At 46.5% G+C, this 71460-nt stretch overlaps 1 protein-coding gene and 1 long non-coding RNA gene across 3 annotated transcripts; one reads left to right on the forward strand and one right to left on the reverse strand.

The window, feature by feature from the left end:
- Positions 1–40801: 40801 nt before the first annotated feature.
- On the reverse strand, positions 40802–45100 carry LOC117023679 (uncharacterized). 2 transcript variants are annotated; one of them, XR_004423242.1, is made up of 4 exons: positions 44279–45100; positions 43907–43990; positions 43622–43674; positions 40802–43077 (listed from the first exon to the last, which is right to left on the reverse strand). It is a non-coding gene; the product is annotated as an uncharacterized LOC117023679 (long non-coding RNA). The 2 variants fall into 2 exon arrangements; XR_004423241.1 differs by having other exon boundaries at positions 43805–43990.
- Positions 45101–45200: 100 nt separating this feature from the next.
- GSC (goosecoid homeobox) lies at positions 45201–47105 on the forward strand. The gene is made up of 3 exons (XM_033108751.1): positions 45201–45698; positions 46117–46376; positions 46679–47105. Exons 1-3 carry the CDS (start codon positions 45344–45346, stop codon positions 46832–46834), a joined length of 771 nt encoding a protein of 256 aa, XP_032964642.1. The 5' UTR covers positions 45201–45343; the 3' UTR covers positions 46835–47105.
- The last annotated feature ends 24355 nt before the right edge of the window (positions 47106–71460 follow it).

Genomic DNA, 71460 nt, shown 5'->3' on the forward strand with positions numbered 1-71460 from the left:
TATTCTTCTACCTCACCTGAGATAACCATTTCTAATTTCTTTCCCCATCAGTTATTTTAACTGTGCTTGAACTTCCTATAAATGGAATTATCCAAGTTGGAGACCCAAAAGAGTACATACGGAATAATTGCGTTTTATAGGAAGTTCAAACACTGGCAAAACATATTTTGGGCATCATGTTTGTGAAATTCATTTATATATCAATAACTTGTGTGTGTGTGTTGTTTGTTTGGTTGGATTTTTGTTATTGTTTTTACCATGCAGTATTTAACTACACGTATATGGCATAATTTATCCATTCTCTGGTTGAAGGACACTTGGGTTGCTTTCAGCTGAAGATGTTTATGACTAAAGCTCCTATAACATTGTTATGCATGCCTTTGGGGGCTCTTGCACACTCGTTTCTCTTGGGCATATAGCCAAGTGTGAATCGTTGGGTCAAAGGGTCAGCCTGTATTTAGCTGTAGTAGATACTCTCCATCCTCCATCCTTGTCTTTCAGTCCCCCTGGTCCATTTTCCCCAAGACCTCTTTCTGCCTTGTTTGTGCACCCCCACCTCCCACCCTTTTATTGGAATCACAGGACATAATTTAGGTTTCTGGCTTGCAATTTAGAACTCGTGCAGCAACAGTCCTCAGCTGAGAGTCCGGAAGTTCCGGTCCATTCCTGCTGCCCTGGGGATTCACTGTGTGTATCTGGGAAAATGGTCTTACTTCTCCTGAGCTCAATCACCTGTACTAGATACATAACATTTGAGGTATTTTCCAGTTCTGACGGTTACAAAGATTGGCTGAAATCTGAGCTCAGCCAGCTGTGTGACCTTGGACAGGTTATGTCACCTCTGTAGCCTGAGTGCACCTTCCTGTAAAATGTGGGTAATAATGTGCCTGCTCCCTAATTTTGTCCAGAGAATTAATGAGTTAGTAAATGTATAATTCCTGGCATAAAATAAGTGCTCATATATATCTTAGGTTACCTCCTGTGGCGAAACCTCCAATGACCTGCTATTTCCAGAAGCAAAGACCTCGTCCACCTGTCCTGCAGGTGTTCCCATGGTTATCTGTGACCTGGTGTCCAGGTGAGGTCTTCTCTGACTAGGTGTGGCTATGGACCAACTCCAGCTTACGTTCTGGTCTTCATTCTCCTTCTTTCTTATTTGCTGGGAGAGGGTGGAAGGAGCCTGGGTTAAAAAATACATTTTTCCCCCCAAGTAACAACACTTTGAACAGTTTTTCTGTATTTGTCAGAGGAAACATCAAACTGCCTTTTGTAGGAATTTTGAAGATTTATACTGCACCTTTGCTATTCTAGCTAATCACGTGATCTGAAGAAGTTAGATCATTTCTTTTTCATTTCAGTAGACAACATGATACATTGCCATAGAAAGATATCATTTAGAAGACCATGGAAAGTGATTCCTACGTTTTCTTCCTACCTTCATGCTGTCTTTAATGTAGAAAATAGAGCTAAGTTTGGTCATTTAAATCACGCTTGGTATTTTTCTCAAAATGGAAATCATTTCCTTATTATTTCTGATTTCTTTTTTTTTAAAATTAAAGTTTATTGGGGTGACAGTTGTTAGAAAAGTTACATAGATTTCAGGTGTACAATTCTGTGATACATGGTCTATATATCACATTGTGTGTTCACCACCCAGTCAGTTCTCTTTCCATCACCATCTATTTTATTTCTGATTTCTTGAAGTGTGACACACACCGCCATTTACCTAACCCAAACTCTACGCCCTAAAGAGACATGGTACCCACTTTGCAGCCTCCTCTTGCTAGAAGCTTTTCCTGAGAGTATCACCGAGCATCACTGCTTTTCTACAGAATCAGCTGAATCTAGTTTTTCAACACTCACAGAATATCTTCACTGTGCCTCCCTGTCCCCAAAGACTCCCCCACGCCTGCCTGATCCCTCCTCAGAAGTCTGGGGCCCAGGCCCTCTGGACCCTCCTGTAAGCATCAGTTGTAATAATTCCAAACTCTGGCCTTTGTCCCCCACTCTTACAGGTGGTAGCCGCTTCCTGCAGCAGCTACCTCGTAATGCCTTCGAGTTCTCTTTTTACCTTTTCAATTACCCAGTTAACAACTTTATACCTAGTTAACCATCCTGTATATCAGATTCCCTCTGTTCAGTTCCCTGGTGTGGTTTCAGTCTCCTGACTGATCCCACTGACACACCCACCCAAGCTTTCTTGTCCTCAGTTCCAGCCTCTGGTGAGTTGCTTTACATCACAGAGCAACACTTTTCTGAAGTGTGAAGTGGACAAAATGGTAAGAGAATGCCCATTAGCACAGAGTGGCTTTTTGGGCTCAGCCCAGGAGTCCTGTTTTCTGGAAGCTTCTTGCACCCTCCAGGCAGGTTAGTGTCCTCTGAGTCATCTTCACATAACTTCCTTTGCGCTTCCATTCATTCTACAAGCATTTGTTGGGTACTATTATGTACGGAGTTGTGTCCCCTCCCTGCCAAATTCATATGTTGAAGTCTTCAACCCTTATTATGACTGTATTTGGAGATAGGGTCTTTATGAAGATAATTAAGCAAACAGGCAGCCACCTGCAAGCCGGAAGGAGGACCCTCACCAGAAACAGAACTCTGCTGGAAACTTCGTCTTGGACTTCCAGCCTCCAGACCTGCGAGAAAATAAATTTCTGTTGTTTAAGCCACCCCAGTCTGTGGTGTTTTGTTATGGCAGCCGGAGCAAACTAATACGCAGCTATTATGTGCCAAGCACCTACTACGTGCCAAGCACCTACTAGGTGCTGAGGATACAGCGTCATTAAAATAAACCAAAGCCTCTACCCTCAGGTTGCTTCCAAAATAAAGGGAAAAAAGCCAGTAAACATGTGTTACATTAGATCAGGAGTGTCCAAACTGCGGCCCGCAATCCATTGTTAATTGGCCCGCAGCAAATTCCAAAAATATATTTAGTTTACTTAAATAAACCAGGTGAGGCAAGACGTACTTCACCTCGAGTGAGTGGCCCGGCTGTTTGTGTATTTTACCGCATATGGTCCTTGGTGAAAAACGTTGAAAAAAGTTTGGACACCGCTGCACTAGATGGTACTAAGTTCAAGCAGGGGACAATAGAGTGGGGTACAGGAGTAGGGAGTGACAGGATATAGTAGTTAGGTGGTCAGAGAAAGTGACATATTAGTAGAGACCGTAACGTAAAGTGAAGTATCAAGAGGCAGTAGTGTATATATCGGGAGGAAGGGTGTGCCCAGCAGAGGGAACAGCAGGTGCAAAGGCTTTGTGTGAGAAAACACACTTGGTGCAGCTAGAGCATAATGAACAGGCAGAGAGTGCTTGTTGGTGGTGGAGAGGGGGACAAAGAACACAGGGACACTGTAAAGACTGGGCATTTATTCTGAATAAGAGAGGAGGCTTGTATCAGTAAGCACTCTCCAGAGAAACAGAACCAATAGGGGTGTGTGTGTGTGTGTGTGTGTGTGTGTGTGTAGAAGTTTATTTCAAGGAATTTGTTCATATGATTGTGATTATCGGGGTCAGCAAATCCAAACCCCAATGGGCAGACCGGAAGACTAGAAGCTCAGGTAGGAGTTGCTGCTGTAGTTTTGAGGCAGAATGCCTTCCTTTCCAGAAACCTCAGTTTTTGTTCTTAAGGCTACCAACTGCTTAGATGAGGCCCACCCCCGTTCTTGAAGGTGATAATCTCCTTGCCTCAAAGTCAACTGACACCTGCAATATACCTTCGCCTAGATTCTGATTTGATTAAATAACTGGGTCCTGGAGCCCAGCCAAGATGACATGCAAGACTCCGCATTGCCAGGCTCTGGGAGGGCCCCATGCATGTGACAGTCTTCCTGTTCACTTACCTGATGTCGTTTCTGACTTACTTTTGAGTGACATAATTTATCTGACTTTGAAAAGGACCCGCCTGCTTCTTCATGGAGACTGGTCTGCAGTGGCACTGCGGGCTGCCACCCGGGAGACTGCTCAGGACGCCACTGCAGGCACCACGTGATGCCTGAGGAGCTGGGAGCCTGGACCACAGTGTTGGCACGGAGACTGCAAACTCATGGGCGTGTGGCTCTCATTTGCAGGTGGAACCAGCAGGTGCTCGTTATTTCTGTTCTTCCAAAAACAAATCCATTGTGTGTGATAAAAGTAAACTGACATCTTGAGATGCTTAACCATAGAACTGAGAGGACTGTGGGAGGGACTGGGCCCCTTGTTGACTCTCTGGTCTTGCCTTCCTGTTGGACTTTGTGGTAACTACCAGGGGAGGGATGCGGATATATAGAATAACCATCTTGGAACCGGGGCTGTTCTTCTTCACGTAGGCAACCAGTTGGAGCCCCAAGTTGGAGGTGTGCGTTCCCGCACTGCGGTGGTGTTTTTTGTTTCTTTTTCTTTTCCCAAATAAGCCACTCTTTTGGTGGATTTTCTGGAGAGTTATTTTTGCCACTCAACATGTGTCCTGCCTGGCGCACAACAGGTGCACAATCAGTGTTTGCTGACACGAGATGCATGAAAAAACAAATAGCTAGGAGCGTTTTTGCAAACTGTAAAGCACCGTCCAAGTGTTCTCTGTTATCAGCTTGAGGCCTTCTCTGCTCTAGCATCTGACCTTGGACTGAAGCACCATTTGAGGAAACCTGAGCAGCAGCTCAAACTCCAAATCCCATTCCATCTTGAATCAGAACTTGCCCCGGGCCACATTCGACAACTCTCTCTGGTTTCCCCTGACCCATGGTAAGTGCACTGGAGCAAAGACGTCCCTCCAAGGGGACCTTCCTGCTGTGAAGGGCAGTAGATTGGCCCCTGCCCACAATTCTCATTTCCCTTTAATTCAGAGAACCCATGAGAATGCCAAGTTGCCTTCCACATTGTTTCCAGAATCCGAGAGCTGGGTGAACTCCATCCTCCTTATCTCCTTGGGAGTTAATTAAAGAATGAAAAAGGGCAGTGAGGTCTGGCAGAATTCCTCACCCTCCAATCCTACCACTTAGCGTAGGGGGGTGACTAACCCCTTACATTCATGGTTAAGCGGTTCTTCTTCAAAAAGCTCTAAAAAAAAAAAGTATAAGAAAGAAACAGAGAAGAACCCACTGTGTTTACAGGGAAAGTGGTTCCACATTCCTGCCATATGGAACACAGAGTGTCCTGGAGCCAGCAGCTACCTGGCCCGGTTCCCTACCGTATTATAGAGCAGGGGAGCCAAATTTCCTTCTGGATGTCTATAAATAAAGTGCTTTATCCACAGCAATTAGGTGGAAGCATTTTTCCAACCAGTGTGCATATGAGTTTCATTTCTCCACAGAGGCACATCAGATCAGAGATGTGAGTTTAAGTCCATTGCTATGTGTAATAATAATAATTTTTTCACAGCATCTACTTCCCTTCTTTCCAAACTTCCCCTCCCCCTGCCTCACTGTAGGTTTCATGTAAAAAAATCTACCTAGAAACAGGCAGGAAAATCTACCTAGAAACAGCAAAATTTTTTCAATTTAAGGAATTTAGAAGGGTATGGGATTCAATTTCTTTTGTTGCATGTAGAATGCTCCATTTCCGATCTCCTAGGATGGCCGGTGGGTTCGCTCTTTTCTGATAATAAGAGTTTATGCAAATGAGCACAAGTCCCCTTTTCACCTCATCTGTCAGGTAGCTCAGGGCCAGCAACTGACTCCACCTGTGGTTAGTGCATCTGAGTCCTATATTTTCCTAATTCCTGATTTCACCTTTGATTATCCTTTCCAAAACTAAAATTCAACGTAAGCTTCAGAAAGAGTCAGGATGCAAAGAAATAGTAGTTTTTAAATAATTTTTGTTTTTAGTGGCTGCTGCTCTGAGACTAAGAGTTCAGCACGGATGGGGCACAGGACCTGGACTGGCAGAAAAAAATCAAGACAGAAGAAGGAAAGGAGGAAAATGACCTTCAGTGGGCGCGGAATCTGTGTTTTACACTATGTAAGCACTTAACATAAATTTCTAAAAATTTAAGAGGCACAGCTGATCCTCTGAGACAGAATGGCTGAGTCAAGCTTGGACCCAGGTCTCTCTGACTCCAGAGCTTGTGCGTGGTCCACACTATTATCCGACTCCTCGAACAGCCAATAGAGAAAAGGCCAGCCAGTAGCAGAATAAACCTGTGAACAGCACAGTACCAAGTTTAGCACTTGGTAGAGAGCAAGTTTGGCTGATGTCATCAAGGAGGACCAAAAAGATTGAACTTCAGGTGGACAGGTTAAATACAACAAGCCTAAGGCATCCATCCATCCATCCATCCATCCGTCTGTCCGTCCATCCATCCATTCATCCATCCATCCGTCCATCCATCCATTCATCCATCCATCCGTCCATCCATCCAACCATCCATCCGTTCGTCCGTCCGTCCGTCCACCCATCCATCCACCCATCTATCCACCCATCTTTCCAGCCAACACTTTTGGACTCCACTACAGAACAAAGGCTTCCTGCCTTCCAGGAGCCCTGGAGCTCGGATGACCCTTTGGAATTATCCCAAGTTGAGTCAAGGCCTTGATACACACCATACCAACCAGTCGTTGGATACAGATGCCGAGGGGAAGTGTGTGTGACCTTGCATGAGGTCTTCAGCTGAGGACAGTTAGCAGAGAGGACAGCTGTTGTAGCCCCTGTTCCCAGCCAGTGGGGGAATGCAGGGTGCCATTCTGAACAAAGGGCATGTGGGTGGCACAGCACAGGCCCTGCCATGCCCTGCTTGGTTGTTCTCTTTTTGATTATTTATTCCTAGTCTGCTCCCCACACTACAATGTAAGCTCTGCTTTCCTGTTTTGTTGGCGGCAGCATCCATGGAGCCTGGAACAGTGCCTGGCCCAGAACACGTGCACAACAAGCATTCGTTGAATGAAACGGTGGACTAGATAGAGAGAAGCAGCAGCCAATGGTAATGAGTGTTTATAATGTGTCAGGCCCTGCGGTAAAGTTTCACATGGAATATCTCATTTAATCCAACCCAAGTGGTGGATACCATTACCTTTGATCTACAAAGTTAGAAAATGGGGCTTAAAGAAGCCAAGTGATTTGCCCAGCGGCACACTGAGACAGGGCGGTTAAGTCAGATTTCAAGGATTCTAAAGGCTAGTTGCTTGGTTCCAGAGACTTTGTCTTGTTAAGTAAGTGCCATCCCTCAGGGCAGGTCCAAAGACAGTGGACTTCAGAACCTGGGTGGCCACTGGGAGTCCAGGGAGGCCTGGGACCCACTGGGGCCCTTTCAGGCCTAGCCATTGGTCTCACTGGGGTAGTTTGGGAGGTGTCACACAGCACACACACAGGACCCACCTCCTGGCTGGGAGAGGCCAACATCTCATCACATGGCTTTCCATGTCACCTGCATGCTGACAGCTCCCATGTCCACATGTCCAGCCCAGGACTCTCCCCAAACTCTAGACCCTCATACCTTCTCACAGGGATCTCAGACTCAACGTGGCTGAATCAGAGCTCATCCATCTGCTCCTCTACCAGCCTTCCCCAGATCACTGCATGGTTCCACCATCCACACAGCTGCTCTGGTCACACGCCCAAGGTCACCCTTCATTGCCCTCTTTCCTTCATCACCTACATCCTTCCGCAGACCTAACAACTCTGCCTCCAAAATAAATCCCAAATCAGCCGACTTGACTCCATTTCCACAGTAGGCTTCTAAGCTGTCTCACCGTCATCTTTTGTCTGGACCACTGCAAGAGCCTCCTGACTGGTTTTCCTTCTTCCGCTTCATGCGTGCCCTGTCCTCCAACCTGCCAAAAGCCACCCTGTCAAGAGCTGTGAGATTTCACCCTTTTTGAAAGCTAACAAATTATCATGCTGGTTTTATAGATGTTGACAGAAGACATGAAACTCCTGGGTCAGAGACAAAAGACTTTGTCATTGGTGGCAAAAGCTGTGGGCAGAGCGTCTGCTTGTTCCCCAAAGGTTCTTCAGTCCTGGTTTCCGCTGGGGTGACACGCATGGGCCTAGATGAATGGCTGCACGTGCAGAGGGTTTGCATTACAGCAGAGGAACTCTGAGCTCAGGGAATTCACCATTTTATAGCAAACAGGAAATAAGTCTGCTCTTTGACATGAAGGGGGCATTACTTCATCTCAAGCTTGTTCACTGCAAACACAACCCTGAGAAATGGCTCAAGTAGAGTCATCAGAGCTTTGCATTCGTGGCATACCTGGTCAGATGAATGCGCATTGATCAGAAAAATATTCAAACTGCTTAAAATGACCTTCAAAGCCCAGAGTGTCCTGGCTCCCACCTGTCCCTCTGATCTCACCTGCTAATTATCCCTTCCCCTTCTTTGACTCTGCTCCCGCAACACTGGCCTCCCCAGGGCCTTTGCACTTGTCCCTCTCCCATATCTTCATGCGGGCTGCTACTCTTCACCTTTTGGACGTCACCTCCTAAAGGAAACCTTCCCCAACCATTCCAGCTAACACTGCCTCCCACCCTCGTCATTATATCATATACTCAGATGTCATATTCTTTTCAAAAGCTACCACACTCTGAAATTACCTTGCCTTATAGTCATGTTTTCTCTACTGGTATGTCCAGCCCTATGAGAGCAAGGACCTCATCTGCCTTGTTCCCTGCTGTACCCCCAGAGCCTAGGTCAGGGTCTAGGTGCTAAATCAATACTTGGGGGATATATAAATGCAAGGCAGCTCAGGAGACTGGCGGCTCGGATAGTGTCCCTAGGGGTGAGAAATGCCAACCAAGGAGCTTCTCAGTGCTTTGGAAACATAAAACCCAGCATGACTCAGCTTAATGCCAGGGTTCAAGTGCTGTGTGACTCAATGTTGTGTTTCAAACACGAGGCTTCTCTTTGTAGTGGCTTCTTAGAACATCAATGGGGACACTGCGGCATGATTGTAGGGAAGCCACGTGATGTTTGGCCAAGTGATGGAAAGTGGCCAAGTGATGAAAAGCCTTCCAAGAAAAAAAGAATTATACATATATAAAGATTTGTTGTTTAGAAAAACAGCTAATACTCTCACGATGATGTATTTGTCCGTCCCTCTGACAGAGTGATTAAGAGCTTGACGCTCTGGACTCAGATCAGCCTGAGTTCAAGTCCTGTCCCCTGCCCCGTCTTCAGTGGTCTGAAGAACTAGGGTCGGCTAAAGTCATCAAGACAGCGAGCTGCCCGTGGGACGGCTCCTGGATGCCGCAGAGTGTTCACAGCTGGGGGTGAACGATACCCCAGAGCCAGAAAAGAAGACTGAGAAGGAGCATTTTGAAATGTGGAAGACAGAGACAGATGGTGACAGAGGAACCAAGGGACATGAGGGCTGGCCAGTGGGGGGGGCGTGGGGGCTCAGAAGTTTCTCACCTGGAGACACCAGGAAGGACGGCGCTGCTCATTAGCTGAGTGAGCATGTGCAAGTCCCCTCACCTCCCTGCACCTTCGTAAGTGGTAACTAGTGTCGGTAGTAATGGTTATAGCAGGAGAATAATAAACCTTGAGGACAGCAGATCCCTTCCCCTGGCCTGGTTTTGGGGAGAGCTCTTTGAACTTGGCTGCTGCCCTTCTCAACCACTAGAGGATGTCCATGAATTGGCTACTGAATGGTGGCTGGGTTTCCACTGGGCAGTGGGGCAGGCGGATGGACTTTGTTGTGCGGTCAGGGAAACAACGGGCAGCTGGTTTTTAGGGGCAATACGCAAGGGAATGCTGAGTAGATCTTGTGTTTGTCTATTTGCCAAACACTGTCTGATCCCCTGCTGGGCTCTAGGCCTGTGCTGGGCTCTCAGGATAAAAGAGAAATGAGACCCAGGGGCAGCGTATGGCTGAAAGAGCAGGACAGCCCTGCATTCCACAGCAGGGCCCAGGGCTCCAACGGAAGTGCGAGTGTTCCTCTCCAGCTGGCCTCATGGAGCTGGCTTAGGGAGGTGGGGCATGGCGGGGCCGTGAGAACACAGTCACCTGTGGAGTCAGACTGCTCTGTATCTTTCCCCTTGGAGGTGATACCTGGGTACCCCTCAACCAAAGTACAGAGGAGCCAGGCAAGGCTCCCCAGGGATTATGGACTGTGGCTCACCATTCTGCCTGCCCCTTGTGCCATGAAGGCCTGATGGCGGGGTGTGGGTGCATGATGAATCCACAGAAACCCATCCACCCTCCAGCCTCCCTGCGTCTGTCTTGGGTTCACAGTTTCGATGAGTTCCGTTTACGTCAGGAGGACATACAATCCACAGACCAACAACCAAAGAGGGAAGCCATGCACCTTCGGGCAGGTGACTTGATGTCTCTTGGCCTTTGTCAACTTCAAAGAGCTGGGGAGTGTCAGGAGCTGAAAATATGGACTGTCACCTCCACGGCAACCCCTTTCTTCCCTCAACTGCCCCTGGGGCTCAGGTAAGAGTTAACAGGCTGGCTGCATCGCTGGCAACTTAGCACAGTCTGTTCAGGTTGGAAGCCTCTGGGCTCCTCTGTTTACTGGTAGGGAAACTGAGGCCCAGAATGTGGAAGAGACCGGCCTAAGGCCACACAGTGAAACTGGGAAGGAACCAGAGTTCAGACCTCCCAGTGACCTGAGAAAATCAGCTGCACCCCCAAAATGTTGAGATTGCTTTTAAAAATCACTCAGAGCACTTTTTTAAAAAGCAGATTCTGGAGACACACCACAGCCCTATTAAATTAGAGCATCAGAAGGTGGGGAGGGGCCAGGGAATCTGAATTTTGAAACTCAACACCACCGCTGGTGATGATTGGTTGGATGGACCAGTGTGGCCTCTCCGTTTTACCTGAAGTCCATGAGCTGCATTTTCTCCACTTGCCTCCCAGGTCACTCTGCGCCTTTCTCCACCCCGTGTGGGGTGCCTCACCCTAGCTCCTTGCCCCCTGGCATCCTGTTGGGTTTGGATGTTGGGGCAGGGTTAAGAGACCAGGAGGCAGAGGAGAGTGAGGACGCTGTTTCCTGCTCCTGCTCCTCCCTGCGGGCCGAGGCCATGGCTCCTGCAGGCAGCCCTATCTTACGGCCACCCTCACGTGTCCCTTTACCCAGGCAGGAGTCACAGCCCCCTCCGTTGCTAGTCCTGGGGCACCTCACCACCCCTGGGAGGTTCGCCCAGCCCATGCCTCCGTCCTCCCTCCCGCCATTCCACCGTCTTCAGTGAAACCCCTTGTAAATGCCATCTAGTTCCAAGTGGCCTTCAGTCTCTGTCAAAGCGAAATCCACCTCCGCCTCCAGCCTCAGGGAGAAGGTTCTGGAATCTGGCTGTGAAGGAAGTACAGGGTCAGGGTTGCTTCCTGGACAGGGGGATTCCAAGCTGAGCTTCATAGGGATGAGTGTTGGGAAGGAGGGCAGGCGAGGCCTTGGCACCACAGCAGGAAGAGCGCCTGCCAAGCGATGCAGGCGCCCAGGAGTCCAGGAGAGCTGGGCATGAGGAGGAAAGATCAGGGGTGACTGAAAAGGGGGAGGGGTCATGGGAGGGGGTCCCACGCGTGACTTCAGCAGACTTCCCAAAGTGGTGGAGGGCGGGTGCTGACAACCCCATCCCACTGGTAGGAAGGACTCGCCGGCACGTGGGAAATGACTCTAAAGATCGCCGCTTAAGGAATCAAAAGATGCCTGGCACGGAGCATGGCAGTTCATGACCTGCTGCCTCGTGTGACCCCCCCGACCAGTTCCCTTATCCATAGCACCAGGTGACAATCCCACCTGACCCCCTCCCAGACACATAGGGAAGACTTGGGAATGTGAAAACGCTTGGCAAACTAGAGCACGCTGGACCCAAGGGAACCGTGATGACCATTATTTAGGCCAAAGAAACAAATGGGGTTGTCGGCTTTACCGGAAATGAAGGCTTCCTCAGCACCCCAGCCTTTTCTACCGCTGTGGACTCCCCTGATCGAATAACCACATCTCCAGCTGCTCCCCAGACAGACGGACGCCTGCTGACGTCTCCAACAGCCCCGGTCTCCCGGGGCGGCTGTGCCATTGTTCCTGAGCCGAAGCAGAAGGTGCTGAAAATCTATTTTCAGGCTCTCTGATTAGGTGATGACAGCTCTGGTTTTAGCCAATTAAATGCCATTTTCATTCACATATATCAGGCCTAGAAATGGGGGTATTTGTTTTAGGAGGCCTTCCTCCGTGGGTTTCTGTCTCCTCCACATTTATGTTCCTCCCACTGCTCTGGGGTCTCACTACGCAGGCGTTCAGTTTCTACCTGTGTTAGATGCTGGGATGGGGTCCAGGGACAAAATCCGGACCCCACAGAGTTCAGAGTCTACCTGGGGAGAAAAACACCTGACTAGTCCTCTTATAGTACTGAACTCACCTCACGAGCGATGGAGACGTAACACTCGACACCCTGGGCCTGGTCCCTGCCCTTAGGAAAAAGAGCATTATAGCTGCACAATCACACTCAAGCTGTGTACAAACTCTCGGCCAATGGCCTGGACCCCTCTCAGTGCTGCTTGCTGCAAAACCCGGCACTTGAGACAATGAACTCTGGCCAGACAGGCCTGCATTGGAAGCCTCCGTTTTCCCATCGGTAAAATAGGATAATAATAGTAATTGTTGGACTCGGGATATGCTTTGCACAGTGCCTGGCCCAGAGCAGATGTCCAGTAAAGGGTCCTTGCTAGTATTCTTATTATTCCTCCACTGGCCTAGCATCCCCAGAGCTGGTGGGCGGGGCAAGGTCTCTACCAAAAGCTGGCGTGGTGAGAGGACCATAGAGAGGGGGCTGAATGGCTCCGTGTTTGACAGGCCAGCATTGAGGTCAAGAGCACGGTCCAGGAGCAAATCTAGGTTCCATCCCAGTTCCATCTCCTCCTGGCCTGAGTCTCGGTTTTCTTACCTGTACATAGGAGAATAAGGGTACCTGTCTCCAATCTCCGCTTCTGTCTTCACACGGCCTTCTTCTCTTCTCTCTCCTCTTAAAAGAACCTTGGATTTGGGAAGGGGGTCCCAAGCATGACTTCATTAGACTTCCCAAATTGGTGGGGACCTTGTCCCTTAAAAGAACACTGGATTTAAGGCCCATCCGGATAATTCAAAATAATCTCGTCTCAAGATTCTTAATGTAATTACATCTACAAAGAATCTTTTTCCAAAGATACATCCAAAGGACTTGGACATATTCCTTTGGGGGCTATCATTCAACCCATGACAGTTGGTTAGGAAGGCAGACACAGAAACTTGCTGGCCCCTCCCACAGTGCCTGGCTCTGTAGGGATCCCTTACTGAATGAATTTAGCAGCAAAGTGTAAGGAGAAGAGCGAGTTAAGTCTGCTGCTCTGACCTGCTGTGACCTTAGTGAGTTATTGTCCTATAAGGGTCAATATATATTGTCCTATAAGGGTCCCTTTGCTGTCTCTAGGTAACATCCTAAAATCTAGGATTGGATTTGCTTCCAGAAATAGACCTGGAGACCTCCAGGAGTCGGTGACCAGACGCCTGGGGAGCCCCACGCTTCCCCTAGCCAGGCCCTCGATTTCCTCAGTGGCAGGAAAGGTGGCCCCTTTCCTAAATGTGGAGAGAGCGATAGGGATGAGTGTAAAACCTCAGCGGTATCTTGCTGAGGGTTTAATTTAATTGTCCCAATAATATATATGAAGATAAGCATTAGTTCCATTGTATAGCTGTGTAAAAGGAGGCTCAGAGAGATCAGTCATTAACCAGAAGCCACCGGCTAATGTCTGTCTGCCCCTCAAAGCCTGTGCTTTGGGAGAAAAAATCTACTTCTGCCACAAGGGTGCTGTGCAGCAGACATTTGGGGGTTTCGGATGCATGTCCTTTGTGCCAGGCATTGTGCTAAATGCTTTATTTCGCTGGGTCATCTCATGTGTCCTCACGAAACTCTGAGAGGTTCCTGCTAGTATGACAGCCCACATTTGACAAATGAGGGACAGTGGCTTCCACAGCTTCTGGAACTTATAGAAGCCGCAGGGCAGCTGCTAAACCAAGAAGCACCCTGCAGCCAGACCCCAGAGCTCAGCTGTCGGCTCACCACTCACTGGAATATGGGAGCTTGAGGGGTGAGGAAGAGGAGAGGAGTAGGAAGACTCAGCAGGCGCCTCTCTGCGCCCCCAGGAGGGTGTTCATTAAAGCGGACTCCCGGCCAGGCCAGCTCAGGGGCAGGTGCGAGGGTGTCTCTTCTCTTCTTTTAAGGACTCCAGTCATATTGGATTAGGGCCCACCCTGCTCAGGCATGACCTCATCTTAACGAATTACATCTGCAACGACCCTATTTCCAAATAAGGTCACCTTTGGAAGGACATGGATTTGTTTTGGGGGGAGCACGATTTAACTCAGTTCACGGCCTTGAAGAGATAATGGAGTCCATCCTCATGTATGCAGTGGGGGAACTGAGGCCTGAGGAATCAGGTTACTTCTTCCAGGTCCCAGCGTCCCACAGAAGGCAGAGCTAGGATCAGGGCCAGGATTCCTGACACCATATATAGCCTCCAGGGGTATGTGGGACAGTTGGGACCAAAATCCTGTCCGTGGGATCCCCAGGTAGTCCACTGCCCAGGTCCCTGCACCCCACCACATACCTGCAATCCCAACCTAAGGGGGCCTCCTAGGATGGCCTCAATGTCACTGCTTCCTACTGCCACTCAGACCCAGTCACCAAAGGAGACAAGCCTTGTTGTGTAATTTTAAAAAATAAATTCATAAATGATCCTTGGCAAGCTGTTTACTACCTGGTTTTAATGGCCTGTTTATTACCTTGAGCCTGCGTCTGTTAACACGCCCCCTCGTCATTTTCCCTCATTAACTGTCAATTTGGAGGCCAGTTTTGGCATTAACCATGCCCGGACCTAATGGCTGCGGACAGTTGATTTTATGACTGCGCCTTGTCTTGGAAACGTGAGGCCTGTCGTCAAAGAGGAGGGCAGCAAACCGAGGGGTCTTGGCAGGAGGCGGCCGGGGTGCGGGGCTGCGGGCGAGGCAGGTGGGGGGTTGGAGGCTGATTCACAGGGGCACGTGAGCTCCGAAGATGCACAGACCTCCTTTTGGCTGCTGAGGGATAGGAGCACATTTAGAAGGAAGCTTAACGTCAGAGAGAGATCATAAAAGAATCTCTGATCTTGGAGAACTGCCCTCGTGTGAATGCAGAAAAGAATTCCTCTTTGGGAAACAACCCTGACAGATCCAAGCATTGGCTCTAAGACTGGATTCGTAAAAGCTTCCCATGGTTTTGTCCCCATCCACTCTGCATCCAACCTTGCTGGGAGCAGAGGATACAGAAATGAATGGAGATAACCTTAGCTCCAAAGAGCTCCTGGACAAGGAGAAGAGAGATGGATGCATCCCCAGGTCGTGACGAGGTGAGCACAGCACAGCTCACTGACAGGGGCTGCGTGGGGGCCGGCAGTGAGCTCCTCAGGTTTGGTCAGAGGTGGTTCTGCAGGGAGCTGACGTGGGCCTGGATGGATGGGTTGGTCCCCACAGGCAGAGAGCAATATAAGGGGATGTGGACGAGTGTTGGGGTGGACACAGTATCGCTGTCACGCTTAAAACCCTCCACGGGCGGAGAATAAAGTCCACGTAGTGAGGAATGGGGTCACAGCCCGCCACCTGCTCTCCAGATCTCCTGCCACCCTCTCCTGTCAGCCCCTGAATCCAAGCCTCACCATCTGCAGTGGGTTTAACAGTGTCCCCTCTCAGGGTTCATGTTTGCCTGGAACCTCAGGACATGACCTTATTGAGACATACGGTCTTTGCACATGTAACTCATTAAGATGAAGTCATATGAAGAGTAGGGTGGGCCCTCTATCCAATGGCTGTGTCCTTGTGAGAAGAGCCGAGGACACAGACATACAGGGAAGGAAGCCCTGTGACAATGGGAGCAGAGACTGGAATGGTACAGACACAAACCAAAGGTGGCCGGTCACCACCAGAAGCTGGACGATGCAAGGAAGACTCCCTCCCGAGAGCCTTCAGAGGGAGCTCGGCCCTGCTGGCACCTAGATTTCACACATCCAGCCTCCAGGACTGTGAGACAATATACTTCTGTTGTTTTAAGCCACCCAGCCCGTGGCACTTTGTTACATAGCCCTCAGACACTAGCACACCGTCCTTCTCTCATGCCACAGCTCCAGCCCTAATGGGAATATTGTTCCTTGATGCCTTTCCAAGCCTTCTTTGTTGTCCAGAGACCTGGCCAAGGTTAAGAGGGCACACGAAACACACACTTCTAATTTCACCCCCTTCAAAAAATCCCACTAAGTTACAGTAAGAGGAGTTTTTAAGGGCCGGCCCAGTGGCTCTGGTGGTTAGAGCTCCGTGCTCCTAACTCCGAAGGCTGCCGGTTCGATTCCTACGTGGGCCAGGGGACTCTCAACCACAAGGTTGCCAGTTCAATTCCTCGCAAGGGATGGTGGGCTGTGCCCCCTGCAACTAGCAATGGCAACTGGACTTGGGGCTGAGCTGCGCCCTCCACAACTAAGACTTGAAAGGACAACAACTTGAAGCTGAACGGCACCCTCCACAACTAAGATTGAAAGTCAACAACTTGACTTGGGGGCGGGGGAAAAAAAGAGGAGTTTTTAAGAAGACAATCCCACAAGGACGGGAGGAAAGGAGAGGAGAAAACCACGAACGTTTGTGTCACTGCGCTGATCTGGCTGGCTGTCCCCTCGGCCTGATGTCATGCCAACGCAGCTGGCCGGGGGACCAAGGCTCTGAGTTACTGGTGATGTCCCATTTCTCAGCGTGATAAGAGGTAAATGAATGTGCGTTTTTTTTTTTTTGTTCTTTAAACAAGGTGTGTACATTTCATGCTTTTTAGTATATACGCTATCCTCACAATTTTAAAAGATACCTGCTGACTGCTGAAATATCACCTTCTCTTAGAAGCCCTCCTTACCCGTCTCAGACCATGCAAGTCACCCTTCTTCCATGACCCTGGGGAACTTCCTCCCAGAGGTTACAAAATCCACAGCCTACAGGGACCAGGCAAGCGACGTGTCCCCTCCTGAAGCTGACAGGAAGGATCCACACATGCCAGCTCTAAAGGGGTGACTGTCACCTATCGGAATGTGGCCCAGGGCCACCAGATCTAGCTTCAAGAGAAGCTGGATATTCAGATTTTTGTGTAAAACCTGATTTTTTTTTTCCCCTACCACATCCATGGGCTAACAGGGGTCTGTGTTGTCAAAGCTCTGACCGAGGTAATGATTGAACTGTTCAGATGATACCCAGGACACGGTGGGGTCCTGGCGAGGGGCCTGAATGATCTCAGCATTGTTTGCAATAATAATAGTAAGTACTGAAGGAGCAGGTCCTCTATGCCAGTCATGGCTCTAACTACGTTACCCGTCTTAACCCATTTAATCCTCACAAATTGTGTGCCAGGCGCTGTGCTAAGGTCTTCAGGTATTTTATCCGTGCAAAAATGCTCTGAAGCTGGTGTTAGCCTCTGTTTACCTGCAAGAGCAGGTGAGTCTCAGAGCAGCCACTTGCCTGAGGTTGCAAAGCTGATAGGTTTGAGCCAGGAATGTCAGGCCAGGAACACATTTCCAACCACTGTGCCAAGTTACCTACAGCCACTTGGTGCCACCGCTGTGGCTAAGCTTCCCTACAGGTCTACAGGAAATGTACGATTCCTACTCCTGAAAGCCTTGTGACCTTGAGCGAGATACACATCCTCTCTCTAGCTTCAGTTTTCTCATCTGCAAAATGGGCTTAACAATAGTGTTGGTTCTAGGGATGGAATGAGGATTAAATAAGAGAAAGTATGCAGTGAATTTAGCACAGCCCCTCGGCACAGTGCTGGCCAAATTGCAGCAAGTCTCAATATTATGATTACTTGTTTTATTGATGTTAATTTTGATCATGACCGTAGCCTGTAATTCCAGAGTGGTCCTTTCCATCAACAATAGCTATAAAGGCTGTGTGTGTTGTGATATGTTTACTTGCATCCATATTTGGTGTTTGGAAACCAATATAGATAGGAAAACTGTTGGTTAAATGTTGATAGAAAGTGGAAAAGGCAAAACTAGGGAGAAATGAAGAGGAAGGTGGGAGGAAATAAATTGAAACCTCAGCAAGAGGTGTGTTGTTGGGTTTCCTAAGGGAGAAAGAGCCCAGGGAACTTGGCTGAACTCCCACTGTGTGCCAGGCTTCAGGCTATCCAGGTGACACAGGTTACATCTCATCACATCCTGGGAGGAAGGTGTCATCCCACTCTCCCAGGCCTTAATGCCCTATGTCTGGCCATCTCGGCTTGCAGGCTGGGACTATTGGGAACTTGAAAAGCCCCCACCACAGCTTCATGGTGCTCATTTGGGCTTCTAGCTCACAGTAGGACCAAGCTACAGAAGCTGATAACTCATCACGGGGAAGGGACCCCACCCCACCATTGATAAAATAGCACTTTGTTTTCAAAATCCTTTGCCCATATCTTAATTCCATTAATTTAATGATTATTCCAGAGGCAATAAATAATAAAAGGAGAGTTCTTATTTTCCTATTTAAAGAAGTTTTGCTTGTCTCACATAATCCACTCAGCAGCACTCTGCCCTCACCTGACTCCTCTTCACTCATGTGACCTGTGGCCCCTTGGCAATTTGAGTTTGCTGCCTCTATTCAAAGCCTTCCTCCGTGCAGTACTGTCCCATTTCCTCCAGGAAGAGGACTCATTGTCGAGTATATTTCTTTTGCTTTCTTCTAGCACAAGACTCAGTAACCACCAAAAAGCACAAGAAGTTAACACTCTGCTTAAGAGTATATCTTGGGGACGGGAGGATCCCTTTCTAATATCAAACTTATCCCTAGAAGTTTGATTGCTTTTTTCTCATTGGATTACAGGAATTGTTTATGCATCCTGGATGGTAAGCCTTGGTCTGTGTTGCATTGTCTTGTTCCTGTTAGTGGTTGGTTTGTTGAAGGGGAATTTGGACAACAGATCTTGATTTTCCTTATCATATTTACCAATCTTTTTTATGATTTTTTGTTTTGTTTTGTTTTTTTGAGTCTTGTTTCCAAAAGACTTCCTCATTTGGAGGCCATAAGGATAGCCTCCTATACTTTCTTCTAAAAGATTTTAAACTGCCTTTCCATTTACATATTTAATTTATCTATATCTAGATTTTGTAAGTGACAGGGTTAGGTAAGGACCCATATTTGGGTTTTGCGCTATGGATAACCAGTGGTCCTAGCATCTTCTACAGACCAGCTCCATCTCTCTCTGATGACCCGAAATGCTGTTGCAGTCATGTATCAGGTTACCAACTGGGCTTGGGTTTGCTCCTGAGCTTTTTATTCTGCTTCGATGGTCAGTTTCTCCATGCCAATAGTACACTGCCGTAATCCACATAATTCTGTAATAAATCTCAACATCTTCTGGGCAAATCTCCCCACTTCATGCTTCTTCAGGAATGTCTTGGCTATTCTCGGGCTTTTGTTCTTCCATATAAATTTTAGAATCAGCTTGTTCAATTCCTTGAAAAATTCAGTTGATATTTTGATTGGAATTGTATTAAATCTATGGCTCAATTTAGGGATATTTGAGATTTTCAACATATTAGGTCTTCCTCGCTATGAAATGAAAATATTTCTCCATTTATTTACGACTCCTTTAATGATTTTCTCTAACATTATATAATTTTCTCTATAAAAATCTTAAAAGTAATTATCCTCAGATGACTGATACCTTTTTTGTTGTTGCTGTTATAAATGATATCGTTTTTGAAAGTACATTTTCTAATTGCTTGTTGCTGGTGTAGAAAAACTCAATTAATTTTTTTTTTTATTACTGACTATATCTAGGTACTTTGCTGAACTCATTAATCTTAAAAATTTGTAGATTCTTTTATATTTCCTATTCAAACAATCATATCTTCTGTGAATATGACAGTTTTATTTCATATTTTCCCCAATTATTATATCTTTTACATCTTTTTCTTACCTTATCACACAAGTCAGGACCTCGAGGGCAACACTCGTGATAGAATACACTCTTAGCTCTAATTTCTAAGGAAAGGTTCTAACTTACCAACATTAAGATTAATGATTTGGGTAGATATCTTTACCTTGTCAGAGAAGTTTTTTCCATTTCTATTTTGGTAAATATTTTTGTGTTTGTTTGATTGATTATAAATGGGTGTTAAATTTTCCAGATTCTTATTTCTACACATATTGATATGGTTTGTTTACTTCAATTTGTTAAGTTGTGAATATTTATAGGTTTTTCTCAATATTAAATCACCATTGCATTTTTGGGATTAAACCTAACTTGGTTCTTATGCATTATCTTTTTTATACGTTGCTAGACTCAGTTTGGTAATATTTTAGGTAAAACTTTTGCATTCATATTAATGAATGAGATTGACCTGTAATACTCTTTTCTCATACACTACCTGACTAATTTTGATATCATGGTTAAATTACCATCAGGTGGGGAGGAGGTAGAAAAGGATAAAGGGGATTAAATATACGGTGACAGAAGGAGGTTTGATTTTGGGTGGTGAACACACAATGAAATATTGATGTATCATCAATGGATGATGTGTTATGGAATTGTACACTTGAAAACTTTATAATTTTATTAGCTAATGTCACCTAAATAAACGTAATAAAATATTTCTTAAAAGGTTATATTACCATAGAATGAGTTAGGAATTTTTTTACTAATCTCTAGATTAGTAAAGATTTTGTGTAAGTTGAAATGAGCTTGAAAGTTTGGTTGAACTCCCTTGTCTTAAAAAAAAAAAAAAAAAAAAAATCTGGGACCTGCCTGTAACTATTTTTTCCTGTCTGAAAATTGTTAACTTCTTATTCATTTTTAAAATAGTTATAAGAAAATTTGGGCTTCTTAATTCTTTCTGAATGAATTTTGGAGTTACATTTTTGTAAAAATTTTACTATTTAATCTCAGAATTCAAATCTTTATTAACTTCTATTATAGTTTTGCTGTGGCTACAGTTTTGATCCATTCTTATTCTTAATATTGTTTTTTTCTCTGTACTTTCTTTTTTATCAGGCTTATCAGAAGTTTGTCTATTTTACTAATATTTTCAAAGAATCAACATTTAGGCTTATTGATTTGCTCTATTAGATCTTTTTTTTTCCCTTTTTTTCTATTTAATTAATTTGTTATTGTTACTGTCTCTTTCTTTCTACTTCTTTGGGAGTATTCTCTTGTTCTTTTTAGTTTATACATTTTCAGCTTTTCCTTTATACTAGTATAGTGTTTAAGCCTATAGATTTCTCCTTAAAGTGCCATTTGTGATGTAATGAAACATAATATTTTCAGAAACATTCAATTCTAATTATTTAAAATTGACATTATTATTTTTCTGTCATGCATGAGTTATTTTATTTTATTTAAAGATTTTATTGGGGAAGGGGAACAGGACTTTTTTTTTTTTTTTTAATTTGGGAACAGTGTGTACTTCCAGGACTTTTTTCCACGTCAAGTTGTTGTCCTTTCAATCTTAGTTGTGGAGGGTGCCATTCAGCTTCAAGTTGTTGTCCTTTCAGTCTTAGTTGTGGAGGGCGCAGCTCAGCTCCAGGTCCATTTCTAGTTGCAGGGGGCACAGCCCACCATCCCTTGTGGGACTCGAGGAATTGAACTGGCAACCTTGTGGTTGAGAGCCCACTGGCCCATGTGGGAATCGAACCAGCAGCCTTAGGAGTTAGCAGCATGGAGCTCTAACCGCCTGAGCCACGGGGCCAGTCCCTGCATGAGTTATTTTAAAGTGTGCTTTTAAATTTCAAACAGAAGATTACTAAAATTTGTCTTTGCATTATCTGTTTCTACTTTCTTAATTCCATTCTGATCAGAGGATTATGATATCTGTATGATAATGATTATTTTAAATATAATGACAAAAGTTTTGTGGTTTAATAATGTCTATATATTTCAACTATGTTTTCTGACCACAATGCAATTAAGCCAATCAATATTTTTAAATGGTAAGAAACATTAAACACAAGTTTCCACATTGCTTGAAATGAATGAGCATTATTTAATTGTTGGGAGAGTTCTATATAAGTCCATTAACTCATAGCTGTCAATTGTATCTCAAACCTTCTATGTCTTCACTAATTTTTTGTCAGTTTGATCTATCAATAATTAACAAAAGTGTGTTGAAACCTCCTATTATGGTAATTTGTCCATTTCTCTCTGTAGTTATTTTTAGTTTTTGTTTTATATTTTTGAGGCTTTATAAAATGGATACATTTATAATTGTCATATCTTACTGGTGCATTGAATTTATTGTTATATATTGATCCTTTTTATCTTTAACATTGCATTTCCTTCTTAAAAATTATTTTATTTGATGTTCATTGCTATTTATCTGATATGTTTTTCACCTCCTTTTTCTTACAACCTTTCTATGTTTTTAGTTTCATCTGTTTCTTATTATTAATACATGGCTAAATTAAGAAAATCTACCCTGACCATCTTTGCCTTTTAACTGATAGGTTTAGTCCACTTAAATTTATTGTGATTATTGAAATAATCGGACTTCATTTACGTCATTTGACTTTGCGCTTTTTGTACGCTTATTTTTTTCTTTTCTTGTCTGTTTTTAGAGAATCCAGGGCTCAATGTGGCTGTCTCAGGTTCAGCTCTCCCTCTTCTCTAAAAGACCAAAATTTAGTTTCTCATTGATGGTGCTAACATATCAGGACAACCTTATCTTATAGTAACTACTTAATTTACTCCCTTACTATTTACCAGTTCTTGCTTTGGTTGAACTTTGTGACATTTGTTTGTTTACCTATTTACTTACTATAGCCCTTAAGAGTTCCCTTATTGCCAATAAAGCCATCAGCGCATTGAAATGTATGTTTGCTATAATTAATCCAGGGTCTACTTGTGATAAGAGAGTCCCTTAGAGTAGCTAAAGTACCATAATGCCAAATTGGCTTACTTTAAAGTTTTTACTATATTTCCTTAAAGTAGAAGTTATGGGCCCACAGAGATAAGCCAAGCATCTGAACCTTTATGTTGGCACCAAGGAATGCCCAGCAGGTGAGCCTGAAATATGTGCCCACATGCATGTATGACCGTTTTCCAAAGGGCTGTGGGTAAACAATATGTTGAAGGAAAGATGCATTCCTTCGTTCGTGTTTATGAAATCATAGCAGGGTTTTTTTTAATTATTACATCTTATTTTGGTCAACCAATATTTGCTATATATAAAACTACTAGGGTGTGGGGACCATGAGGATTTTAGTGGTCCTCACATCCATTAAATATAAACAGTGCTTATCCACACATGTTGGGCGTGTGAATAATATTTATTATCTTCTGTTATTTCTCTGTGTTTCTTCAGTTCCTGCTGTGAGGATGTACTCATTTCATGATTATAGGGAAAAAGGAGTCCTCATACTTCAAAAAGTTGGGAACCACTGCTTTGAATGATTGTTGTCAGCATTAGAGCAAGAAAGGCAAATTCAAAGGCTGATGGGACCAGGTCTGAAACGAAAATGAGGAGGTGGGCCAGGTGGTTTTAGAAGGACCCGATGGTAAAGGCCAGATTCAATGGGAGAAAACACCTGTCAACTTCAGTCCATTTTTGTCCCATAAAAATGCTGGCCTGATGTTGCCAGATCTTTTGGTTAAGTGAAAATACATATTTAAATTTGTTATTTGAAATCTTTAGAGATTTTTTAAATGCTGGCGACTAATTCCAAAAACTGTTTGAACATAGTACTGATATGGGCCAACGAGTAGTCCCCTGCCCCCCACACTGAAAAGCTTTAAGTTTTCTTTCCTATAGAAATTTTAAGTTTCCTTCTCCTTAAGTTTCCTTTTCCCAAGTTTTTGAGCTGCTACCCCTGTTTTAGACAATTACCCTAAAACGTGTGATTCATACTTGATTGTAATCATTGAAGCCTAATGTTTTCTCCTACCGGTTCTGGGCCCAGTTCCTGGACAATTAACGACACCTGAATGACTGGTTGAAAGGCCACCGGCTCTATAGAGCTAACGGATTTATTACTTAAAATCTATTTTTCCTCATTCAGGGGCCTTGGGGATACAGAGAATACCCCAGCAGGACTGCCAGTAGCAACCAAAGAAACCAATGCGGTCTTCCAGGCGGATCTCGTGATCCCTTCCTCTCGTCTAAGGTCAGATGGGGCGAGAGTTCCATGAATCCCCCAATAGGTAGGGACAGCTCTAGACCCTGCCCAGCAGGAAGCAGATACAGAAGAAAAGACCTCCTGACCCTCAACTTCCCATAGAGATTTTTATGGGGATTATGTCTCTCAAGGGGAAAACAAGGCAGGCAGTTAGAAATAGGCATCGGGTCTCTGCATTCCTGCACAACCCACAGAATGCAACTGCCCAAAAGACCTCCCCTCTCTGCCCAAAACTTCCCCTTTTCATTGTAATTATCTACCCCTAGGAGGAACAAATGGGTACAAAATACCCAACTAGATTAAACTGGCCACTCACACCTGTGCAGTAAAGGCCACAATGACCTTCATTTCACCTGGGCCTCATTATACCATCATTATAATATCATACATATGCCTGGAAAGTTCATTCATATCATTATAACAGACTGAATTCTGGGAAGGAACATGCGCAGTCTAAAAGATGAGGTAATAAGCCTCTTGTCAATCACAGGTGTCAATCAAGTGGTTTCACTCCCGGAAAGGAACAGCCTATACTAGAGGAAGAAAAGGGGATAAAAACTCCAAGTCCTTGCCAGTCAGCGCCTCTTGAGCCTTGCCTTTGCTCGGGCCCACTCCAAACCCTTTGGAGTGTACTTTTTCTCCTGGTAATGCCACCCTGGGCTCTTGAGCCATTCTCTGCTGCCCAGGTCCACTCCCATTTCTTTGGCGTGTACTATCTCTTCTAACAAACTATTCTTTCACCACTTTATTTCTGTGTCTCATTCCATTCTTTGCTCAAGATGCCAACAACCTGGACACCGCGCCGAGAAGAGCCCACTCTCGGTAACAGCAGTTCAAACAAACCATCTATGTAGAATGGATATGGCTTCTGTGTGGCCCCTTCACGTCCTCTGTTTTAGGATCCCATCCCCTTACCTCTTTCACCTCCACACGCAGACTACATCGTCAGTCACTAAGATCAAGTCCAGCTCTGACATATTTCTGAAATAGAAGGACCACACCAAAAAATTTCCACCTTCCGTTAAGATTATGGGCAGCCTCTCCATCCATCCTAGTGTCAATCACATTGAAACAGTCACCAAGTTTGTCTGTTCATCCATCCGTCCACCCATCCATCCATCCATGAATTCATTCAGACAACAGCTATCTTTTGGACATTTACCAGATGTCAAGCACTGTCCCAAATAGTAGAGAGAGAACAGGGAACAAGACTAATCCCTACCCTTAAGGAGCTTATTACATTCTAGGGGAGGAAACTGATGATTACAAGCCAATAATGTGATTTCAGATGGTGAGAGATGTGATCTAAAAACAGGATGAAAGAGGATAACAAGTTGGAGTGGTGGGGAAAGAGGGGATGAGAAAACGGAGCTCGAAAGTGTCTCAGCAAAGGCCTTTTTGTAGGTGTTTGAATAAGACCTGCTTGCTGAAAAAAGGGCAGTTGCCCAAACACTGAGAGTGAGCTTAGCTTCCAGGCAACAGAGGTGAACAGCAAGTGCAAAGGCCTAGAGACAAGAATGGAATGATCTAGATTTGTTAGAGGAAATTTGTTCATCCTCTTCCTGAGTATCCACCCAAAGCATTCTTCCTCCCAAACTCCACTGTCAAGCCGTTTGGTCCTGTGTTGTCTCTTAAACTTAGGCCGAGGGCCAAGCCTGATTCTCTACTGGTCCATCCCCCAAGTCTGGTTTCCAGGAATCTGGTTTCCAGGGAGAAGACAGAGCTGCTGTTCTGGTTCTTCCACCCCCAGCTGAGACCCAGGGCAAGTTCCTCTTTGATCATCCTCCATCTGCTATCTTCTCCTGAGAGGGCCCCCCACCCACCCACCACCCACACCCCCGCCTCTGCCAAAGGGCCTCCTTCCTGCTCCTACTGAGCAGAACCATTTAACTCCTTTCTAATGCCTTTTGATAAAAGTCCAAACTCCCTTAATACCTTTACCCTGCCCTTCACAGTCCACAAACCCTCCTGCTCCAACCACTCCCCACCGTCCCCCAACCCCACTTTTTCAGCCTTTCCCAGTCCACAAACTCCCCAGGTCCTATTCTGATATTCGACCTTTGCATGAGTGCTTTTTTTCTCTCAGAAATGCCATCTGCCTCTTACTTGTGTGAGACATCGCTCAAATGTCCACTCACCTGAGAAGCGAGCTACGTGTTCCACCCTTCCCGGTCACTTGGTCCACACAACGGTCCTGACATTGTGTGCTGTCCCCCATACACCTCCCTGTGGGCCTTGTCCCAAGTCCTTGGCTCTCTCCCAAATGTTATGGTCCCCCATAGCCCTTTTCTGCCTCCCACATCTCCCAGCTCCTCGCTTGGCTTACTTTCCAAGCTCTTCTGTGCTCGCCTTGTCATCTCTTCCAACTGCTATTTCCTCCCACACTTCCAGGCACCACTGTTAGATACAGCAAAGGCTTTGCTTTTAGAACGAAGGACTGCTGAATAATGAAGTCCCTAGGCTGATCTGGGCACTAAGAACAGTCTACCTCTGAGCTAGGAGTCAGCACAATTTTCAGATCTCAGAATGCTGCTTCCTCTCAGCGTCTTTAACATGCATTTATCAGGAGCACAGAATAGCCGGCTTTGGTTCCAATCTGTAGTCGCTCAGTGCTTTGCTCAGTATAGACAGAATGCTTGCATAGAGTGCATCAGTAGAATGGGTGAATTAATCGATGCACGAAGGAATGAACAAACACTCCATGAAGCACTTTACCCAGATCATTACCTTTAATTTTCAAAACAACCCTAAGAGATCGGTTCCCTAATCAAATCACATTTTACAGTTTAGGAAACATCAATTAAGGCTTAAAGAGATGAAATGATTTGCCCAAAATTCACAAAGCTAAAAATTGGCAGGGCTGGGATTTGAACCCACCAATATCTGGTTTCATGATCTATTCCTTTGCTTATTCTATGTGATGGCCACCAGCCACAGGTGGCTACGGAGGACTTGAGATGTGGCTAGTCCAAACCGACATATACTGGAAAGGTAAAATACATCTCATATTCAAAAAAAAAAAAAAGGAAAGAAAGAAAGAAAGAAAGAAAGAAAGAAAGAAAGAAAGAAAGAAAGAAAGAAAGAAAGAAAGAAAGAAAGAAAAGAAAAGAAAAACAAAAAGAAAAGAATGAATGAACGAATGAATGAACGAATGAATGAATGAAAACGATTTCATTGAGGATTTTTATGTTGAGTACATGCGGACGTGATCTATTTGGAATATATCGGCAGTAGTAAAATATATTTTCAAAATTAGGCTCACCTGTTCCTTTTTACTTTTTTAAAGATTTTTATTAAAATATAGCTAACATACACTATTATATTAGTATCAGGTGTACATCATGGTTATTTAACAGTATCCACCTGGCACTATACAGAGTTATTACCACATTATTGACTATATTCCTTATGCTAAGGAAGTGATCACCATGATAAGCCCAGCAACCGTCTGACACCACGCCACGCTATCACAGTATTATGGACTGTATTCCCTATGATGTATTTACATCCCCAGGACTTATTTGTTTTATATCTGGAACTTTGAACCTCTTATCATTCATTATCTTTTCCCCTCTTTTTAAATTTTTCAATTAGAGTTGACATTCAATATAATTTTATGTTAGTTTCAGGTGTACAGCGCAGTGGTTAGACATTTGTTTATATAATTTAGGAAGTGATCCCCCTGCCTAGGACTACCTGGCACTGTACATAGTTATCATATTATTGCTGTATTCCCTATGCTTTACATCTCCATGACTATTTTGTAACTACCAACTTGTACTTCTTAACCCCTTCACCTTTTACACCCTGCCTCCAACCCCCTTCTCGTCTATCACCCCGATAAATCTAGTGCCCATCTGACACTATACATAGTTATTACAATATTATTGACTATATTCCTTATGCTATGCCCTACATCCCATGATTACTGTGTAGCAACGAATTTGTACTTCTTAATCCCTTCCCTTTTCACCCACCCCAACCCCCCTCCCATCTGGCAGCCCTCAAAATGTTCTCTGTATCTATGACTTTGTTTCTGTTTCGTTTGTTTGTTTGTTTCTTTTGTTCTTTAGATTCCATTTATAAGGGAAATCATGACATTTGTCTTTCCCTGTCTGACTTACCACAGTCAGCACAATACCTTCTAGGACCATCCATGTTGTTGCAGATGACCAGATTTTGTTCTTTTTTTCCGGCTGAGTAATATTCCATTTTATATTCATATGTACCACCTCTTCTTTATCCATTCATCCATTCAGGGACACCCAGGTTGCCTTCATATCTCGGCTATTGTAAATAATGCTGCAGTGAACATGTGGATGAGCAGGTCCCCTCCAAGTAGCATTTTGGGTTTGTTCAGATAAATACCCAGGAGTGGGATTATTAGGTCCTTCTTTGTCTCCAGTTATAGTCTTTGTTCTAAAGTCTGTTTTGTCTGGTATAAGTGTTGCTACCCTAGCTTTTTTTGGTTTTTTGGGGGGGTTGGTTTGTTTGTTTCTATTTTTATGAAATATCTTTTCCCACCCCTTTAGTTTCAGTCTGTGTGTGTCTTTCCATCTGAAGTGAATCTCTTATAGGCCGCGTATGTAAGGTTCTTGTTTTCTTACCTATTCAGCTCTCCTGTCTTTTGATTGGAGCATTTAATCCACTTCCATTGCAAGTAATTGTTGATAGATATGTAGGTACTGCTATTTCATTATTCGTATTTTTATTTTTTATTTATTTATTTATTTATTTTGTCTTAAAGAAGTCCCTCTAAGATTCCTTGTAATACTGGTTTGGTGGTGATGAACCAAACCTTTTTACTTTTTTAATGTGGCTACTGGAAAAATTCAAATTGCATTGTGGCTGGCATTATACTTCCGCTGGACAGTGTGGTCTAAGCTGTCAGCTACTGTTGCTAGTAATTCTCATGCAAATGCCTCCACCATTCGCATCCTGAATCATGTACACAAGGGGCTATCGGCCTGAGGCCCATTTATTTCCTTGTCCCCTGGTTCTTCTCTCTTCCACCCACTGGGATGATTCAGCCTCAACATACCCCAAATTCCAGGCCCATTACTTTGCTTTTTGTGGTTGTATAGTGTCGACAAATAACTACCCTGGAGATACCTCCTTCCTGGGGGTTAGGTTCTAAAGTTAAAGCATAAAGAAAAAATTGTTCTATGTGAAATTATCCATGAAGAATCCTTAAACTCGGCATGAGGTAGCGTGTACCTGGTTTTGTGTATGATACTTTCATACACAGTAAAAGGCAGTAGATAACAGTCAGTACATGGCAAAATAAAAGTTTACATAGTTTTTCCACTTACTGTTATTATTTTGGTTAACTATTTGAGAGTAAGTTCCAGATATGACGACATTTTACTCCTGAATATTTCAGTATGTATTTCTTAACAACAAGGTTGTTCTCTTACGTAATAGTTACAATACGAAATTTGGGAAAGTTAACATTTTTACAATACTATTATTAAATATGCATTCCATATTGAAATTTACCCCAAAAACATCCTTTAGAGCAACATTTCCCTGATCCAGGATGCAAACTGGGATCTCACATTCATTTACTTGTCATGTGTCCTTCGTCTCCACTAATTTGGCACAATTCTCTACCCTCATCTTTCATGATACTGGCATTTTTGTAGATCACAGAGTAGCTGTGTCGTACAGTGCTCAACCACAGGATTTGTCTGATTGAGTCCTCATTATTAGATTCAGGTTTTAAAAGTCTTGTAAATATGCAGCATAAATAATGCTCCATCCTTTGACTGCATCCCACAGATGGGCTGGCAGTGTCAGTCATCCTGGTGAGAAAAGGTAACTGTGATTAATGATGGAGCGGTGTCTGCCTGATTTTCTCCTTTTTAATTATTAAGGAACCAGTGTTTTCCTTTTATAATTAACAAGTAATCCACAGCATGAGGCTTTGAGTCTGTATAAATATCACGGTTCCCAACAGTTTTCACCCAGAGATTTTAGCATCCATGGGTGATTCTTGCCCTAAATCAATTTTTATTAGAATGGTTGCAAAATATTTTTAAAGATGCAAAATAGTTGGGGGGCGGAGAACACAGGTGAAGGGTTGGGTTTGCTTTAGATAAAGGCCTGGAAAAGGTTACTTTATTGTATCGAGAACTTTTCATCTGCACAGCATGGCTTGGGAGGAGGGTAGAAAGATAACCAAGATGGGGTCCAGCAGAGCAGCTCATGATGAGAGGAGGGAGACAAAGCAGACAGAGCACAGACACACTTGTACACACGGGAAAGGAGTGGCAGGACGACGCAGAGTGAGGGCTTCAGAGGGAACCCAGAGGCATGGAGGTGCGGGCGGGAGCCTCAGGACTGCCCAGCCCACAGGTGCCTTTAAAGGGGATGATTCTTCCAGCCCCTGGGTTTTGGGTTGATGTGTCCCCACCCTCCCCACCCCCACAGTTCATATGTTAAGATCCTAACGCCCAGTACCTCATAATGTGACTTCATTTTAAGAGAGGGTCTTTACAGAGGAAATCAAGTAAAAAGGGAGGTCATTGCTTGGGCGCTTTTCTCACCTCTCTGTGTCTCAGGTTCCCCATTTGTAACAATAACTTGGTCCTAGGCTGGTTGTGAGGACTAGATGGGGCCCGGCACATTATAATCACTCAGTAAATGTCAGTTATTTTTGTTTGCACTTCACTTATCAGCTTATCTTATTTCCCCCACTCGTTACTGGGAGCCAGGATTTGGGGTGTAGGAAAAAGAAGATAGAAATCTAATCTTAGAAAGGTTAACTATTGCCTGATTAGGATTAGAAGCATCAGTACAAATTTATGATATATTTTATCTTTAAAAAATTTTTTTTGTATTTTTTTGTTTTAACGCTGTTAACTTGAAACCTACTGAAAGGGTCTAGAAACAATTGCTAACCAGTATGAATAAGCATCCCCGGTATCCAGATTACGATCGGTTCTCACTTAAAGAAACCAGGAATGGCTGTTCTAGGTCTTGGGCAGGAAATGGATGAGATCAACCTGGAACATCTTGTCACAGAAAAATGCAAGGCAGTTATGAAAGACTACTGGGGCCATGTCCGCGGAAGACTCAGGAGCTCATTTGGAAGTGTTCCCACCCACTAAAGATGGGAAAATGTGAGCATCAACAGAAAATTAATGTCAGTACACTGAAACACATGAAAGAAATTCAAATCCATGAACTCATGATACTCAGCAGAAATGAAAAAAGAACTCATTGGTTCACTCTTAGAGCGTACTAAAAAACACACCACACACCTGTGGTCGGTCAGCCCCATTGCATTGCCTCAAGTACTGCAGAGGGGAGGGCTGAGACAGTGATCCCCAAATATTGCATCCCGGGGCCAGTTTGCCAAGTGCTGCCACATCTCCTTTCTCAGCTAGTCTCAGCAACACCTCTGGGAAGTAGAACCATCGAGAAGGCAGCTGGGCCGCTACCTACATTTGTTCAGGAGCCAGGTGCCTGGTCCCACTCCTGGTTTTACCTGCTCACCGTATCTCTTAATTAACTCTACTTAGCAGCTGGTCAGCACCATACCAAGATTTCCCACGTGTGTCTGTGCTTACATATGCCACTTGGCACCTCCATTCTCGTGGGATGAGATCTTGAGGCTTATGTAGCCATAGAGTGGTTTTTATCATACATGCCACTCTCTTGTGCGCACATTAAAAAAAATACAAGCAACATGAATTGTTTTCCTCCAATGTCAGAGTCGTCGTCTATGAATTAGGACCATGTGTTTCCACGTGGCCTCATCTTCTGGGCCATCGAACGTGCTAAAGCCATTCCAATGAATTCCTTTAGTCTTCACAACAATGTATATGGACAGGACTACAGTGAACGCCAATTTATAGATGCAAAAACAGAGGGCCAGAGCGGTTAAAAAACTGGCCCAAGGAAGCTAACACCAACAAGAGTCTTTCGGACTCCAAAGCCCTTGCTGGAAATTTCCATTCTCCTGCATTTCCGCCCTGCCTCGCCATGAGTGAAAAGGAGTAACACGGGGGCGGCCAGCTAGCTCAGTTGGTTAGAACACGGTGCTTGTAACAAGGTTGCTGGTTCAGTCCCCACGTGGGCCAGGGAGCTGCACCATCCACAACTACTTGACTTGGAGCTGGTAGGGACTTGGAACTGATGGGTCCTGGGAAAAGACATTTAAAATAAAATTAAAAAAAGAAAAGGAGTGAAAAGAATAAGGACTTTGGGCAGATTTGGGTTTGCATAATACTTCTGCTACTTCCTTACAATCTGTGCAATCACTTAATCTCCCAGAATCTCATTTCCTCATGTGCAAATTGGGGTAATAATTCAAATTAAAAGGGCTTTAAAATATATTATAGATAAGGAAATACTATCAGGGCCCTCTTTGTCTTTCCTCTTGAAGATATCTAGGTTAATTTTCTGAGTCAAATTGAATATCCATACAATGACTGGAGCCTTAGAAGTGTGCAGGGTCTTGGGAAATGCTAAGTCTGAACAGCCAGGGCGCCTCCCCGGGCCACCACTTAGTGACCAGCCCCGGTGTGGGAGTCCTGCTGCCCCTCCTATCCAGCCAGAATGCTCCCGAAGAGCAGTCCTAACACGCAATCTGACACTGATGAATCCTGAGTTTCAGACACCCTGATAACTTGCCCTGTCACCCCACGTGCCTGGCTATGAGTTGGTAAAACTGGGATTTGAGCTCAGGTCTGTCTGAGTGTAGTGCTTGGTTCAAAACTTCATGGCACCTAAGTTACTTTCCCCAACATTGTCAATGAAGACCTAGCAGGCTTGGCACCGAGGGAAGACCATAGAGACACAGAGAGAAAACAGCCATCTTCAAGCTAAGGAAAGAGGCCTTGGAAGAAACCGACCCTACCAACACCTTTGCCATGGGACAGCTAGCCACCAGAATAGTGAGAAAATAAATTTCTGTTGTTCAAGCCCCCCTCCCAAAAAAGATCTAGCAGACTTATTAGAAAACAGGCCTAGCAGGATATATGAATACTACACGTAAAAATCAAACTTGGTATCAACAATGGAGTTATGACTTTCTGTGACTCCCAATAACATGACACAGGCACTCTGTCCATGGCAGCACTTTGAATGGTGACAATAATTTCCTGGCCCTGTTCACTGCACCAGGCAGCTAAAAGGACCTGTTTTATTTCCTCCTTAGCTATCGCTTTATTGCTGGAAATCTCTTTTGAGTATAAGCTCCATGAAGGGGCTTTTTCATGTTCATCCTTTACTTCCTGGCACCCAGAAGGCAAATGAGAAATACCTGTTGAGTGAGTGCCCTGCGAATATGAATTCAAAAGATCAAAAAATACTAATTTCATGCTTTCTCATAGCAAGGACTTCGTTATTATTTTAATTGCTTATTGACGACTTTCAGCTCAGTTTCATAAACACCCGTTGAGCACGTATAGTGTGCCAGGCAAAGGACAAAGGTAATCATGATTATATGATCATCTTTATTATATACTCACACACACCCCCCACTTGATTCTCAAGGATTAAGAAGGATGCAAGGCAAAGAGACTGAGGTCCTCACTACAGAGAGAAGTGGCTTAACACATGCAAAGGGCAAGTTTGGGGACTTGAATCCAGTCTTAAGACTTAAAACCTGCAATTTGTCCACTGGGGACAGCCCTCCTCCCCTTTTCTTCCCACACCTCCAGCTGCTGTCCAGGAACCCAGGGGAGCGAGTCATTAGCAAGGCGGACATATTTCCACGGATACTGTTTGCCTGTGATGAGGTGTTAGTTGAGGAAATGAGGATGGGGACGGGTGGGCAGGCCCTTATCTCAAGTTATTTGACCTTGGTGCTGTTTGCTTCCAATGTTGCCTCTGAACGCGAGGAAAAGAGATTCGTATTTTGGAGATACTGGGTTTGGATGCATACTTAACTTTAATTTCACAAGTGAAACATGAAGGTCATGACTTTGTGCAAAACATGAAAAATTAGTGATAAGGCTCCAGTCCCCCTTAATCAGTCCCAATCTCACTACTGTTAATTCTGCGGTGGACTTTCCGGATCTTTTTCTCTTGCATGTTTATTTCTCTCGCAAACATGATACAAAACTTCCTATGTTCCAGGCATTGTTCTAACTGCCTTCCAAACATTAACTCATTTTTTTCATGACCCCATTGAAAATAGTGCTGTGTAATATACATGTGAATACACACACACACACACACACACACACACACACACACACACACTCATACTCTGCTAGAGCTTTATCCTTGCCTTTGCCACTCAGCAATCCATCTTGGAGACCTTTCCATATCAGTACATATAAGATTGCCTTATTGTCCTCAAAGCCTGCGTGGTTATCTATTATGAGTGTTCGCCGGTTTATTTAATGAGTACTTTACTGGTGAACATTTAGGTTGTTTCAATGCCATGAATATCCTTCCACAAAACCTTGTGTATAGTATGAGTGGAGGGGATTTCTGGGGTAGATTTAGTTAGGGGGTCTTACATTTCAACCTTAGTAGGTTCATTTCTGAATCATGTATGTTTGGGCAGGGTTGTTAAATCCTGAGTCAGTAGATCATTCGGTGGTGGGGAGATTACAACTGAACTCTGACCTGAAAACCGGCCCCTTCCCATTGGTTTCCTAGGGAGGCAGAGATAGGCTAGGAACAGCCCCCACCTTGGGAGGGATGCACAGCTTTCCCAGAGTCAGCTTCTCAGACTTGCCACAGCTGGAAGCCACCTTGATTTTTACCAAAGGAAAGCTGGAGTGGCTTGTTGTTTGAAGGTTCTAAAGGCCAGGCTGCACTAGGAGATGTCTCCTGGACAGGAGCCCTGGGCTTCCAGGAGGCCCGTGTGGTGATGTGGTGACGTGACTCCCAGCTCTGAGGCCTGGAGGAAGTCACGGGGCTCCTCTGTCTGAGGTACCGTCCCGCCCTATTGCCCCTCTACTGCTTTCATCTGAGAATCAAATGTAGTGGAAAATTACAACTCCTAAGTGAAGCACCATTGTCCTTGGGGATGCCCCCAGGATAGCATTTAGCCTTTTGTTATGTAGGGGCAAAGCCCAGGCTTCTACCTACAGCCCCAGATATTTAGGCTTCTCTGTCCATTGATGACTGACTTCCTGAAACTGTTCCATGTGAGAGGGCTGGGGGCCTTATGGTCAAAGTCCCTGAATGTGCTAAGGACCTGACGCTTGTAAAAAACGACTGCAGCTGCTTGATGAGTGCCTTCTACACACCTTTACTTCCTTGCCCTGAGAAGGGGGTCCTACCATCCCCATTTTACAGAGGTGAAGACTGAGCCTCAGAGTGTTTACAGGGTTTGTTCCAGCTCACACAGCTCCTAAGCTCCAGAGCTGGGAGGCAACCTGACAACGTCTGGACTCTTAGCCACCACACCACCCACAGGGGAAGCAGCTCCGGTTACTCTCCTGGGCTGACGCCGTGGGAATCAGAAGCTCTGGAATGAGATAGCCAGCGCTCAGCCTTATTCTCTCACGAGATGAACTGCCCGTGCATGGAATTCCCCCACTGCAATCACTCTTTTGGCTGGGCCAAGCAATGATCTCTCCTTGACTTGCTTTGTCAATATGGACGGGCAGGGAGTGGTAACCATGATCTTAATAGGGCCCCCAAAGGTGGAGGAGGGCCCACCACCAACATATGTCACTGCTTAGTCTCTAAGAGGCAGCCTTTTTAAACTATCCAAGGCCAGAGGAAAGCATTATGGGAGGCCAGTTGTGTCCAGGCAGCTCTGCTCACATACCCCATGTAGCCTTGAGCTAGATACTGAGCTTTCTGCCTCTCAGGCTTCACCACTGGGAAACACAGATGTGTCTTTCCCGCACACAGCCAAGGCTCAAATTAATGTCAAACAGGTGTCTGAGTTAAGAGGAAACTTGCGTTTTGTTTCCTGATTGCTCTCCCATTTCACAGATGGGAAAAGGAACGCTCCAGTGGGGACATAACCCAGGCAGGTCTGGGAAGTCTTCATGCTTTTTTCGTTCAGGATCCACTCAGGTGACTACGGGACATGCCATTTAGATGTGTCAGCCCTCAGGTTCCAAGGTGACAGTCTGCCTGTGTACACAGGTATGGCTGAAGAGACACAGATGTTACCTACAGGTCAATGCTAGCTGCGCCATGACCCCAGCCAGCTTCTGGGGAACTGCCTTCTCGCTCTGCTCCTCTGTTCTTTATTTCAGGAGGGCACCCACTGTGTTTAATTAACACTCTCCTGCTAATGGTCTTTGGCCTGGAATTTGGGGAGATCTAGAAGCAAGGAGGTGGGGGGCAAGGGTGAAAATGTATTCTTTCCTTAAACAAAGAGTTAGTTAGCATACCCATTGTGCCAAGGTCTGCGGTCAGCTGGTGGGAGACAGGCCATGAGCTGATGCTGATTTAGCCCGTGTGGTCCCAGGGTGGACACCTCTGACTCCAGGAGAACTTGTTCTGGGGTGCAGGAAGACCCCAACAATTCCCTCCATCCACACAGCTCGGGGAAGCCAGATGTGGACATGCAGAACTGGCAGGGAACAGCTATGTAGGAGGAGAGAACAGAGCCAGCAAAGGCACAGAGACTTAGCAGAACAGAGCAGCAGCCGTTCCTTCAGGTGGTGACAGTCCCGAGGGACAATGGGGGAAGGGAGGGCAGGAAGGGTACTTGGTGCCAGGGAACAAAGGTTTTGCTTGCTAGGCTGAGAAGCTGGGCATTTCACTTGTTTTACAAGAGTTGGCATAGTAAGATAGCAAGAGGGTGGCTTTGGGAGCTAAACAGAGCTGAGTTCAATGCCAGGCCTCAGCAGGGAGACTTTGAGCAGATAATGACCCCTGTCTGGTCTTGGTGTCCTCAGCTGTAACAGGGTCCACCTCCCAGAGGTGCATACAGATACGGTCCTCTCCTTCTCTTTCTCTTTTGGGCCAGAGCGTCAAGATTTTATGCCAGGTCCATTTGCTCCATTTTCCAGAACAACCGGACCGGTAGTTTGCGGTAATTTAGAACATGGTCACTCTAGCCCTCAGTACAAGTTTCGACTGCTCTGTGCCCTAGGATGCAGATGCTTGCTCTCATTTAGAACATGAGCCCATAAAAAGGCAATTCGTTACTAGGTTGGGAGACGAGGGCCGCCCCGACAGAGATCCGAGAAGCGAGATTTCACAGTGACTCCAGCTTGTGAGCGAGAAGTATTCAATAAAGAATTTCCCTGAAATACGGAGCGGTGTGCATTCGCCACACATATTCAATATCCATCTTTCATCAGAAGTGCCGAATTCCTCTGCCAACCGGAGAGCTTTGAAAAGCAACTTGCTCTGCTTCTGCTCCACTTCACTGAAGGACTCGAACAGTGAACAAGTTATTTTAAAAATTATTTCAAGTCAAACATTCATTTGATCACCCTGGTCGAGTTTAACTTGGAAAGCTACTTTCTGAGGGTTTGGGGGGATAAAAAGAATGGCCAAGGCTTAAATCAGAATGTGGACAGCATTATCAAAAACTTATGTTCCTGTCTCAGAGTCAACTGGAGATACTTTAAGGTCCAAATAACTCCAGAATTCTAGAGTTTCAGAGAAAGTATTGTCATTAGCTGGGCATGAATGTGTTTTGACGTCACCATTTCACTTGCAGATATTGTGTTGACCTACCAGGCAGAGCTGAAAATGACTGTATCTACAAACCTTATGAGAGGAGAATAAAATATTCTTTAGGGACCTGTTTTTTTTTTTTTTTTTTTTTTTTTTTTAAAAATACCTGCAAGGGATCATGTAGACAAGAGGGGTTCTTTTCAGTTCAACTGTCCTATGTTTGGCTCATATACTGAATTCCCCAAGCTATCATTACTACAAACAGACTACTTTCCCCCATGATACATAAATTACAAACAACCCAACGACATAGGAGATGGACTCTTGTGATTTTAAAACTAAGACCTTCTGGTCTGCAGAAAGAATTTTACTGCTAAGTGAAACCAAATCCACGTTGTGGTTCAAGCATCATTCAGTTTTTGTCCCTGGCTGTTGCGGGTCGATACCCAAAACAAGAACATAAACACACTCCAGAAATGGGGTGACCAGGGAGCTGGTGTTGGGATTGACTAGCCCAGTAATGGTCAAGTGTGCAAAACAAAGGAGTCAGAGGTTAGGAAAGGAGGAGTGTGTGTGTGTGTGTGTGTGTGTGTGTCTGTGTAGGACAGTGTGTGTATTCCTGGCTACGAAAAAACGAATGAAAGCTCCCAACCCAAATCAAACAAACTGAAAGTTGAGACTGTTCCTGGGAATTCTCCTTTTTCCCATAAGGAACAAGCAGAGAACTGGCCTGAATTCTCCAGACAGGCTGGTAAGGACTCAGCCTCTTGTGCTCGTAGCAAGGCCAAGCTATAGTTGAGTCACAGCGTCAGATCCTTCTGTTGGTAGCATGAAGCTGGGGACATGACCTGTGACCTCTCACAGGGGCTTCCCCCATCTCTCCCCATTTCCTATTACTCTGCTTCACTCTTAGGCTTCAAAAGTCTTGATTTTTGAGGGAGATTGGCTGCTTCTTTAAAAGATAGTCAGGAATTAATGGGCCCAAGAGAGTGCCCTTCTCAGAGTCCAGAAAACTATTCAAAACCCGATAGTGATGTTGAAGCAAGCTGGAGTCTCCCTCAGCAGCTACTCCCAGGACAAGACACATCTAGGGATGTGCTTGTGAGTTTCCTCACTTCAATGACTAAAAAGAATCCACAATGCTACCTCATATACGTTTCACATCCAGATCTTAAGATGACCTACCAGCAAAGGACCATTTTATCAAATCCTCTTTCAAAGACAAATACACTAATAAAGTTGCCTATTGCACGTATCTCCACTGTGCAACTTCTCTACACCCCAAATTGTATACATGTAACTGCCCCCCAGGTATCGGTCTCTTTTCCTGTAATTTTCAGTTTGATTGTATAATATTCTTTCTTTAAAAAAAAATCAAAAAACGAAAACCTTCACCCTCCCAAATTATCTTTTAAGTACTAAGTGTCCCTCTTTTATCCAACGTATATATCTTGTCTAGCTAACTTTGGTCACAAACACATGTTGGGGGTTTCTGAAAGTTAAGCAGCTAAAAGCTTTGGAACTATTTTACCAGCAAATCAATTGTTTTTCCAAGAATTTTAAAATTACAGCTAATGAAAAAAAAATGACCCTTATTCATTTCAAAATGGACAGAAAGTTTAGACCTGAATGTAGAACGCTTAGAGGGGAAAGAAAAAAGCCTGGTGTCTTCTTTATGTCATGAAATGTGTCCTTTTCTTTCCGGTTTGCCGCCCACAACATGATGTGTTGGAATGCATAAGAAATGTAAATAAAACACCTCCTCCTGTCTTTCTCTGTGAGTCTTTTTTCTTAATTACATTTCGCTCGGCTCAGTTTTTATAAAGAGATCTCAGTTTGTTAGGAAGGTTAAACTGTGTACAAAGAAACGGGTCTCTGTGGCTTCATGAGCGTCCTCCTCCCAACCCCCAGTTCCTCTAAAACTTCACAAAAGGGGCGATGTCTCTCGGAAAGTCTGTATATAACCAAGCTGACATATAGCATAAATACGGGCAGGACCAGGAGAACAGAGGGGAAGGCAGGCGGTGCCTGCCCTGCCCTAGCTCACCAACTCCACATGTGGGCCCCCGTCTAGCACTAGGCAACCTGAAGGGTACTTGCTCTGCTTCCTCCTGGACGACCTGCCGTCCAATCCACATTCCAATGCTTATTTATGGGAGGCGGATATATTAGCAACAAATGGGTTTATGCAGATTTATACGTGTTTTAGAAACTCTAGCAGCTCAGAGCAGTCTGAACTGTGTCCTGCACCGACTTTGCATCTCCCAGCAACAGCCCCATGCATGGCTCAGATATGCCATTTGTGTCCAGTGATTCCATTCCAGGATGACTCTCTTCGGAGAATGAGTGATTTTTGCACCTTAATGGGTTCTGTGACACAGAGCTATTTCGCTGGTAACATCCTGAAGTGATACCTAGATTTTTTAACACCACTTTGTATGTTGGACTGATTGGCTCGGCTCTAAGACAAGCATTTAATGACATGCCAGTCAGTCCCAGCCCTGCTTAAGTGTCCCCTCAGACTGGCTGGCTTAAAGAAAAATGACAGAAAATGTTCTTTAATAACTATGGTTTATCCATTTCTTTCAGATAGTAAGTGGCACGTTCTCACCTTATTTGCAGCTTTTAATCCCAAATGGACACTGCTTTTGAAATATCCTCTTTCTTTCTTTACTTCTTTCTTTCTTTTTTCCTCCCTGAGGCTGCCACTTGAAAGTTGAAATCTAGCAAGAATGTAATGGTAGGTGCCAGCTTTCTGAATTACAGGGTGACTGCCTGAGCTGATCCTAAAAAGCAAGTGTCTTTTTTATACCGCATAAAAGGCTGAAATGTTTACATATCAAAAGGCTATAGGCCAATTTCTGTCAAAATTACACATGAAGTTAAGCAGTACAAGCAATTTATTTAAACACTAGTCATTGTAGAAAAATTCAAAACCATATGCTCTTTTAGCAGTTTTTCACAAATGCATTTGACCCATGACTTGGCTAGACATACAAGCTTCATAATTTACTCTAAATTTCAAATCCCCTTGACGTTTAAATAAAAGATCTTCATTAATGAGGTTTACATGAATGAAAACTTTAGAAGCTGATATCGGTTAGCGAGGGGTTTCGGAACCGTCTGTGCATTCGCTCTAATTTTCAAATGACTGACTTCGCTAATCATTTCAAGAGAAAGTTCCACTGAGAACAAATTATCGTCATTTGCATTCTGTGATTTGCAAAAGCAACGGTGCAATCGCTTTGAAACAAACTTTTGTAAATAGCTCAGCGGAAAGCCGATTCCTGCAACCCTGGAAACCCGGAGCTGTTTTTTTCTGACGCTTTGGGAACACGTCATTTTTCGACACCCTCTTCTTTTCCCCCAGTGTTATGCTGACTTTTCCTAACACCTTGATTATTTCGTTCTCAGGGGCTCAGTGTGTTTATTTGGAATGTTGCAAAAGTTTGAGCAAAAGTCAGTTCGTAGTAATTGTCCCCACGTCCCGCGGAATGCGGGCGCCCTTGTGCGTGCTGCACCTTAGTGGGGTGGCATTTGTGCCGGGTGCTGTACTCCACCCACCTAATCTCACACGGGAAACACCCCGAGGCTACTGAAGGTGTCCTCGAGGAAGCAACAGGGCCATGGAGCGGGTATTGAGCACTAGCTTTGAGGCACTGGATTTCTTTTTAAGCCCAAATACAAACAATAACGCCGATCTGCTCTGTGCAAACTGTGCGCGGTCTGGACGCCGTGCAGAGGCTGCAGCCGGCTCTGTGTATTGTCCCTAATTCCTCTGACCCGCTGACTCGCCCTGCTAGGGGGCTCCGTACCTTCGAAAAGGGCAGGCCAACTTTTTGCATGCCACGAAAAACCTTACTTAAACTCATCAGATTATGAACTCTGCTCTGACCGGGCAAGAGGCTGAAAGAATTAAGAAAAGAAATTTCCTGAAGCCGTAAGAAGTTGGGGCCGCATATGCATTTATTTTTAACAGCCATGGGTGCGAGTGTGTGTATGTGTGTGTGTAGTGGGCGACAGTTTTCTCCATGATGAAGGTATCTTGGGGCGGGATGAGATATCCAGACGCACACTCCAAATTTGGACATTCTGTTTTAAATCAGAGAAGCAATTTAATCTACGCTCTATGAATCAATTTAGCAATGACTGCTGCGCAAAAGCGCCTTGATAGATGCGGAACCGCGGATATACCTTATGCATGCAGAATCCGCTGATCTATTCTTTAATATCTTAAAAATGAGGGCTATTACCAGGGCGACTGACTCTTCAACAAACACATTTTCATAGACTTCTGCGTGGTGATTGCTTTGTGTGAAATCGTGTTTGGGTGATAATAGGGAAAATCAGCGGCGTGTTTACTGCATCTCCGACCTAAGCGCTCACCAGCCGCATCTGCCGGTTGCGGTCCTCCCATGCTGAGCGGTGCATGCGGGGCAAACAAACAATCGCGTAGCAACACGAGGTGGGCAATTTACGTGCGTCGCATTTGTTATTCCAATTGCACCGGGCGACGCAAGGCAGCTGATTGTTTGTTTAGCGCATTGCGGACACTTGTGGGTTTCGGCCAGAGGAAGAGGTGGTGGCGCCGCTGACTTGCCTTCCTGGCTCCTGCCTCCCCGCGGACACAGTGGAGCTCCAGCAGATTGAAGGACAAAATGGAGGGGGAGGCCCTACCGCGCCGGGGGTGAGCTCCCAGAGAGCTGGTTGAATAATTGGAGTAGGGTGGTCTCGAGGTTCCTGTGACCTCTTCCCGGAAAGTCCCCTCTGCAGGAGAACAGAACTTTCCAATCACTTTTCCTTATCTTGGGTCCAGCTGATACCCAGACCCTGCCCTCGGGTGGGGTTGGGGACAGCACACTCCTTTGTCCCAAGGAAACAGCTGAAAAATGCCCCTAAGTCCACCCACACTCTCCTTGTCGAACTGGTGACAATTAACGCAGCCTCATTAAATGTTAGGGTTGTAAGGGACACAATGAACGTTGGCGTTGATTCAATCAACTAAGGCCTAAAGAGGAGGGATGATTTGCAAAATGGCAAAGTTTGGTCTAGAACTCCGACTCGACATACCGTGCTCCTCCTTCCAGGAGTCGGTGGTTCAGTGGGGGAACTACAGGAAAACACGGGGAGACGTCTAGGGGTTTGCTAAATCTCTCTTTTTAAAAATGTACCAAGTGGAAAGAGGCAGAGTGGCGTGAGTGAGGAAGGTTGCCTGATTTTAAAACTCCGAGGCGCTCTTTTGGATCTGCGGTGAAGTCTCCTCGGCGCGCTGGTCTGAGCATCTTTGCAGAAACCGACAAGAACGCTGCTCCGGTTTCCCGTGGCGCTTCTGCCTCTGCCAGGCTCAGGAAAGGTCTCAAAAGATCCATTCACGCGCCACCGCTGCGCGCGCCCAGCCACAAACACAAATGCAGCCAGAGTTCCTGATGAAGTTGTAGCCTCTAATTGTCTTCCATCAATTGCCCTGTAGAATTAAATCCGGGAAAGGTTGGGAGGAATGTGTGTGCCCGGAAACGTGATTTTTAAGTCCCTGAGAACCGGGGGGAGGGAAATACCTCTATCCCTAGTTGGTAGGAGAGGGAAGGCGCTACACTTCTTTCCCTAGACCTGACCTCTCTGAAGGGGAGGATCACACTCCTTCCTCTGGGAGCGGTTTTTCTTGTTTAAAAAAAAAAAAAATCCATCACCTCCCTAAATTGAGACCCATCTCTGTCCTGCCCTAACCTCCACCTACAACCACTTTCTAGTTTGCTCAGCACTCAAAGAAGCGAGGCTCTTGGGCCAATAGCGGGTGGGCGTTTGGGCGTGAGGGCGCCGAGGTCCAAGCCGGGAGGCCTAGCAGGAGAAGCGCCACCGCCTTGCTTCTCCGCGCCACTCCTACGCGCCGCAGGATTTCTGCGCCCGGGTAGGACCAAACCTCCGCGCAAGCGCTCCTCTGATCCGGGAACAACAGTTGACAAGTGCCCTTTCCCCTTTGCCCCAGCGTCGGGGAGGAGGCAGCCACATACTTAGCCTTAGTGCGGCGACTTCAGACAACCCTGCGGGGACGGCTGTTAGTTAACTAGAGAGAAAAACAGCGAAAAACAGTGTGTGAAAGGCGGCCCTTATTCCGAAGTGCTCCCCACCTCTCGGCACTCGGAGGTCTCGCCCGGGCCCGGCACTTCTCCTTCCCCTGAAGTGGCTAGAGTTACCTGCGCGAAGGACCGAGAAAAGACGGCGCTGCAAGACTGGGGCTTGCGGCGGTTCCGTAGGACCTCGGGGCCAGTTTTCGTTCCGCGCGCAACGTCGCCTACCTTCTCGCAGGGCGCTCGGTCGCCTGCGCTGGATGCGTCTCCAGAGGCTCCCGCGGGCGGGAGGGCCGCGCCGCGCCGAGGATCCTGCAAATCAAGGCGGCCTCTTGCCGCGAGCAGAGCCGGGCTTCGGCCAGGCCGCCGGTGCCGGGGGAGCCCAGCCCGGGCCTGCGGATGAAGGACGGCTAAGGGCTTGTCCCTCTGAGGGACCCGGCAAGTCGGAAGGGGAAACTGCGATCAATTGTTGGGGAGGGTGGTAGGAAATCCCTAAAGCCACATTATTTGTTTGATCGAAACAAATAGTTTGGGGGAGGAGACACCCCATTTCCAAAAATAATAATTAAAGAAAAGAAAAAAAAAACACACAAAACCTACCGACATCCACGCAGGAAGCCGCTGGAAGCATCGCTTCAGAGCGCTACTTTTGTTGGCCAGTTTTAAATAGTGGCTGAATTTGGTTTCCGCTGTGTAAGGCGACTGCTATGATAGTTTTCGGACCCAAAGTGACTGCAAAACTGTGTATATTTTAAAGAAATACGATGCACCACTTCCATCGTTTTTTACCTTTACAAATGTTGGCCTTTGCAAAACAAAAGGGTTGGAGGGGGTTAACCAACGCCGTTAGGGAGAGAATCTCAAGATGAAAGAAAATAAAGGTGAAATTAGGCGGTGGGTGCCTTGGGGCCCGGAAGAAGAGCGGGATTTTCAATCCGGCTTGTGGTAGGACGCAGCCCCTCACATTTTCTAAAACAAAACAAATTCGGAAAGGAGAAAACAGAAAAGTAACCCCAAAATAAAATCGGCCACAATGAATCTGAGCTTCGCGCAGAGGAAATCGCACCCAATAATAGGACCGAATCTGAGGGAAAAGGGTGGGGGCGGAGAGGTCGGGAGGAGGGAGTTGTTAACTGCGGCCGCACAGTGGAATTAATGAGATTAACCGGGGCAATTAGGACGCCCTCCCGGCTCCCCCGGCCCGCGGCGGGGAGGCTGAATGGAAAAGATTAGGTTAATTTCATTAATTCTCAATCCACAATCTCTTTTCAGGCCCCGTAACCCCCTCCCCTTGGCACCTCTCCCCCTTCCCCCTTCCAAAAGCCCCACCACCCAAAGGAACAGAAAGGGCCAAATCTGGTTCTGTTTGTCATCTGCATATTACCAGGAACTAAATCCAGGATGACGTCGACTCGGTATAAAACCAACAAGAGGTTCAGCTGGGCTAAACTCCATCCTACCCGCGGGTTGAGTTCAGCGAACGCTGCGGCGAGGGGAGGGTGGGAGGAGGGAGAGCGGACGCAGGGGGCGGGGAGGGGTGCAGGGCCGCGCGCTCGCCGGCGCTCTCTTTCGGTTTGGTCCGGCTCAGGAGAGTGGACCCCCCCACTTTGAGGCTCTTTCCTCGGCGCGTCCCCGCTGCCCACCATCCCGGCGCGGGGATCGGGGATGCCCGCCAGCATGTTCAGCATCGACAACATCCTGGCCGCCCGGCCGCGCTGCAAGGACTCGGTGCTGCCGGTGGCTCCCAGCGCCGCGGCTCCGGTCGTCTTCCCGGCCTTGCACGGGGACTCGCTCTACGGCGCCGGCGGCGGCGCCTCCTCGGACTATGGGGCCTTCTACCCGCGCCCCGTGGCCCCCGGCGGCGCAGGCCTCTCGGCCGCGGTGGGTAGCTCCCGACTCGGCTACAACAACTACTTCTACGGGCAGCTGCACGTGCAGGCGGCGCCCGTGGGCCCGGCCTGCTGCGGGGCCGTGCCGCCGCTGGGAGCCCAGCAGTGCTCCTGCGTCCCAACTGCCCCAGGTAGGGTCGCGCTCGCGCTGGCCTTCGCCGCCTGCCGCGGTCGCAAGCTCCTGGGGCGTCGGCGGGTGGTGGCGCTTGCTTTTTCACTTTGCACAAAGTTTTCTCCTCTTGCAAATCTGCACCCCACCCCACCCCACCCTTATTTTTTGCGGGTCGGGCGCTGGGGTTTGCACACTTGTTGCAAACTTTATGCGAGTTAGCGGAAAATGTAACTCAGTGCTTGCGTAGGGAGACTGGGGCATAGAGATTCTTTAACTGGTGGACGCTCTGACACGCTCCGTCATTTCCCTGCACCCTCGATTTCCACGCACAATTCCTAGCACTCCCTTGTAGACGATTTTAAAGTTGGAGTGGTCGCGGGCGGGCGTGTGCGCGGTGGCAAGGGGAGCGGCTGACCGTGCGCTCTACTCTGTCGCAGGCTATGAGGGCCCCGGCTCGGTGCTGGTGTCCCCGGTACCGCACCAGATGCTGCCCTACATGAACGTGGGCACGCTGTCGCGCACCGAGCTGCAGCTCCTCAACCAGCTGCACTGCCGGCGGAAGCGGCGGCACCGCACCATCTTCACCGACGAGCAGCTGGAAGCGCTGGAGAACCTCTTCCAGGAGACCAAGTACCCAGACGTGGGTACACGAGAGCAGCTGGCCCGGAAGGTGCATCTCCGCGAGGAGAAAGTGGAGGTAGGCGCGGGGCCCTGCCTGGATTTGCCCAGGCCTCCTTCAATCTCCCTGCACTTGAAAAACACCCCAGTGGCGGCCCGGAGGCTGCTGGAGGGCGCTTTAGGCCCAGGAAGTTGGATGAAAATGCGGAAGCGGGAGCAAGTCTCCTCTCTTTTTGTTGGCGCTCGCGCGCGCTCGCGGGGTATCTAGATTCGGATTCCACCCAGCGTTTGCCGGGCTGCCACACCAAGTCCGGGGGTGCGCAGGCATTGGGAAACGCGCCTTTGATCCAAACTGTTGTTTTGTCCTCCCTTGTGCAACAGGTCTGGTTTAAAAACCGCAGGGCCAAATGGAGGCGGCAGAAGCGGTCCTCCTCTGAAGAGTCGGAAAACGCCGAGAAGTGGAACAAGCCGTCGTCGAAGGCGTCGCCGGAGAAGAGGGAAGAGGAAGGTAAAAGCGATTTGGACTCAGACAGCTGACGGCCGCGGGCCGGCCGTGGCACTTGCCTAACTCGAAGGACTTGCACAGACAGACGATGCTACTTTCTTGCACACGCGCTGCCTTGCGGGAGGGGGTCGAGAAAGAGGAACGAGGAGCTGTAAATAGTGTACAGAGCCCGGAGGGCCGGCGCCTGGGGTCGGGGCCGCGCGGGGCCTCTCAGCCCCGCAGTCCGAGGCCGCCGGTGCCTCGCTCCCCACCGTAGTATTTATAGTTAAGTTAACGGTGACAATACAATAAAGTGATGGCGATATAGACGGGCCATATTCCGTATTTCGTACCCTTCCGCCACCACCACCGTCAGTGGCCCAGAAAATAAATCTATCTAACCTGTAGCTTCCAAAGAAAAATTGGGCAGCTCTGACTTGTCCAAAAAAAGAAAGAAAGAAAGAAACTGGGTACGAATCAGTCACAGGATGGGTGTCCTGGTTTAAAAGTATACTTCGTCTCTAGGTCTCCAGGAAGGGGTGGAGAGTGACATTGCCGAGGTCTGTTGGGGCGGGGGTGGGGGGGGCGGGAGAAGAAGGGTGTAACATTTCCAAGAGAGGGACAGCCGGGGTTCCAGTTCCCCCAGGCCGCGGGAGAACCAGGACTCCCTCCTTGCCGCTGACGGGAATTCCGCCTTAGCCGGAAAGCAGGATCTGCTCGGGAGCTAGGGGAAACTGGGAGCTACCCTCCCAGCTTCTCAGACGGCTCACGAGGCCCTGCTCTTGCGAAATCCCCAGACCTAAGGCGAAGGGTGCTTGGGTGAAATTAGGCAGTAAACTTGCCCTCTCTGGAGGCTTCCCTGGATGTTTCATGGTGGCTCGGGGCTGCCTCTTTCTCCAGGGCTAGTGTTTCCAATCCACAACCCTGATGGGCACGTCTCCCTCCTGCGGGGTGGCTATGAGCTGCGAGCCCCAGGACTCATTGGAGACCCCACCCATGCTGGGTCCATCATGCTTCTCCCCAGGTATTTTGGCCCCATCGATGTGTTGGCCAACCAGGTCTAAGAGCGAGCTGGCAGTGGAGCCACTGCGAGGTGGGAGTGCCCATGCCTCCCGCTTTGTCCCTCGAGCTGTCTCCCCTCTGCACTAGCTGGGGCCAGAGGAGTGGCGGGAGCGCTCGGTGTACTCGGCCAGCCGTACCCCGAAAAGTCCAAAGAAGCTTCCGGGTACCTGTTAAGCCTTTTAGACAGGGACGCAGCAAGAGCATGCCCTCTGTGTGGTTCCCCGGACCATCGGACCATCGGACCATTGGGGCGTGGGGTGGAGGTCAAGGACCAGCAGGAATGGCTTCCACTGTGTTTTTGCATTAAATCCATTGGTTTTGCATTAAATCCATTTTATAGACCAGGAAGCTAAGGCTCAGAACTGCCCAGCTAAGCCCACTGTATCTGCTGCCTGGGAGTAGGTGAGCTTGCGCTTCCTCCGGTGCTGCTGCCTGCGTTTGTTGTAAGGGCTCCCCAGGGGCAGGCTCTGCGTCCTGGCTGTGGAACAGAGCACTTGCAAGGTAACAGATTTTTACAAGAAGCAGTGTTTTTTTTCACAGCTTCTTGTACATTTAAAAGGTACTCCTGGAGCAGGTGAAGTGGTACGTGAAATATGAAGTGATTCCCAGTCATGCCTTTTTATTAAGGAGTATTCCTAGACGAAAAGAGGAGGTGCAGTTTGGAGGGCAGGTCTGCCTGGAGGGGGGCAAGATGGCCTCTTCACATGGAGACCCCATCATTTGTGACCTTGGGCAGATTACTTAACCCCTTTTGCCCCTCGCTTCCTATGACTGTAAAATGGGCACAGTAGTAGTTTCTGCTTCTCAGAGTTGTCGTGTATATTAACGACACCAACTCATGCAGAGTGGTGCCTGGCTTAGGGGGATCCTTCAGTGTGGCTACTTATTTTCTTTTAAAGGTTAGGATTTATTTTGTGTCAGACCCAGCACGTCAAGATTTGTGTACATGATCTCATTTTACTTTTCAAGAACTTGGAAATGGGGAATGTTTTCACCATTTTATAGATGAGGAAGGTCAAGTTCAGAAAGGTGGAATACTTGAACAACATGTAGCTTGTAAGAAGTAAAGAGGGCACACCATCTTTGTCCAAATAAGTCTTTTACCATAATTGGATATGTTTCCAGTAATACCGGTTCTGGTGAGACATACTCAAAGAGGCTGATACATTAATTTCAAATGACTCTTGCAATGGTTTTTATGCCTCCTCCTTAGAAATCAAACTTCCAGGGTGAGACTCTTGCCTGCCGTGCACTTCTGCTCCCTGATCACTGTTCCTGGATGCTGTCCCCTCTCTCATTGGAGAGAGGTGAGCTGGCATGGGAGTCCAGAATGAGCCGTGACTTCCACCCCTCCTTCAGTACTCCGTTAGTCTGGAACATTCTAACGTAAGAAGGAGGTGGGCAGTATCATTCCACCCTGAGAGACTTGACATCTCCAGAACTCTATTAATTCCTTTGTGTCTCTTAATTCATAACTTGTTCTCAGACTCCCTATATAAGGGAAAATAAATTTATCTAGATTTTTTACATCTATTTTTTTTAAAAAAATCTGCATTTGTCTAGTCTGGAGAGGGGTCCACGGCAAATGACGGAGAGGAGGATCGAGGGAGGAGTGGTTCTAAGACACTTTCCCCAAGAGCACCTGGTGAAAAGCCAAGATGAGAGGGGATGCAGAACTGGAGAGCTGCTCCCTGCTTGGCCCCAGGCAGGCCAGAGGTGGCGAGCCAAAGCTTTTTCCCTGTCCATGTCTCCACGCTGGAGGCCCCTGTGAAGTGATCGGCCCAGCTCACAGGAAATAAACATAATAAACATGTGGAATGAAGAGGGAAATGTCAGGATGGTCTGTCTAATTATAGTCCACCCATCTTCCTTCTGCATTCTCCAGTGAGCTTTAGGGCTCAAACCATTGTCTTAGCCTGGCGTTGGAGTCACAGAGCAGAAGGTACTTGGCCTTCAAGAGTTATCTTTGGGCCTTGTAATTGTCTTCGGTGAGAATTGGGATCATGGTGTTGGAAAGTGGTGTGCATACATATTCAAATGGGCAAGACATAAGCCAGGTCACTGCCTGAGTGATTTCCAGTCTGTACAACACCTCCCCTGAGACTGAAAGGTGTTCTTCCCATTTCACAATTGAGCAAACTGAGGCACAAAGTTAACACAAAGGGACAAAATGAGAACTGTCATCTGCAAGGGGCAAAGCTCTTGTGATTTCCTTAGATCAGGCTGCCTCACAGAACCCAGACTGTTCTTTTTGGTGGTGATACTAGCTGTGTATGAAAGTTCAACAGCAAATGACTGCGGTTGCCCCTGGGGACACAGGAATTAATTTGCTGCAAAGTGCCAGACAGACTGGCAAAGAAAAGTAGCAAATCTAACCCTTTACATTATTAGTCTAGCACTTTCCACTGCAGAGTCCTTCCATACACATCTCAGGCCCTCAGGAGGTGGGAACCACAGCCATTATGCAGATAGAAAATGGAGGCTCAGACTAAATTCTTTGCCCGGGACAATAGTAAATGGCAGAGCAGGCTCTGAACCCCCAGACCTGAGCAGGCCTTCCCACATACCTGTTGGAGTGGTTGCAAGGTATGGATGGGGTAATGGCTTCCAGGTGCTCCAGGTCATCTGGGCCAAGGAGGGCCCTGGCAGCAAGGAGCTGACAAGTAAGGAGAAGTGGAGTGTGTGGGGGAAGAAATGGGGGGTTCTCAGATTCTAAATATGCTCCACTGAGCGCAGGGTGTGTTCTCTCTATTCTTAGCAGTGGGCTGGGCCTGGGTGGGAGGGCAAAGGGCTTGAAAACAATTGCTTTACAAACCGCACCCATGGAGAGTATATCTCAATGACAGTTCTTCAATCAAGTCGCCTTTCACCAGCTTTTGAACTTTGAGCTAATGTTCTAAGCCTGTGTGACGGATGTCATTTTAATGGCTATGTGTGAGAGTGAAGCTGGCAGATTCCTCTTTCCTTTGCGTGTGCGGGTAAGGGGGCCAGGAGGTAGAGGTGGCAGGGAGCTCATTATCTGAACTGGATGAGGTTTTACGTGACTCAAGTAGAATAGTTTAGGCACCAAGGTCCCCCCACCCCCACCCAAAGATCTTTCGGTCCCTATCTCAGGTCCCCCAAATTCACTTTGTTCATTGCACACCTTTAAGAAGCTGGAATTTCAGCCTGAGGAGGTCCGAGTAACGTGATGTGGCAAATGGACAGCTGCCACACTGGTTCAAGCCTCCATCCAGATGGGACCATGTGTTCGCCCAGTGACCTGGGAAAGGTTCCTTAACCTCTCTGTCTATCCGGTTCCTTCCTCACCTGCGAAATGGGCTTGGGCAGAGAGGATTAGCGATAATAAAGAACCCAGCAGAGTGTCTGACACGTTGATTATTGTGTGCTTTGAAAGACACCCTCAAATCGGCTGGGTAATGCCCTGCCTAAGTAGATTGAAATAAGGAATTAAGGACTGTACCGTGTTTTTAATTGTTGTTGGTTTAGGAGTTTATGCATGACCACAGGACATAAGCTCTAACAAAATTAAATGTGATTGCCATGGATTTAAGACAGGGAAGCCTCTGATAAGGTATAATAGGTTGCATTCTCCCTAAGAGGTTTAGGACAAGGAGATTTAGAGTGAAGGAGGAGAGAATTTGGAGTGGATTCCAAATCAATTTCCAAGTTTTGTGAAATGACCTTGCAGTTTTCTTTTTTTTTTTTTTTTCTTCAAAGTAAAACAAAAACAAAATGCAGCAGCCAGTGCAGAGCTCCTTGAAAGTTCTGGAAGAAATGGATCCGGCTGGGTTTTTGACAGTTGGGGCTACTTGTTGGGGGAACATGGAGCCTCTCGGAGGCCTGTCATAGAGCCGTGTGACAATATGGGGGACCTCTGCTTGTCATGGCTTGGTGTTAAATCTGGAAAAACTAAGAAGCCATTGTCTTTGCAGTCCAAATGGCCCACGGACCAAACAGGATGAATTATGGTATTGCGGTTTTTCAAGTGGGCCTGTAATTTTTGGATTCCAGCAGCCCTCGTTTGTTCTCCCATGTCTCGCCCTGGGAAGCATCAGGACATCTTAAGAATTCCTCTCCCAACCCCCCTCCTTTCCTTAGGAGTTCGTTCCACGTATACCTTCTGTTTTCCTAATTTTGCAGTCTTCCCGAGTCTGCTGACCAAATCAAGCGGCCGGGTTTATGTAGTCCACTGAATTGAGTCTCCCCAAGTGTGGGTACCCCTTCCCTTGACCTGAGCTGATTTATGGCAGCTGTAATTAGTGAGATCATCGTAGCCGAGATGGACCGAGCTGAAAAGTGTCCATATCCTTCCCTCACTGATTTACCAGTTGGATCTTGCCTAGCCCGTGAAATGCTTCAGCCCTGTTGTGTGTGTTATGGGCGAGGCTGCCCCCGGAAGAGGCCACTGCAGGTTAAGGAGGCAAAGGCTCCTTGCTGAACTGAGAAGGGGTGAGCGCTTGCCACATGAATATATCATCCCTCTCTGCCCCCGCTATTGCCGTGACCCAACACTCAGAGCTCACACATGGTAACTTGTTAAAACTTCTTTGGGGGAAGGGGGGGGTGGGACAGAAATATCTTAAAAATCAGAATGTTTCAGAGAAAAGGCCAGTGTTTCCAGCAGCCTGTGGTGAGAAACATGATGTGTCACACACAGGTGCTGTGTCCCAAACAGGTTGCACACAGCACAGTGGCAGGGGTCCCACCCCACCGCAGGGCCACACAGAGGATCGACATGCTGGCAAGGGCATTCCTCCTGCAGGGTTGGGGTGGGGAGGGGGGGCACCTCAGCCAGCTAGGGGCTCACCGCAAAGACACCTGGGGGCCAGCGGGGTCTGAATCACCCTGGACAGTGTTTGGCCAGCCAGCTTCATGGTGACATTGCCCACTTTAATCGTGTCCCAAACCAATTACTGACATCACCCGGCAAGGCCAAGAGATGTTTCTTTCCAGATGGAGTATGGCTAATCCTCCTTTGTAAATGCTCAAAGTGCTAACTCTGGGACCAGAAAAATCAAACTGCCCTGCTCCAAGAACCAGGGAGGCCCAAAGCATTTGGAAAGTCCCCCTCTGCGAGGAAGACTCAGAACTCTGTGAAGTCGGAATCCCAGCTGGTCGTTTCATCTGAAGATGTTCCTACGAAGGCCAGATGGCTGGGACATCACGGGGGATGCGTGTGTTCGACGTGGTTTTGTGTTTGAGGAATAAATATTTAAATCTGGAACCAAGTGAATCACTTTCTACTGAAGTAGGCAGGGATGGAAAGTTGTGTGATGTCCCCCTCATGTCCTGAACGTAACCCCAGCATACACAATTTCTGCTACACTCAGAGCCTTTCGAGAGGATGTCCCCTCACCTCTGGTGTAGGACGCCAGGAGCGTGGTGGCCCGTTCTCTGTTTTAGGGTTGTTTTTGTTTCGCGGCTGCTTTTGCTGCAAGAACACTCCAGACGTGCAGGGACCGAAACAGAGACTTGGTCCCCTTGTCCTTCGCTTGATGAAACCCTCTTGGTTTTGTTTCGATTTTGGCCTGTGTGGTCACTGGACTCTTACACAAATGTGAGTGGAAGAAAACTTAACCCTTTTCTTGACTGCAGTGAAAGCTCTGGAAAGATCGTAGGTCTTTGATTTATTTCTGTCTTTATGGCAGATGTTCGTGTATAGTTTTCTTTTTTGAAAAGAGGGGAAATATTTTCTGCATTGCCTGGATGGTGTTGTGTGTAAAAAAAAAAAAAAAAAGCTACGTTTTGGGGGATTGACAGTTTCATCATCATTTTCCTGGGCATGTCCTCCTCTAAGCCCTTCTAAGCCTTATGAGGCAGGGTAGAGGTGGTTACTGTCACCTTGTTTCATAACAATAGGGACTACAGCTTTTGTCCTGTGTCAGGTACTGTACTGAGTACTTTATCTTCTGTATTTTATTTAATACTGTCCATGCCCCTGTGAAGTTGCTGTTGTTGTCGCCATTGTGCAGAAGGTGAAAGGGTATGTCCATTTAAGTAAGGTTAAATCTTAGACTCCAAGTCCAGTGCTCTTTCTACACTGCTACACCACCTCCCTTAATAACGACCAGCCAGGAGGTCTGGGTTCGAATATCTGCCCGGTCACCCGCTGGCAGTGGCACCTTTGAGCTGCTTCCTCATTTCCAACATGGGAGGATTATAATTTCCTGCCACACGTGACAATTACATGGGGTTTTGCAAACGTAAATGATTAATCACAGTAAATATATCAACACATTAAAAATAATCAGAAGCATATAAACAAACTATTTATTGAAGACTTTCAACAACAATAATAATAATGGCCTCCATTCAGTTCACAAATATTAAAAGGTACTGTTCTAGGTGCTGGGGGTACAGCCTCTGCCCTCCTGGAGTTTTATGTTCCGTTGCAGGAGACAACCGGTCACCAAAGAGACAGGCTCTCATTTCAGACAGTGTTAAGTGCTAAGGTGAAAACCAAGTCTGCTGAGGCGATAGAGGGCCTTAGGGGATTATTTGGGTTGTTTCACAATGTGGTCTAAGGTCTGTGTGACGAGGGGATTAAATGTCATCTCAAGTAGTCCTCCAGAGCAGGGATGGGCAGACTATAGCCGGTGGGCCAATCTGGTCCACTGCCTGTTTTGTCAATAAAGTTTTATTGGAACACAGCCGTGACTATTTATTTATGTATTATCTATCGTTGCTTTCCCCCTATAATGGCAGAGTTGAGTTGTTGCAATAGAGACTGTAGGACCCATAACTGAAAATATTTACTATCTGGTCTTTTACAGAAAAAGTTTGTGAGCCCCTGTCTAAAGTTTAGAGTTTAAACCAGAAATGGAGGCTGGTGCTAATCAGGAATAGAGCCAAGATTTACACTCATTTGCCTGATGCCTTATCTCCTTTCACAGTGTTAGGCTCCTTGTTAAGGGGTGTGGGGGGTGGGATATAAGGCTGGATATGGAAGCCCAAAATACGTAATATGGCACCTGATGCCTGGGAGCTGCTCTTTTGGTGATGTAGTCTGCTTGTGCAAGAAACAGTTTCTGAAAAATAGAAAATGGGACGTCAAGAAATGCTCAATGATGTGACATTGTCTAGGAGACGAAGAGGGAAGACAGCCGCAACCCCAGAAGGCTTCCTGGAGGAGGTGAGAGTTGCAGGTGGGTTAGTATCTGGCTAGCAAGGAGGCCCCTTTAATCACATGACAGAGGAGGCTGTCTGGCTGTCACACCCCATCATTTCTGTATACCAGTTAGCTCCCTCCATCCAATACTTGCTAAGTACCTACTGAACGCCAGGCCCTGTGCTGAGTTGGATCACAAACATGAATAGAGCAGTATCCATCCGCAGGCACGTGAATAGGCTGATCCGATACTAAATGACCAGTGCTGAGGTGGAAGGCGGGAGACCCCACGACATGCTGTGGTTGGGCAGAGGAAGGGTCTTAGGCTTTTGACAGTGGATCACTGGAGCCAGGTGGTTTGAGGCACCTGGTGATGACAGGGGGCAGAGGGAAGAGGGAACAGCTTGAGCCAAGGCTTGGAGGTGGGAAGGCAGTGTGTGAAAAAGAACCGCCAGTGATGGGGTTTGGCTGGCAGAGACTGGAAGGATTGAAGGCAGGCACTCGGTGGGTATGCGCAGTCTGGCACTGCGTATGGCTCAGTTCACGATTTTAAAACCAGCCTACAAAGCAGGCTTCCCTCCCTGCCCACATGTCAGAAGATAGCCACGGAGGTGACCAGCGTCCTGCTAACACAGCATTCACGTCCACTGTCAACCACAGGCCTTTATGGCCACGAGAGGCCTGCAGGGCCATAATATCTTGTCAGCATCTGCTTGGCGTCTTCTCCATCTGCTATTACAGGAGGAGAGAAAAACGTCTCACTCAGAGCCTTCTGCAGAGAAGATTTTTTTTTTTTTTTAATTTGGAATGGGTTTTAAAATACAGTGATTTGTGGCTGGTAGTCGAGTTCATCAAAGTGATTTTTCCAGATGCTGTATTTCTTGGGCCGCTGACACATCAAGGCTCCCCCTACCTCCCCACCCCATGTTCTAAGTTTCTCTCCAGCCTTAAGCACCAATCCTTCCTCAGGAAACTGGCCAAGGCCTGCGTGCAGTATCTTACAGCTTATAGAACCTGTCCCTAAAATAAACATGGCATGTGGCATGGCAGGGATTGTTCTTTCCATTTTTACAGAGGATCAAGCTGCTTTCCTACGATCACATATCACAGGGGAAGAGCCGAAGTCTTCCAAGCCCTGCAGCTTTCCATTGGTATCCGGCTTTGTCTGCGCTCAGGAGCATAACTGCTCTTCTGGGTATGATAGCATGTTTGTTTCAGCCTCAGGTGAGGCCCAAACTCATACTCTTCCTGGGAACCAAATTCTCCAAATGCCACGTCCTCCAGGCAGTCTTCTTGACTCACTCCAGCCTTTCTTAGGCCTCAGGGACTTTGGCCTGATCTTGTGGGGATTCTAAGAGTTTGTAATGATGTGTGGACATGCTTAGAACTCCTACAAGCCCTACTGCCATGATGTCCCCCTGCCAAATTAAGTCACACTTCATGTCTGCCAGTGACCATGAGCTTCTAAGGCTTCAAGAAAGCAGAGCTGCTCCAAATACCTGTTGCCACCACCCTCCCCACCTCTGTACTGATTTCCATGGCATTCTCATAGAATCTCGCTCCTTTCATAATCCCTTGACAGAGGGGTTATCTCTACTCAAAAACTCTGGCAAAAGGTAAACCTGGAGGAATTATATTAACTCAGTGGCATGGGTTTATTTTTAAGCTGTTTTGTCTCCTAGAATGGGACACAGGTCAGTTTTGATAACGAAGGCAGTGAGTGTTTGTAAAGCCCTTGATTTTTGCATGCAACTTGTCACTGCGTGCCCACTACCTCCCTTTGGAGCAAGTGTTCCTTCCTCGAGCACATGTGGGAGGTTGTGTGGCCCTGAGGGCTACAGGCTCTGAGTGAGAACAGTGAGGGGCAGGCCGGGGCCCATGAACTGGGTCCCCCGTGAGCCTCTAGCATTGGCTGGCCGTGGTGGGGCCTGTGGTAGGCTGGAAGTAGTGGTCTCTCGGCCCTCCCTCTGCTCTTGCTGAGAAGACTGACCTTTCTTCTGGAAAAGGCAACCCAAGAACAGCTACTTAATTCTGCTTGCCTCTGCCGAGCTCTCCAGGCCCTGGGGAAGTGCTCTTGTGGGCGGGTAGGAGTCAAACAAACCCTTCTCTGAGCTCAGCAGTGGGGAGGTGGGGCTGCCTCTGAGCAGACAGCCCCGGACAGGAAGGGTTTCCCTCCACCTGTCCGGCTGCTTTTCCAGGGGCCTTTGAGGGCAACTCTGGCCTGAGATACAGGACTGGGCACTGGGTGAGGGAGGTCAAGAGCGTAACCTCTGATGTGTCCTGCAAACTGCGTCCTGGCAGGTCAGCTCCACTCACCCTTCTTCATCCCTTTCATTGCTGATTATTACAAAGTTAGGCTTTGCATTCAGACTGAGGATGGGGTGGGGCGGCAGGAGAGAGAACTGGATTAGCTGTCAGAAGTCGGGCCTCTACCACTTCCTGACTGGTGACCCTCGGCAGCCCCGTGCAACTTCTGGGCCTCAGTTTCCCTATCTGTTAGGGAGAGTCTTTAGTCCTGCCTTGTCTACCTGCCTGGGATGTTGAGAGGCTCACACAGTCTGATGGATGTGAACAGGCTGTGACAGTCTTAGAATCACATGTTGGTGTCCCCTCAGCATGAAGACTGGAATACACCAGGCAGTGTCCCTTTCAGCTCTGACGTTCTTTACCTCTGTTTTCTGGCCTCTCCCACATTTAGGTTGCTTCATGGAAGTATCTGTTTTTCACTGGCCTAATCATTGGTCTAACCAGAGACGTATGGCCTCTGCCATGTGTTTGGTGGCTCCCTTACTGGGTGGGGCACGAATGCTAAAGAATTTAGATTGTTGCTGAATGATTGGGCTCATGCAATAGGACCAGGTGTTTGGGTCACCAGGGAACCTACAGGCATTTTGATCCCCCTGCCCAGACCCATGAATGTTCCCCGAGATAAAATCCTATCGCTACGAACCCCAGAGAACGACCACTTCCTTGGCTGTGCTGGGGTTTGTTACCTCAACTTCAGTTGTGGTCCTTAAGCACTGGGGTGGGGTTCACAGAGTGTTTTGCCACTGTTCCCTGGAGGTCTGATTCAGCATCGCACTGGCGGAGCTGGACAAGCTCTGTTCTCATTCCAGCACTGCTAGGTGGGAGCTTTGTGACCTTGGGCGAGTCACCTAACCTTTCTGAGCTCCACATTCCTCCTCTGCAAAGAGAGAATGGATGTAACTCACTGATCCCAGTGCCTACAAGGAACAAATCCTCAGGAAATGGCAGCTGTCGTCGTTAGGAACTTTGTGTTATGACATTATTTGCTCCTTACGATTTTTTTTTGTTCATTAATCTAAAATTAGCGATTGAACTAAGAGGAGGGGATGAGAAGGTGTATCAGTTTCTTGTGGGCCCTGTAACAAGTTACCATGTATTTGGCGACTTAAAACAACAGAAAGGTATTCTCTCACAGTTCTGGAGGCGAGAAGTTCGAAGTCAAGGTGTTGGCAGGGCCCTGCTCCCTCTGCAGGCCCCAGGGGACACTCTGTGGCTTGCCGCTTCCAGCTTCCCATAGCTCCCGGCGTCTGGCTGTGGCTGTGGCTGTATCGACCCGATCTCTGTCTCCACTTTCCCATAACCATCTGCCCTGTGTCAGAGCTCCTGCTTTTCTCTTGTAGGAACACTTGTCATAGGATCCAGGGCCCACCCTTAGTCCAGGATGATCTCACCTCGACATCCTTAATGTCATCTGCAAAGGTCCTTTTCCCAAATAAGGTCACATCATAGGTTCCTGGTGTTAGGATGTGGCCTGTATTTTGGGGGCCCACCACTGTACCCATGCCACGAGGTAAGGAAAAGGGAGGAATTGCTGTGACCCCATGTCTCGGCGGAGTAGGAAATGCTTCTCTTGCTGACCCTTCTAAGAAGGTGTGTGCAGACGTCCCCCATGGCACTCACCACGCGGTCAGGCCGAGGTGACCTCCATGTCCCGATGAGGCTCTGAGGCCTGAGTGCCGTCCCTTGGCACCCAAGGGTTAGGCTGCAAGTGCCAGGGAGGTGAAAACCCTGGAAAGAGCAAATGACACATGGGACTGAAGACCTCCTGTTTTGGTCATCTCTGGCTGCCATAATAGAATGCCTTGGATGAGGTGGCTTAAAGAACAGAACTTTATTTTTTCACAGTTCTGGAAGTGCATGATCAAGGTGCCACCACGTTTGGTTTCTTGACTTGCAAGAGGGCCACCTCATCTTCTTGTCCTCACGTGGCCTTTCCTCTGCGCACACACTCCGAGTATCTCTTCCTCTGCTCACAGGGACCCTAACCCTATTAGAACAGGGCCCCACCCGTATGACCTCATCTGACCTTCACTACCTCCTTAAAGGCCTTCTCTCCAAATACACTGGGGATTACGGCTTCAACATACACATTTGGAGGGGACCCAGTTCACTCCACAGACACCCCCTTTGATGAGCTTCACCTTGACAGATCTGGCCAACCAGATGCTGCGTTTCTTAAGTCACACATGATTTTTCCCAGTTTTATTAATGAACACTGCCCATCAGAGCTTCAGCCATCTGCAGAGATGTCACTTTGGTTTTCCTGGGCCGTTCCCTAAGAACGCTGCTAGTAACAGCTACTGCACGTTGAGCACTGAATGCGACGCAGGCACAGTGTGGACATTTATACACTACGTGTCCAGGCCTCACTCTGGCCTCACCCTATACGTAGGGACAATCATTTGTTCCATTTGATTGATGAGGAGCCTGAGGCTCAGAGAGGGGGAGATCTCCCAGCTAGGAAGTGTGAGGGAGGCGCCGAGAAACCACTTCTGTCTGACTGGAGGCTGTGTTTCTACCCCCTACCGTCCTTTCTTACCTCTGTCGGTTCAGAGGAGAGCGTTTGCACACCCAGCTCGGGGCTGCCTCCGTCCTTTTGTTCCCAAACTGCACTGCTCTTTCCCATTCATCAACTTCTGTCTCTCTTTGGAAGGTTACAAGCCTGGCCAGATAAACTGTTGTGTTCTTTTTAATAATCCAAAAGCCAGCCCCGTGGGGATGTCACTGGCACATGCAGCCTTCTCACTGCCTGCGATTACGTTCAGCACTTGGGGGAAAAACCTTCCCCACACATAGCAACGGTTTCCAGGCAGAGCGGAGCCGAGGGCTTCCAAGTAGAGGGGTCATTTGGATACAGACCAGCATCTTCACGGGCTGGAGGTGACCGCCAGCTAGCCAGCCACGAAAGGTGGGTGTGTCTCTTTGCAGTGAAGGGTGTTTGACCTCAAGGCTGCTCATTCTTTCCAGTGCATGGGGTGCTCGCGTCATTGCCCCTGGAAATCTGGACGCATTTGCCTTGTAGGAAGAGCGGCTTGTTTTCAGAGCAAAGGTGAAGGGGACTGAGCGTGCAGTGGCCTCTTGCACACACTCGTCCCCAGAAGCCTCCAGAATGATAGCATACTCTCTGGTTTGCTCTTGTTTTTGTTCGGATCCTCACTGGAAATGAGCAATTTTCAATAATCTCGATCCCATTCAATTGCGTCGTTGAGGCTGTCTCTATTTTTACTGTCCTGCGGGGTTGGTCTGCATTTGGTCCAAATTATGTGACTGCCGACAGACGGCAGTAAAAGTGCTTTAGCAGGATGGGGTGGTGGGAATAGCTGTCGTCTGCGGATGGAGAGCCAGGCAGCTTGGCTCTGCTTCCCAAGGCCCCTAGAGCCTGGTGACACGGGCGAGCCGTTTACTCTCTCAGAGACATGGTTGCCTCCGGTATAAAACAGAGCTAATAACTCATGCCCCTTTGTTCTCTCTGGCGCAAATTACGGCAAGCTTGGAAGCATGAAAGCAACTCTTCATTTTCCCTTTTCCGTCAGAGAAGGAGAGATGAGTGAACTCTTCAAATGAATTGGATGTGAAATGGCAGAATATGACGTTGATAACAGTCCATATTTTTGCCTGCATCTAAGTATTCTTTTTATAGACCCATGATGGAGCATCTGGGAGGCGCAATGCAAGCTATGTGAAACTGGTCTGCGTGCTTGAAAAAAAGACACCCACCCTGGAGTGACGGCAAGTACGAGTGGGTCATTTTCCCAGTGAACGCTTGTGAGGTAGAGCGAGGAATGTTCCGGAGGAAGGCTCAGGGACGAAGAGGCGTGGGACACGTCCAGGGTCTCACTATAACTGGCCGCATCTGTGAGGTGAGGACCAGCGGAGCACAGAGTCCAGGGCAGAGGTGTCCCAGGACGCCTGGTGTGCTGGGAGAAGAGGCTGAGCACATCGCTTCTCCTTCCCGAGAAGGGATCCTAAGCCTCAGGTCAAGAGGGTAAGGTGAGGCTGGGGTGGGGACCTAGGCCTTCAGTCCAGGGCCAAGCTGCCCAGAACAATTGGGAATTGGGCACGGTGTGCACTGGGGCGAGTGGTTCAGGATGGCGCTGTGAGCGAGGCGAGTGGGTGCCGGCTATGAGGGCAGGGGGCAGACTTGCAGGATGGAAGATTCCAGGCTGGGAGACACTGAGGCAGCACACGGTGGAGCCTGTGTCCAGGTCCACATAGGACTCTACCCTGGGGGCCGTGTGAACACGGAGTCCCCGTGGGAACAGAACTGCTTTTAGCTAACACTAGGACGAAGGTCCATTACGAAACGTGATCACTTCCTTTCTTGACCTCCAGGGCCGCCTGTCTCTGCCCCCATCACCTCGCTCTCAGGACCCGACAATGTACCCTCCCTTTCTTTGTCCTGTTTGAATTTTCCTCCTTTTCCTCCTTTCCCTTACTTTAGTCCTTCATTTCCTTTTTTCCCCTTCCGTTCTCCAACACCTTTGTCCTTTGCTAGCAGCTGGGCTACAAAGACAAGAAGGGCAGGGCCCCAGCCAGGGTAGGAGACAGATGCTGACAAATGAATTCCCTGGAGGCAGTGACAATGACGAGAGCTGGTTGGTGCGAGGCCCAGGGGAGCACCAGGGAGGGCGCAGAGCCTGGCCCTGCCTCAGTGCTACCTGTTCTGTCACTGTCGGCATTGTTATTCTACCTGGGAAGGAAGACAAAGAGGTAGAGTCAGGAAAGACTTCAGAATTAATAAAGGTTTTAATGATTCATGCCCTAAAGCCTTTTCCAAGGGGGCCGCACAAAGAGTGTCCAAGTGGAGTTTAAAGAGGCTGGGGAGCAGGAGGGGAAGAGAGGCCCTGGTTGGTAGACTGGATGCAGGACAGAATCCCAGGATGCGGCCGCAGGGCTGGATTAGTGGGGCTTTAGTGGGACTGTGCTCCTTGACAGGGATGGATCCCTGACTTTTCTTCCGCTTGGAGAGAAGTTCCCGGTGTCCTCACTGAGACAAAGGTGTCACCGGATCAGGCAGATGAGGTTGATTGTGCCTTTAATTGGTGACAGCTCCATTCATGGCTTGGGACATGCACAGCTCTGCGGCTCCCTTAGGGAGGGCTCCTAGGTTTCAAAGACAGTGAATTCTTAAAACAGAAAGTGGTGAGGGGGTTAAAATCTACATCTGCTGCTATGCCATATCTATACCTGCACCTGTCCCTGTGTCTATATCCAACTCTATCTCAGAGGCAAAACCCAAGCATTCATTCACTTCCACGTTTATTATTTTCTTTCTTTCTTTTAGGAGTACATAAGTCATACATGCCTCTGTAAAAATTTAAACTATTCAGAAGTGGATATAGTAAGGGGTGAAAATCCTCTCTTCCTCTTCAATACTTTCCCCGTGTGTTTCATTAAACAATCCATCATGAACAACTCATGAACTTCTCTCTCCCCGTCCATGTCCGCCATGGGTACCGATGTACCTTAATTTATTGGCCCATTTCTTTATTGCTGTTTAGGAAGCCATTCCCGATGTTTAACTGACATAGTTAATGCCCGGAGACCACTGTGCAGGGATCCTATTCGTCCCCACCAGGGGAGGTCTGGAAGGACAGAAACTTGCAGAAGTTCTAGCCAGTCTTACTTCTCCACGCTGCAGGTGTCAGTCATGAATTTGTGCCGGGCTGAGGGGCACAATACAAAGGCTGGGCTTTTTGCCTTTTTTTTTTTAACTGCTTGTTGGCATTTCTCCCTTTTGCATACATTGTCCGTTCATACCTGTCCCTATTTTCCATGGGGCAGTGATGGTTTTCTTATTGTCAGAGCTTTGAGCAAGTCGGGGCAACTAGTCCTTCGTCCCTTATATGTATTGCAAATACTTTTCCCTCAAACTGTCATTTGTATTTCAACGTTGTCTGTGGTCTTTTGCTGTATAGAGAATTTAATGTTTGTGGAGTAAAATTTGTGAGTCTATTTCTTAATGGCTTCTGGATTATGTCTTGCTTAGAAGGGCCTGCTTTATCCCAAGATTATGATAATAGTCGTCTGTACTTTTTTCTAGTACTTTTATAGTTTGATTTATTACATTTAGGGCTTTAATCCATCTGGAATTTATTTTAGTATCTAGGGTGATGTAAGAGTTTAAGTTTATGTTTTTCAAAGTGATAACCAGTTATTCCAACGCTATTTACTATACAACCTACCACTCCCTGAGCATCGATTTGTAACGTAACATTATCTACAGTTGTCTGTAGCATCCTGTATCTATCTATCTATCTATCTATCTATCTATCTATCTATCTATGTATCTACCTATCATCTATCTATCATTTTTTCTGCCCCCTTGATTGTGTTCTATTGGTTCATTTATCTGTTGCTATGTTATGTAACTATCCTAATTTTATGGTACCTCTAAATATCTGATGGGGTAAAATCTTATCCTTATCCTCCTCCATTAGTTTCTTTCCCAAATTTTTAGTGGCTAATTTTGTTTTACAATTTATTTTAAAAGTCCCAGAGAAATAAATACCTGTTGGTATTTTGGTTGGAGCCACACGCACCCTTTATTTGTAGAGAAGGTGCATCTCTACGATATTGAGTCTCACCAGGAGGAACGTATTGTTTGTCAGTTAGCGCTTGCTGTGTAAAATACCATCCCCAAGCTCAGTGGCTGCAAGCACATCTATTTATTATTGCTCTCAAGTCCGTGAGTTGGCTGGAGACTGGCTGATCTGAGCACGGTGTTGAGTGCTCTGCTTATGTCAGTTGATAATTATTATTCATTAAATATTCACTGAATATTTTATTTAACTGGATGCCAAATACATGAATTCTATTCTCTAAAAAATACTTTAAATGTGCAGTTATCCCTGTGCCCAAGGGTGAATGTATGTGTGTGTCTGTGTATCTATGTGTCTCCGTGTATGTTTCTGTCTGTGTGTGTCTGTTTCTATGCATGTGTTTGGGGGGGTCGGGGGGAAGGAGTGGGAGAAGGCCAGAAGGCATGAATCTGTAAGATTTAGGTTGGGGGGGACCCATACTTTAAACTCACATCTCTTGGGTGACCTTTAAGCCTGGCTGCCTCTTTTGGGATTACACCCCAAGATGTTTTTCATGTTTTCGGGTTTCTTTCCCTTTCTGTTTTTCATCTTCTCTCCTGGACCACAGAAGTCCTGCTACTGCCACTGCCAATGTCGCAGGCCTGCCTGTGCACAGGGTTCTGGTTGTTCCAGCTCCCGGATCTCAGTGACAGCGTTTTTCCCTCTGTTTATCCAGCAGTCACACCTGATTAATCTAAATCAATTTGCAAATGTCTTTATTTACATGGAAAATCCTTTGGATAAACAAGAACTTCTGTGATATAGTACACACTGGAACCAAAAATTCCCAGCTCCTTCTGTAAAACAAGTTTCCTGACACGCAGACACCCAGGCCATCCCGGACCATTTCAGTCCGGCCAAATGGGATCAGTGTACGCTTGGCCTGATGTGAACACAGACTGAATCCTTCACAGATTCTTGTGGAACCCACTGCTCTACCTCCAACTGTCAAGGTCCAGATAAATCATCAGAATCAGGGCTGTGTGAGCGCCCTTTGCAGCTCACAACTCCAGGGGACCATGGTATGTGTTAGCTTCCTGGGGCGACTGTAACAAAGTGCCACAAGCTGGGTGGCTTAAAAGAATAGCAATTTATTCTCTCATAGTTCCGGAGGCCGGAAGTCCAAAATCAAGGTGTTGGCAGGGCCCTGCTCCCTCTGAAGGCTTGAGGGGAGGGTTCCTCCTTGCCTCTTCCAGCTTGTGGTGGTGGTTGGCTGTCCTGGGTGTTCCTGGGCTTATCGCCCCAGTCTCTGCCTCCGTCATCACAAGGCTTTTTCTTCTGTGTGTGACTCTTTCTGTGTCTTCTCCTTTTCTTATAAAAGGAGAAGTATTGGATTAGGGAGTCATATTGGATTAGGGACCTATCTTCTTCTGGTATGACCTCATCTTCACTAATTACATCTACAATGATCCTCTTTCCAAATCAGGTCACATTCTGCGATCCTGGGGGTTAGGACTTCAATATGTCATTTTGGGGGATACAATTCAACCCAGAACAGAAAGAGGTTTGGGGTAGGAGCATTTGATTGTACATCCCAGCCCTGCCTTTTGCTGACCGTGGGTAAACCGCATTCTCTCTGAGACTTGATTCCTATCTCTGTATGGTGACTGTCACAGACTCTACCTGGCAGGACTGACCTGTGATCAAGTGAGATGATGCAAATTATTCATTACAGAGCAGGTCCTCCATCACGTTCATTCTACCTCCTTCCCTTAGACCAATGTGTGCAATAGGAATATTTGCCTTCTGAGCTTCCAATTAGAGAAGTTTGCAGTATCTGGAAGGGTGTCTGTGAAATCCATGCTAAAATTTTCAGAACGTACAGCGGCACATATGTTGAATGGTAAGGAGAGGCAGTCTTTAAGTTCCATTCTATGCTGGTAGTCGTCAGCTCATTTGTGCTGGGCATCGCACAAATGTAACACGGGAGCCAACTGGATGTGGTGTGCTTCAGGAGTAGTTGGGTCGCCTAATATTTTTGCACACAGGGCTGTTGTTTAAATAAAAGCTGTTTTCATTGTTGCTTTTAGATACAAGATGTGAGATGTCTCATGCTTCAAATCGGGAAGTCAGACTAGTCTTGTCTCTGTGCTTCCTCTGAACCTTGAGTACATTCCAGAGAGTGCTAAGGTTTAAATTCACATCTCTTGGGTGACCTTTAAGCCTGGCTGTTTCTATGTATGTGTCTGTGTGTCTCTGTGTTGAAACTGTTTGTGACTCTGTCTCCCTGTAGACTGTGAGTCCCGGGAACAGTGTGACTATGCTATTTATTTCTCTCCCCAGCATGTTCCACTTATTTATTGCTGCATAACAAACCACTCCAACATTTAGTGGTTTAAAATAACATGTTATTGTCTCTCATGGCTCTTGCAGTCGACTAGGCTCGGTTGGGTGGTTTTCATGCAGTGTCGCATATATGGGTATGATGGGATGGAGGCTAGGGCTGGGACCATCTGAAGGTGCTTACTTGCTCATGTGTCTGACTGGGAAGGCTCACATATCTTTCTGGTCAGCTGGGGCTCCGTGGGCAAGTCAGCCTTTGTGTGGACTCTTTTCGCAATTTCTCCAGCATGATGCCTTCAGTGTAGCTGAAGTCCATATGGTGGCTCAGAGCTTCAAAAGTGCATGTCCGCAAAAAGAGAGAGCCACGCAGAGCCTGGGCTGCCCTTTAGGACTGAGCCTCAGAAATCAAGCACAGTCACTTCCAGGAGAGTAACGAAGTCCAGCCCATTTTCAAGTGGAGGGCAATTAGACCCCGCTGTTTGATGGAGGGAGCATCAAAAATTTACAGAGATGCTTTGAGACCTCCATGGGATGAACAGGGGTTTGCTGTCTTATTTATTTTGTATTAAAAATAGGTAACAAGAATGTGTCTCAAACATTTGCATGTCCAAGCATTAGGTGTAAATTAAACTATTGTTGAAATTCTGAAGATATTGATTCATGTTAGTGTGTCATAGTCTTATTTTTCTTTTTCTAAAGAAAGTCAGCATCAGGCAATTAGTTAGATCTTAGCCTGTTAGGAAATCACACACACAAAAAGAGTTATGTATGGCAGCTGGCAGGTCGCTGGGTCATCTTATTAGTCACCCAATGAAAGGTCTATTTTCCTTAAAAATAATTGGACTGTGAATCTAATATGAAATTGCTAAAACTACAAGCATAAACTTTTTAAAAATCCTTATCTCAAGATTTTCCCTTTTCTTTGTCTTTATAAGAGAGGAGGATTACTAGGGGGAGGACAGACCTCGCAGAAAGCACATAGTAGGTGCTCAGTATATGTTTGCTGAATGGGCTTGCTGCACAATGGCATTGGTGAATTCCAATCTGTAGATTAAATGATGGCCGGTGGTAGTAACAGCTGGTATTAGCATATACAACCAAGGCTCCAAGTTCTGCTTTACGGTAGAGCTGTGTTGAGAGCGACGGTGATGTATTAGTCATGGTTTTACCATAGACCTCACACGTGAATGGGAACCAGTTAAACAGTCTATGACAGTGTGTTGTCCCCAAGTCGGCTGTGGGTCAGAGGACAGCAGGGCTGGAGGATGGAAGAGAAGACGAATGTACTGTGGGGGACTGCAAGGTCAAGTTGGAACCTGGAAGGCTAAGCTGGAACCCACCAGGAGACTGCGTCTCACGAGAGCCCACGTTGGTCTTTCATTTCCTCCAACCCTTGATGCTGTAGGTGAACTGCAGAAGAGCTAGGTGTGTCCTCACAGAAGCCCCTGGCGCAGGTGGACATGAACAGATTCATGCACAGCCTGACCTAGGATTTGGGAACCAGAAGGAAGAGACAGGGCAGGAGCTGGAGGAGCCGTGGGCCTGGGCCTGGAGCCCCATGACAATGTGTGTGAGCTCCAGTGGAGAACGGCGTTCTGTCCCTACACCAACCACGAGGGCCAGTGCAGAAGTTCAGGCTGAACAGGTAGCATCTGATTCCTGTGCCGGGGAGAAGGTAAACATGCCTCCGTTGTTGGTGCATGTTGATCGCATTCGTCACGACCTTTTCGGAAACTAATCTGGCAAAATGTATTAAAATCACAAACACAGCCCCTGTGGCCCAGAATCCCACACCTGGGAATACTTACAAATAACAAGGCTGTGTCTTCAATGCTGACTAAGTTGTGGATAATTTGTAATAATTCATTACCATTATAGTGACGGATAATTCTTAATACTAATTCATGGAGAATAATACATTACTCAGTATCTGGGGATCTGAAGTGATCTGCATGAGGTATTGAAAGAGAAGACAAGCTGAAGTAAAGTGTGCATGGTAGGGTGGTACGAACCCATGTTTTCCCAAAATATTGACAGCACTTTTATATATGTATATATACATGTATGTGTGTACTTATTATATGCTTAGAAATAATTTTACAAGCACGGGGAAAATGTGGAAAAGGTAAATAGTAGGGTGTTAGCATTGCTTACGTGCGGGGGGGAGTGGAGAGGAAGTGGATGGGAAGCCACATAAAAGCGTAAAAGGGAAATACAAGACTAGGACAAACACAGACCTAACACCTTTTGAGGAAGGTGACCTCATGTAGGCGGTTATTCAAGATTACACATGTGTGTTTATATGTAATTTATCTCTACTAATACCCTCTGCGATGTGTGTTTTGCCTGATATTAATATTGTCACTCCATCCTTTAGGGCTTTATTTTGTATGGTAAATTATTTTCCATCCACTTATTTTCAATCTATCTGTCTTTATAATTAAAGTACATCAGTTTTAGACAACATATAGTTGGGTCTCTTTTATGCATTCTGATCATTCTACCTTTTAATTGGAGTGTTTAGGCTGTTAAGATTTAATGTGATTATTGACATAATTGGATTTAGGCCTACCATTTTATTATTATTATTATTATTATTATTATTATTATTATTAATTTTTATTTTTTTATTTTTATTGAGGCATATTGGGGAACAGTGTGTTTTTCCAGGGCCCATCAGCTCCAAGTCATTGTCCTTCAACCTAGTTATGGAGGACACAGCTCAGCTCCACGTCCAGTCACAGTTTTCAATCTTGGTTGCAGTGGGACGAAGCCCACTCTCCCATGTGGGAATTAAACTGGCAACCTGTTGTTAAGAGCCCGCGCTCTAACCAACAGAGCCATCCGGCCATCCCCTCCCATTTTATTATTTATTTTCAGTTTGTCCCTTTTTTTTTTTTTTTAATTGTTTTTAATTTTTCAATTATGGTTGACATTCAATACTAAATTAGTTGCAGTGTACAGCATAATGGTTAGACATTTATATAACTTATGAAGTGATCCCCCAAGATTTTTAAACTGCTTTGTAGAATAATTTTAAATTTACAGAGAAGGTACAAAGATAGCTACGGACTGTTTATGTTCCTCCATAATTTGTAAGTTGAAATCCTAACCCCCACTGTGATGGTGTTAGGCCTTTGGGAGGTGATTAGGTCGCAAAGACAAAGACCTTGTGAATGGGACTTGTGTCCTGATAGAAGAAGGACACACAGGATCCCTCTTCTTCTCTCTGCCTTGTGAGGACACAATGAGAAAACGGCTCTCTGCAAACCAGGAAGATACCCTCACAAGAACTGATCAAGCTGGCATTCTGATCTCAGACTTCCAGCTTCCAGACCTGTGAGAAATACATGTCTGTTGTTTATAAGCCATCCAGTCTGTGGCATTCTGTAACAGCAGCTGGAACAGACAGAGACAATAGTACAGGGAGTGCCATACGTCCCTCACCCAGCTTCCCCCCGTTGTTGACATCGTACACGATAGCTTAATGTGGTACATTTGTCACAAGTAAACCAACCTTGGCACATTGCTCTTAACTAAACTCCAGACTTTATTTGAATTTCACCAGTTTTTCCATTAATGTCCTCTTTCCAATCCAGGTACCACATCACACTTAGTCATTATGCCCTCTTAGTCTCCTTTGGTCTGTGACAGTTTCTCAGACTGTCCTTGTTTTCCTGACCTTGACAGTTCTGAGGAGTCCTGGCCAGGTATCCTGTAGAATATTCCTCAGCTTGGGTTTGTCTGATGTTTTTCTCATGATTAGACTGGGGTTACAGAGTTTTGGAAAGAATACAGTACCGTGGAAATGAAGTGCCCTTCTCATCACATGTCAGGGCTCATGACATCAATCAGCGTGACTCAGCGTTGGTGACATCGACCTTCGTCATGTGGGTAAGGTGCTGTTTGCCAGGGTTCTCCACTGTACAGGTACTGTTTTCCCCTTTTCATACTCTGCTCTTCAGAAGCAAGTCACTAACTCTAGCCCATCCTCAAGGTGGGGAACTAGGAGGAATTAAGGTCCACCTCCTGGAAAGGGAATATCTACATATATAATTTGAAATGCTTTTGTAAGAAAGATTTGTTTCTTGTCCCTATTTATTTATTCATCTATATAAGTATGGAGTCATGTCTTTTTATTTTATACTTTGGGTTATAATTCAATACTATGTTATACATTTTGTTGTTCTAGCTTTGGTCATTGGGAGCTCTTTAAGGCTGGCTTCTGGTCTATTCGACTTGTCTCTAGGTTTTATGATTGGATCTACCCTGAACTTTTCAACTTTTCAGATATATGAACCAATAAGATTCCCCTCCTCTATTTATTGCTTAAGTTGGATATCTGTCAGTTGCCAGCAAAGAGATCTGATATAATATACAGCATATATAATATATTTGATAAATAACAGATATGATACATACCAGACTCAGATATAATAGGACTATGAAAATTGTTATTGAGGATTGTTAAAAAAATATTGAAGTAAGTAGAAAAATGATCATACTCAAAATTTAGGCCAATATATACCTGGTCTTTAAACAGGTAATTTAACTTTGAGCTTCCTGGTAGCCAAAGCAAAAATAGAAATAGGATGAATTATGTAACACTTCACTCGTCCGATTAAGGGAAACATACCAACCTTCTAAGTGAGATAAAGTAATCCTTGTTTCAAATGTTGCAAATAATATTTTCTCATGAGGATTCTTACTCATGAAAATATTAAGCAGCATAGGATTTTCTAAAGATGCCGTGACATTCCAATATAAAAGCAAAGGATGTTATTACTTCAGTGCAATTTAGTAAAGGAATTTCTGTAAGAAGTTAAGTTCTTGTGGTCTAGGAAACAGCTTTTTCATGCTTTAACCTCATACAGACTGAGAACTTAGGCAATCGGAGGAATGGAGGGGTAGTCTACTTAGACTATCTTTTTCAGGTATCCTTGGATACTTGAAGGGTAGTAGCCAAACTATTTCTTTAAAAAATAATACACACACTGAGCACACGCATATTACGGGAAGGGTAGTGATCTATCAAGTCAGGATTCCAACTCTAGTATTTGATTTGGAGATTTACTGTGCAGTTTCCATGATGTTAATGGATTTTGTCTATTTTCTATCAGCCCAGCACACTGCTTCTAATTTTTCTTCGGAGTGTCATGGGACTCCTTCTGAAGAAAGTGTTCCTTTACACACACTAAAGATAATAGGTTTGGAATGCAAGGGGAAGGGAGCCCAAGGAAGATCCCCTCCAGATACCTGCTTCTATTCTTGCTGCTTTTCCCCTTCCTTGTTAATTTCAAATTTGCCTCACCTTGGCATTCGCAGGCTGAAACAG

The sequence above is a fragment of the Rhinolophus ferrumequinum genome, chromosome 6 (assembly GCF_004115265.2).
Source record: "Rhinolophus ferrumequinum isolate MPI-CBG mRhiFer1 chromosome 6, mRhiFer1_v1.p, whole genome shotgun sequence".
Classification (NCBI taxonomy): Eukaryota; Metazoa; Chordata; class Mammalia; order Chiroptera; family Rhinolophidae; genus Rhinolophus; species Rhinolophus ferrumequinum.

Excerpts from the sequence above, each read along its gene's own strand:
- GSC (XM_033108751.1), top strand. The coding sequence starts at position 45,344 with ATGCCCGCCAGCATGTTCAGCATCGACAACATCCTGGCCGCCCGGCCG. Across the intron at positions 45,699-46,116 it reads CTGCGTCCCAACTGCCCCAG|GCTATGAGGGCCCCGGCTCG; the intron begins GTAGGGTCGCGC and ends ACTCTGTCGCAG. Across the intron at positions 46,377-46,678 it reads TCCGCGAGGAGAAAGTGGAG|GTCTGGTTTAAAAACCGCAG; the intron begins GTAGGCGCGGGG and ends CTTGTGCAACAG.